The following is a 72,089-nucleotide window of genomic DNA, read 5'->3' as shown; positions in this document are numbered from 1 at the left end:
TTGACTAACATTCTCCTAAGGGCCCCTTCACACGGCGTAAGCGCACCGTTCATTTAGACACGTATACACCTGTCCGAGCGCGGCGCTTCAAAATAGAGCCCATTGATTTCAATGGGAAGCGCGCATATATCAGCATATACGCGCGCTTCCCATTGAAATGGGGTCTGTTTTGAAGCACCGCGCTCAGACAGGTGTATATGTGTCTAAATGAGCGGTGCGCTTACGCCGTGTGAAGGCGCCCTAACTCTTTCTGGCAGGGAATGGGAAAAATAGCAATTCCACCATTGTCACTTTACGCTATAAAATTTGCACCTTTCACCATGCAGCTTATATAACCTGAAAAATCTTTTTCTCTGTGTCGACACGATTGCATAAATACAATTTTTTTTTGAATAATACAAGTCTACCATTTGGGGGTTTTTTTTGCCATCACTACTTACCAAGAACCAGATCTATGTGGGTGCGTTTTATCTGTGGAAAGACGTGACATTTTAATTGATACCTTTTTGGGAAACATCTTTTTATCACTTTTTAAAAGATTTTTTTCAGTGGACGATAGACAAAAATGGCAATTAATTTTTTATTATTATTAATATCATGTGGAGAAAATAACATTACAGTTAGGGATGCAGCAATGTCCATTATGTTTTCATTGTTTTACTTACAAAACATGGAGGGCGGATTAGTGTTTTCTTATATTTTATTGAAAGTGTTTTTCAATAAAACTTTTTTTTATTCTTTTTTTTATAGTCCCACCTTTGGATACATAATATATAATACATTTTCCTGCAGAACAAGCAGCCTATTTAGACCATGTCTCTAGCATGTATTAAAGGTATTTCTGGGGGCCTTCATTATGTCCCCAGCTACATGTACTGACATTGTCCTCCCACAATCACATTTGCAGGGCAGCCTATGCTAATGCTTGCAGGCCTTTTGCTTTTCTTTTTTTATGTAGATTGTGAGCCCCATAGAGGGCTCACAATGTACATTTTTCCCCCCTATCAGTATGTCTTGTCAAATATGGCAGGAAATCCATGAAAACACAGATAGAACATACAAACTCCTCGGGGCAGCATGGTGGCTCAGTGGTTAGCACTGCAGCCTTGCAGCACTGGAGTCTTAGGTTCAAATCCTTCCAAGGACAACATCTGCAAGGAGTTTGTATGTTCTCCCCATGTTTCCTCCGGTTTCCTCCCACACACCAAAGACATACTGATAGGGAATGTAGATTGTGAGCCCTATATGGGACAGTGACTGTCAATGTCTGTAAAGCGCTGCAGAATATGATGGCACTATATAAGTAAGCATAATTAACTCCTTGCAGATGTTGTCCTTGGTAGGATTTGAACCCAGCACTGTAAGGTTGCAGTGCTAACCACTGAGCCACCATGTTGCCCCGCTTGCAGGCCCTTTCTCTCAGCATATTCCAAGTGAAACAAGGGGCAGAGTCCCCAAACTGTCACAGGTGTGAACAAAACCCTAGATGTTACTGTTGATTGTAGCATATAAAGGGTCTATGCTGCCGCATCAATGGCCTCTCCCCTCTCACTACCACTGATTCAGTAAAAAACCTGAACATTGGCGGGAACAAATTAGTCACAAAATGAAATAGTTCAATGTTTATGGGAATTCAATGTCTACTGTTCTGCAGTCAGGAGATGGGATAGATCCCCAGTAAACCATAAATTATTGCTTCCTACACTACTGTCTCCTGAGTCTTCCATCCTGCACTCACCATCAAGGGCACTCCATCCATTATGAGGCTCAGTGAAGCTTCTTACAGGGACATGAGCTGAAGGTACTACTACCACCATCTTCCACACTGAAGGTCCCCTCACTGCACCAGCCCTTAAGGCGTGCTGGACGATCTGCTGGAGGGTACTGTCACTGTGACTACAGCTACTACTACTGGCAACCTCCTAGTCAGTGGCGCAACTACCGCCATAGCAGCAGAGGCAGCTGCCACAGGGCCCGGGACAGCCGCTACTGCTGCTATCATTATACTTGGGGGTCTTTTCGGACCCCCGAGTATAATGATTGGCGGACCGGGAGAGGTAAGAAACATAAAAAACACCGTTACTTACCTCTCCACAATCCTCGCCAGGCCTCCTTCCTAGTTGTCTGACGTCTCTGACGTCACATGAACCCGGCCTGCGTGCCGGGTCATGTGACGTCCGACGTCATTGAAGAAGGAAGGCAGCGGAGAAGACAGCGTAGGAGCCGGGGACAGGTAAGTAACAGTAGTTTTTAATGTTTTTATTCCCTGGCTCTCCAATTATTATACTCTGGGGTCTGAAAAGACCTCAGAGTATAATAATTGTTTATGGGTGTCCATAGTGGGGCATAATACTATGTGCAGGAGCCACTATGGAGCCACTATGGGGGATAATACTGTGTGCAGGGGCCACTATGGAGGATAATACTGTGTGAAGAGGCCACTATGAGGCATAATAGAGCACGCAGGAATGCATAGGAGGGGGTCGGTCGAGGTCTTTGGCGTCGGGGGGGGGCATGTCAAAAGTTCGCCACGGGGCCACGCCATTCCTAGTTACGCCACTGCTCCTGGTCTTCCTATACTGAATTGCTGCATACACAGTATATAATGTACGGAACAATATGTGTTGTAATGATGTCCTGACCTCACAATATAATCATAATATTGAACTTCAATTCCAAGCCAATGACATCACATTGTTTGGCTATATGGCCATGCTGAAGCTGAGTGCGGCTGAGCTATCAAGCATAACCACTATATAGTGTGTGGCACTGTGCTAGGTAAGTAATAACATCCAGATATCATGTACTGATGTTGTATGCAAGCAGAGGTGGGCCTGGGAAAGAGTAAGGTTGCTTTTTGGCATCATCCAAAAAGTAGCAGCCTAATGTGTCATTGTGTGGGGGACAGTAACTGAGCAATATACTGTATGGGCGCTCTAAAGAGGGCATTATACTGTGTAAGGGCCAGTATACTGTGTAGTGACCAGTAGTGTAAAATGTAGAGAACAAGGAGCATAATCGCTGAAACCGAGCTATAGAGAAATCCAAAAATGGAGAAACACAAAAGAGGTAAAACACAGAATCATAAAACATAGAATCAGGGAGAAACACAGAAACAGAAAAACAAGCAGAGAAACTGTGAAACATAGAAATGGAGAAACACAAAAAGAGAAAAGGAGAAACAGCGAAACAAAGAAACTGAGCAACACAGAATCATGGAGAGATGCAGATACAGAGAAACATAAATGGAGATATTATATAAATGGAGAAACATAAAGAAATGGAGAAAGGGAGAAAAGGAGAACTACAGAAGCGGCAAAACACAGAAATAGGGAAACAGTCATGAAAAACAGAATTGTGGAGAAACAGAAGTACATGAAACAGAGAAACACAGAACGGGCAAAATCTAAGTCATGAAGCAGCGAATCAACAAAACAAAGAAACAGTGAATCCACAAAATCATGGAATGACAAAACACAGAATCAGAAAACACAGAAAGAAAGAAAACACAATCAGTGATTCACAAAATTGATTCTGTAAAACAGTATTGGCAAATTATGAATAAAAAATAGGTAAATCACTGAGAAACAAATAATGAAAAGCAGAATCAAAAAACATAGAGAAGGGGCCACATGGTGGCTCAGTGGTTAGCACTCCAGCCTTGCAGCGCTGGAGTCCTGGTGTTCAAATCCCGCCAAGGGCAAAAAAACCATCTGCAAGGAGTTTGTATGTTCTCCCCGTGTTTGCATGGATTTCTATCCCACATTCCAAAAAAGACATACTGATAGGGAAAAAAATGTACATTGTGATCTCTATGTGGGGCTCACAATCTACATTAAAAAACAAAACAAACAAACAGAGGAAAAACAGAGAAACAAACTGAAAAATAAAGAAATGGAGAAACAAAAACCAGATGCAGAGAAATGGTGAAACACAAACACAGAGAAAGACAGAGATCGGCTCCCGGCCTTCATAGTAACGGATTACCAGCCCCAGATCTCACACCCAGGGCTGATGATCCACCCCAAAATGGTGTTGCTGGAAAAGTGGTGCCTCAGTAAGCTTGCATCAGGGGGGTATTGCCAGGGATCAGTGTGCAGTGACAGTGCAACATTTTTGAGGACCAGAATGTAAAATAAAATAATTTCTATAGGTAACTAAGACAATTTTCCGTTTAGACTGTTTTAATAAATGTACAGTGGGAGTGAATAGATATAGTCACACAGTGTTACAGAGCTCGTGATGTCACCCACAATGACATAATGATTTACTTGTATCTATTCCGTGATATTTGACTATACAAACCAATCTGAAAATCATTCTGAAGTCGCTGCAGAATTCCATATATCCTAAAGGTGGAGCCATTCTACTTTTAATTTTTATTATTGAGGATTACGACAATTAACCTGTAACATCAATGGGATATAAGGCATGAAAAGAAAGAGAATAAAGGAAGAAACTGATAAAATCAAAGATATCAACAAAAATGTGTGAACTTTCTACAGTCTTAATTCAGATTTAGTAAAGTGAGGTGTCTTTTCTTTCTTTTGGTTTTGTCAAGACTTGAGGAGTAACTTGGACATTATGAAAAACTTAACACAGAAACAAGAATAACTTGTGAGATGGTGTCCAATGTAGAGTTATATCAAAGTACGGCTCAGTGTGCACAGTGCTCAAGCATTTTTTGATAGTATATTCTCCCATCTCAATTACTTTTAGTATAAGTCCACTAAAGGTGCAAGCTCAATAGGTCAAGTATTAAGTTAAGACATACCTCTAAGCCCAGCCAAACCTGCCCATGTCCCCTCTGACCCCAGTTTCTTTCATGCGCCCATACAGTAATAATGCCATTCTCTCAGTAAGATATAGTGATTAAGCCTCCTTAGTGCCCTCACTCAGTAAGATACCCTACACATGGTGTAATGCTCCTTTAGTGGCTTTGACATAGTATAATAGTCCAATGGTGCCCCCACACAGTATTATAGAAATAGGGATACAGCCTTGGTCCTGTATAAGTGAAGCCAGGGTCCCAACCCTCAACTTGTGTCAGATAGAGAGACTTCACAAAGAGTTGTGTTCAAAGTTCATTTTTTATTTTACGTAAAGTTGAGTAAAACGTTTTTCGGTCAAAATGACCTTCCCACACAGTATTATGCTCCCACATAGAGTAATTACACATTAGTGACCCCCACACAGTATAATGGCCCTTAGTGGCCTCCATATTGTAAAATGTCCTATTTATTCCCCCTACACAGCATAATGCACCATCAGTGTATTGTGTGCCACATTAGTGTATATTGTATACTGTTGTATAAGCAAGTAAATGGTGGGGCTACAAAGACCATGACATCCCACCAGTAGGATGCTTAGATCCCATGAGGCCATGCTAAGGCACACAATGACAAGGTCTATTCAGATGTTCATCGCTCCTGTAGACATCACTAGTGGTCTTCTACAGCTTTCTGTTGGTCCTTGTTGCAGCCATACTCCTGCTGTTACGGGATACACACAGTACAGTTGCACCATTTACTTGCCTGCACCCTTGCCCTAGGAACCATTGGCAAAGTACTCTGCTGCAGCAGCTGCTGACAGTGGGGCACCCAGTTTTCTGATGCGAGTTATAATAGAAATCTACGCTAGTTCCTAACTGATCTACAACCCCTGGAAAAAAATATGGAATCACCAGTCCCTGAGGATGTTCCTTCAGTTGTTTAATTTTGTAGAAAAAAAAGCAGATCGCAGACATGGAAAAAAAAACTAAAGGCATTTCATATGGCAACTTTCTGGCTTTAAGAAACACTAAAAGAAATCCAGAAAAATAATTGCGGTAGTCAGTAACTGTTAGATTTTTAGAACAAGCCCAGGGAAGAAAGTATGGAATCACTCAATTCTGAGAAAAAAAATATGGAATCATGAAAAACAAACAAAATAAGACTCCAACACATCACTAGTACTTTTTTGCACCACCTCTGGCTTTTATAACAGCTTGCATTCACTGAGGCATTGACTTCATGAGTGATACACAGGGCTCTTCATCAATCTGGCTCCAGCCTTCTCTCATTGCTGTTGCCAGATCAGCTTGCAGGTTGGAGCCTTGTCATGTACCATTTTCTTTAATTTCCACCACAGATTTTCAATTGGATTGAGATTCGGACTGTTTTCAGGCCATGACATTGACCTTGTGTGTCGTTCTTCAAGGAATGTTTGATTTGTTTGAATGATTGCCTTTCCTTAGCCCATTGTAACCTTGTTTTTTTTCTGTTTAGGTGTTAGTGATGGCTTTCTTTTAGCTTTTCTGTATGTAACTTCCATTTTTTGAAGAGTACTGTTTATCACTCCTGAAGTAAATGCCTCAGAGACTGCAAGCAGTCACAAAAGCCAGAGGTGGTGCAACAAAGTACTAATGATGTGTTGGAGTGTTAGAGACTGGTGATTCCATAATTTTTGCCTGGGGTGGTACATCTCCATTCTGGCGCAATGATATGCTCCTTATTTATGAAGAAGGTGCAGCCTCTTCATATATCACTCATTTCCTACACCAGTCAGAGCCTTTATTAAGGCTAGTGTAAAATGAGTCAGTGTCTCCATCGGCTATGCCGCAGACTTGCTCTCCTGGTTTCTGTCATGAGAAAGATGATTGAGAGAGTAATTGATGCCAGAGGTGGAGGACAACAAGAGCACTTTCCATTCTGGCATTTTTGGCAAAGTCCACCCCACATACTAATGTAATAACATGGTATATTCATTGTATATTTAATAGATGATTAATTATTAAATTGCTTTCTGTATTTGACATTACACGCTTTACTTTGAAACCACAGACTACATGTACCTATGTCTTACCTTCCCACAAAAGGAGGGGGTAAGACCTGGAGGACCCCTGCCTCCAATAACCACAACTTTTTTGATAATGTGGGGGTAGACCACAGTTTTATTACACTGTAATTATTTTAACAACGTCAACTGTTAACCATTCCATGCCAGCTTTGTGTAGACCAGTTCGCTCCGCTTTATTATCCGGACTGCCGAACGCTGTGAGACAGCATGCAGGTGAGGCCATCTTCTTGTCTGCCAGCATGGAAAACCGCCAGAACTGCTGTGAAATCTGCAAAAGAAAAAAACAAACAAAACAAAGGCCAGCAGAGAGCCGAAACAGTAGCTAGCCAACTTCCCATTAAAACACCTTCTGTAACCGGAGAGGGCAGGGTGGAGGGAGAACGTGTCACTCACCATGCTGGTAACGGTAGAAGGTGAGCCCACCTATGTGCCCCCTGGTTTTATTACCTTGCTTTACCTCCTCCTCAACCAACTTTATTGACCACAAACAGTGTTCCACAAATTCAAAAGATGCTGCATCTAAACTTTATGCCATGCAATCCTTGACCCTCTCTCTAACTGCTTCATGGCCAGTTCAGACTACATGTACCTAACTTTTACTTTCCCACGAAAGGAGGGGTAACACCTGGAGGGTACTTGCCTCCAATAACCACGACTTTTTGGATAATGTGGGGACAGGCCACAGCTTTATTACACTGTAATTATTTTAACAACATCAACTGTTAACCATTCCCTGCCAGCTTCATGTAGACCAGCCCGCTTCGCTTCATTACCCAGACTGCTGAAAGCTGTGAGGCAGCGTGCAGGTGAGGCCATCTTCTTGTCCACCAGCATGGAAAACCACCGAGGAGCACCCAGCATAGGCTGAACCCCATTCCAAAGTAAAGATGTCTGCGTTATCCCTTTCAAGTTCTTTGTGTCTTATGACCACACCACCAAGTGAACGAACATGCCTGGAGACCCTGACATTTAAAGCCCTCCGCGTACGCTTGAGCGCGAGAGGGACCTCTCCAATAACCACGGGGAACAATCTCTGACCAGATGAGAAGCACCCAAGTCATCGCCCCCCACATGTATTAGGATCAAAACTAGACCCCTGTGATCTCAGCTAATTAATGATGAATGGCAAAATTTGATGCCAAATCAGACCACGTACCCCGCTCCAGGAGTTAACAAATCCAGACCTATATATGATTTGTAGCAGAAAGAAAATAGAAAGAACATAAAACACAGGGAACAAAAAATTATGAATGATGAACAACACCACAATAGATTCCCTGATAATATTATAAAGTCCTAAAAGAAAGGCGTGTCCTTACCAAAGATACAAGATGAGGAGAAAAAAAAAAATGGGAAAAGTATAACCACATCAGTAATAAAACTTCCAAATATGTCAATACAAAATAGTTTTTTTAAATACAAAATACACATATAAGGACAATCAAGAAATGATATAACCATACACGGAAAAAATTCGAGTCAGCAAGAAGACCACCTGCAACCCCATTAATAATACCTCCATAGTAAATGCCAATAGTAAGGGCTAAATTCATATAGAATAAGGACAAGATCCCAAACATCATCATATGAGACCCAAGTAAACACTGTCCTGTGCAATGGTTCAGTAAGATATACCGTCTAAAAATATACCAGGTCAAGAGGAAAGTAAACACTATGCTATGCAATAGTTCAGTAAGTACGCACCCCTGCTCCCTTTCCTCCCCTGGCATTGGCCTCACTATGGGTAAGATACACTTACACTCGTGACCTGGTAAATTTTTTTAGACGGTATATCTTACTGAACTATTGCATAGCATAGTGTTTACTTTCCTCTTGACCTGGTATATTTTTAGACGGTATATCTTACTGAACCATTGCACAGGACAGTGTTTACTTGGGTCCCATATGATGTGAATTTAGCCCTTACTATGGAGGTATTATTAATGGGGTTGCAGGTGGTCTTCTTGCCAACTCAAATTTTTTCTGTGTATGGTTACATCATTCCTTGATTGTCCTTATATGTGAATTTTGTATTCAATAAAACTATTTTGTATTTTGACATAATTGGCTGCTTTATCACTGATATGGTTATGCTGAGCGTTATACTTCCCTTTCTCATGATTTGCAGCAGTCAGACTTCCACCGTCCCAAGGGCATGACTCCCGCCGCAGGCATCTACGATCCTAAAGTAATGGGAACCAAAATTCTTTGGCTCCAGATCCAACGCCACCAGGCACCTCTTAAAGATAGCAAAGAATTGGAATTTGGTGAGCGGTTTGCTCGAATGGTGTGTATCAAAAGTGGTATCCGGTAAACCGACAACTGTAATCCCTGACTAAAGCTACGGGGCAGAAGGAGTCCCCCAAGGTCCGAATGGTCATCCACATCCCCCTACCAAACATGTTCATTTTTAACCGAACGCAAATACACATCCTTTAACCCAAATCAAACATCCAAAGCAGCCAGCTCTCCACCCTTTACAGCACTCACACTGATCAGCTCCCCAGTTCATAACGCTGCAAAAAAGGCCAATGCAAAGGCTGCCCAGAACAGACAGATTTCACGCAAATCTGTGCAAACCCCTGCCAAGATGGCAATCAGCCTCACCAACAATGTCAGTGAGACGTGGTGTTTGGTGTTGCACTGTACCGACCCTTTTAGTGCTTGTAGGATGACAAACTGCTTGGTAACATCACTGATTTCCAGGAGCCTCAACATGAAGACCACCCCAGCCAGGTACTTTTCTGCCACTTTTGCCAAAGCTCCTCTTGCCTGCAAATCGACCAAGGACTGAACTGTTATATCCAGTAAGCTTGCCTCCTCCACAGATATCCTACCACCAGAGCAGGCAAGCCAGTCTGACCATGCTCTCATATGGCTCTGCCGGGTGGCCTGGGATACAGATAACCTACCAGATCCATCATGACCTCCCAACCAGGTCCCACAAGTAGTCCAGGCATCCATATCCCTCCCCATCTGAAGACAGATGAACTGAATGGGATAGGGCATCAGCCACCAAATTCTGCTTACCTGGGACATGCCGTGCCTTAAATCAAATGTTTGCAAGCAGTGCAACACTAAGTGCCAGAGTAGGGGAAACACCAGGAGAGAAGATGATTGACTATTCACTACCTGCACAACTGCCATGTTATCTGTCCAGAAGCATATGCTTTTAATCAGCGATGTCCCGACCCCACAGTTCCACTGCAATGAGGGGGGGGGGGGGGGGAAACAACTCCAATAACGCTAAATTTCTGACATACCCTGATTCCAACCAGTGCACCGTCACGAACCCTTGTACCAATGATACTCCAGGATTGCTGCAAGGCAGTCACACCCAGCAGCATTAGTAAAAACACTAGTTTAAACTAGATCTCTCCTGACTGGAACATCGACCTGCCTTTATAGGTTTGCAAGAAGATCTGCCAGACAAGAAGGTCCTCCCTGAGGCATTGGTAATATGGATAAAATGGCGCACCTTTTGTCACTAAAGACAACCAGCGTGAAAAAGTTCACCCGATAGGCAATACTTTGCAAGGATTAAAGGGATATTCTCATGTGCATAATCATATCTATATTTGTAGACAATTAAAAGTTAAACATTTTTGCAAATAATTAAAAATGCCACAAAGTTTTAAGGATTTTCTCTAACTTTTTTTAGTGGGACAGTCTGTTGTTTTGATTGGTTGCGCCCACTAATGCAGAAACTCTGTGGTCTGGGACTTCTCAGGAACCCAGCTATGATTGTCGTATTGTAGCTGTGTTATCATGCAGGGACACCACATGTATCAGAAGATATTCCAGCCCCAGTAAAGAAATCAGTGACCACAAGATGAGAAAAATCTTTAAAACTCTGCAAAATGTTTACTTATATTTGCAAAAATGTTTAACTTTTAATTATCTACAAAATTTAACACAACTATGTACATTTAAACCCTTTAAGAGCCCCAACAGAACCTGCATTTGATGCAAGGTCACCTTTTTAGCCTCAAACTGAGCCACTGTCTACCAACCACCACAACTTGGCCTCTGGAAAACAAGAAACCATACAGTTAGTCTCAGTCACGCTTCCTAGATATGACAAACGCATCATGGAGCCTTCTATTTTTATCTGCAGACAAAGACTCCCATCTTCTCCATTATACACTGAAAGGAGAGCAAAAGGTATGTACAAATGGGTGAATTAGCTGGAAGTGAGCCTGTCCAAGTGCCCCCTGGTTTTATTACCTTGCTCCACCTCAAACAACTTTATTGATCACAAACTGTGTTCAAGATTCAAAAGATACTGCATCTAAACTTTATGCCATGAAGTCCCCGGTCCGTTTACTGCTTCAGGGTCAGTACAGAAGAAAATCAATTAGATATTCATTGTACATGCTGTATTCTGATTTGCCTAAAGATAGTAAGACAATATTGCATATGATGAAGATAAAAAAAAAAAAATCATATCTCCATCAGTGTCCTGGAGCTACTGCAGTAATATACCAGGCATGTAAACAATGGCTTTAATTACTACATTTCAGCTATTATTCATGTCAGTTTGCTGCCACAAGTTATAGTAACATGTTCGGCTAAGGTATAACCAACCCAGTTCACTTTGACCCTCATTGAAGTTTCTGAAAAGTGACTAGCAGATTGGAAAGTGGTGCATTTTTTTGTGCAATCTGTCAATTTTTGGACATCTAGGTTAGGCGCCATGTTTGCTGCCTCTGTATGTAGTACACTGCCGTCTATTTGCTGTACTGTAATATACCAACACTTACAGGAGTGGAAAGGAAAAACACAAAGACAGATTATCTAAACATTTATTTAGTCTGATGTTTTTAAAATAAATCGGCCATAAGACATGTGTCCTTTGGGTAAAACACATCTTCACCAATCCTGCAAAACAAGTAATGTTAGACAACAGATTAGTCAGATTATTGGGGGGGGTTTATACTAAATTTATTTCTGTAACCACCAGGACTGTGTAAAGCACAACACCAGGTGAGCAGTATACATATATTTTCCCATAAATAGTGTATATATTCTTTATACAATCTTCACCGCTGTCACCACTTATTCATCTGAACACGGTCTCTTACCTGGTTCCCATCCAGTTTTCTTTTTCGATGGTCTTTGTGCGCAACAACCACATTACTTTTAAGATTGGGCAATCTAATGGCTGGAAACACTGGCCGACCCAAACAGTGGCCGAATCTGAAGAGAGAAAAACAGTGTCAGAGCTGAACTGAGAAGTGTATAGCGGTATAATCCATGTATACTACAGAAGTAAGGAGTGTCAGACCACACGGGCATGGCCTAGCAATGAAGATTCTCTGTGGATTTGTACCCATAATGGAGCCCAGTCCTAGAGGTTATTCCAATTTACAAGTACTGACTAATAATGCCGTCCGTCTGGGCTATACATGTCTATTCTAAGGCCTTAGTCACATGTTACTGTTCAGCATCATCTTCTGCAAACCAAGACCAGTAGTAGATCAAAAACAGGGGCAAGTCTTGCTATTCAACCTCATCTCATAGAGTAAGCCACTGAGCGTCATCCAGCACCTGTTTAACATTAAGGAACTGGTAGCAACTTCCTTCATGCAGTCAGATTCTTGGTCACCCCTAAGGGTCCAGTCACACAAAGGTAAATGGTGAGGCGTTTGGAAAAAGCCTCCACACTTCAATGGGTTCCTTTTTTTTTTTTTTTTTTTTTGCTAGCTTTTTCAGCATTGAAATGCCACACCATTGTTCCTCCATGTGAATGGACCCCAAGCCCCTTAGTGAAAGTTCACACAGGACTTTTTTGGTCTGGAACCTGAGGCGGCCGCAGGTTCTGGACAAAAAAAAAAAAAAAGCCTGACCAGCTCCCATTGATTCCAATGTGAGCCTTCTTTTTGGTCAGGATTTTGAGATGGATGCAGCCTCAAAATCCTGAGCAAAAAAACCCCATGTGCACTTACCCTTACTAAGTCAAGTGGAGACAACTTCTATTTTCTAAAAGATCAGATACTGCTCAATCTTTTTTGCAGCTGGAAGTCATAGCAGCCTGGGGATCACAGGGACTCCATTCACCAACATTAGTGAGGCACAAGGCAAGTCAGGTCACAGCTAAAGCCATTTAGTAGGCAGTTTGCAGAGTTTATATATGGAGTGCTAGTGTCGTGGTCATGCAGGATTACGGCAACTCAGCTGCCATTTTTAGTGAGCTGTAGGCACCCATCATTTTTCCCCTGAAATTGGGCAATTGGCATAAGTCTCATGGGTTTGTTTTTTTCTTTCCTCTACATAGACACTGTAGGGTCATAGGTTGGACTTTATGGACTGAGGTCTTCATCCAGTCTCATCTACTATATAACTATATGGCATTACACAGACTGAGCCATGTACAGCCAGGTCCTGTACTCTGGTGCCTTGGCTAAGGAACAGGCACCCACCAATACTGATGACCTATGCAACGAGATTTTTCAAATCCCAAGAGAAAAAAAAATAAATAAAAAATATTCCAAGACATTTAAAGGCCAAATTTTCACAGTGGCTAACAAATCAGATACCAGTATCTCACCTCCATCCCAGTTTACAGACATAGTGAAGATTTGTTGATCTCCTTGTCCTAGGTGCCCAATCACCTCACCAGACATTTCACATTTTGCATCAGGAGAGAGCTCTACAGAAGTGCACAGGGATCCTTTCAGCAGAGATCCTTGCATTGAGAGCCTAAGAACTGATCCCTGGGTATTTATCCAGATTCCAGTCATATTGCAGTGAGTCCCCTGCTGGCAAAGACAGAAAAAGCGTTAAGAAGGGAACCTGCCACAACACTTGATGTATTACCATGACCACATCCACATGACAGCCCTGCCTACAGTTACCTGGATTCAGCCACACATGGTTCCATCAACATCTACTTGATTCAATATCAGAATTTTCAACATCCATAAGTGATATTCCTTTAGTAAATGCAGAAACTTACCACATGACTGTAATAACTGGTGACCATGAGCCCAACCAGCAGCCAGCCCTGAGCACCCACCATCATTGTACATTCACTCCAAGTCACATCTAGTGTTAGGCACTGAGGAGTCTTATAGACTGGAGCCCATTGATTGATTGATTGATTGGTTTTGTCTGGAAGATCAGCTGATGCTTTGTTTAACCCTTTAATGACTGGCCTGTTTTGACCCCTAATGACAAAGTCATTTTTCAGTTGTCACAAATTTTTTTTACTTTACTGTATGGGGGCTTGTTTTTATGGGATAAGTTGTAGTGTTAAATTGCATAGTTTTGGAATACATATGTCTCATTGACTAACTTTATTAACTCTTTCTGACAGGGAATAGGAAAAATAGCAATTCCAACACTATCACTTTATGAAATAAAATGTGCACCTTTCATCGTGCAGCTTATGTAACCTGAAAAATGTATTTTGGGTTGATGATGTTAGTTTGAGTTGGGTTGACTCTACCATTTGTTTTTCCTTTGCCATCACCACTTACCAAGGACCAAGACGTGACATTTTAATTGATACCTTTTTGGGAAACACCTTTTTATCACTTTTTAGAAGATTTTTCCGTGAGCGATAGACAAAAAAAATGGTAATTATTTTTTTTATTATTAATATCATGTGGGGAAAATAACATTACAGTTAGGGATGCAGCAGTGTCCATTATGTTTAATTTTTTTTTTACTTACAAAACATTTAGGGATGGTGGATTAGTGTTTTCTTATATTTTATCGAAAGTTTTTTTTTATACTACTTTTTAGTCCCATCTTTTGATCACTTGCAGAACAAGCAGTCTATTTAGACCATGCCTCTTGCATGTATTGAAGGTATATCTGGGGGCCTTCAATATGTCTCCGGCTACCGTGTACTGACGTTGTCCTCCCACAATCGCACTTGCAGGGCAGGGGTGCCAGTGCTAATGCTTGCAGGCCTTTTCTCTCAGCATATTCCAAGCGGAATCAGGGATGGAGTCCCCAAACTGTCACCCATCACAGGTGTGAATGAAGCCTTAGATGCCACGGTTACTGTTGATCTAAAAGGTCAATGTTGCCACATAAATGGCTTCTCCCCTCTCACTACTACTATTGGCATACCTCTCAACTTTCAAAGGACAGAAAGAGGGACAAAATATGCTAATTTAGCTCCACCCATTTCTAAATTGACTCCGCCCATTCCAATTAATTTCTCTCTTTACTCCCCACACAATAATCCTAATATTATATGCCCCCACATTATAATGTTCTCCTCAAATTGACCCCACAGTATAATGTCTCATGGCTGGTGCACCCACAGTTTATTGTCACCCTCCAGCTGCTCCATAGTTTAATATTGGGTTCAAACTTCTACGCATGCGCAGTCGGCTCTGCTGTCGGCCACAAGAAAATGGCTGCTTACACCAGGCGGGCATGCGCAGTCAGCTCTGCCCGAGGCCCGATGTCAGAGCCCACTGAGCATGCGTAGAAGTTTGAACCCTGCTCCGGAAGAAGACGCACATTAGAGGCGCCCCTGTGCTGTTTGAGAGCTGGGGACCGCCCCCAGTGCTGCGAGAGAACGAAGGATTATGTAGATAATCTTGTTTCCCTTAGTCCTAACAGCGGCACAATGTGGGGGGTATTTCGTGCCCCTGTGTGCTGGTAGGACAGGCGGAGTTTTAATTAGCCATGTATTAATTTCACATGGCTCGTTCCCTTTAAGAGGGCACAGATACCTCCCCCCTGTGTGTAAATAACAAGTAATAATACATACATTTCAAATAAACAACAATAGGGGGGGAATCCTTGTGCCGCTGTTAGGACTAAGGGAAACAAGATTATCTACATAATCCTTCGTTCCCTGTCGTCCTTACCAGCGGCACAATGTGGGGAAATAGCAAGTAATCCCCATAAGGGTGGGACATTAAACACAAGCAGAATGTAATACAGTGCGCCCGAAGGCAGTAGCTTCTGAGCTATACCGATCAAGTCAGTAGTGCTTCACAAAAGTCGATTCTGAAGACCAGGATGCTGCTGCACAAATCTGATCCAAGGCAAGAGCCTTGATTTCCGCCCAAGAGGTCGACACTGCCCGTGTCGAGTGGGCCCTTAGGACAGTGGGCGGAGGTAAGTTCTGTTTCACAAACGCCAACTTGATTGCTTCCTTCACCCAGCGGGAGATGGTTGCTCTAGAAGCCTTGTGGCCTTTATGGCCACCTACATAATTTATTAATAAGTTTTCAGATCTCCTGAAAGCGCGCATGCGCTGAAGATAAATCTGCAGGTTCCGGACTAAATCCAGGGTATGCCTCCTCTCCTCCTCAGGGAAAGTGGGTACTGGAAAAAAGGTTGGCAGGCAAATGAGCTGACACACATTTGCCCTAGAAGAAACTTTAGGCCTGAATCCTGGCAGAAATCTTAACTGAACACGGTCTTCAAAGAAGGCAATGTAAGGAGCTTCCGATGAGAGTGCTTGAAGCTCCCCTACTCTTTTTGCCGAGGTGACAGTGAGGAGAAAAGATACCTTATAGGTCAGCCACTTTAGATCCACCTCCTCCAGGGGTTCGAATGGAGCAACACAAAGTGCCTTTAGGACCATGTTGAGGTCCCATTGGTGGACAGGAGCAGACACTGCTGGTCTCAGCCTAGTTGCCCCTTTGATAAAGGTGCTCACTAAAGGATCTTGAGACAACCGCCTCCCCAGATAGGTGGACAGAGCGGCCACATGTACCTTCAGGGTAGAAGCTGCAAGCCCTCTGTCTAGGCCGTCCTGAAGGAAATCCAGGATCGCCCTCACAGGGGGATCGGAGGAGTCCACTTCGTGATCCGTGCACCAGGCCTGGAAAATATTACCGACCCTAAGGTAATTCTTATTGGTAGAGTTGGCCCTGGTGCTGGCTAAAGTCCTTAGGACGCCTTCAGACAGTCCTCTATTCCTTAATAGGGACTGGTCAACCTCCAGGCTGTCAGATTGAATCTCCTCAGATCGTGGTGTCTCAGCTCTCCTTGTGTCACCAGATCTGGGAGGGGGGAAGCCTCCAATACCTGCCTTGACTCATCCACATGAGCTGGGCAAACCAAGTCCTTTTTGGCCAGAACGGGAATATGGCAATTCCCGAGACTTGGTCCTGTCTGATTTTCATCAATACCTTGGGTATGATGGAAACTGGAGGGAAAATGTATATCAGCCTGAACCTCCATGGGATGGACAGGGCATCCACTGCCAAGGCATTGTCCTCCTGGTACAGAGAACAGAAGGTTTCCACCTTGGCGTTGAGTCGGGTTGCCATGAGGTCGACGTCTGGAAGGCCCCATGCTTGGACAATCTGTTGGAATCTGTCTTGATTGAGAGACCATTCTCCTGATACAGGGATACCCCGACTCAACTGATCCGCTACTATGTTCAGGGATCCCTTGATGTGAACAGTGGATATGTGGGACAGATTCTTCTCTGCCCACGTGAAAATCAAGTTCGCCTCTCTCAGTAGGGCTGGAACCCTGGTGCCGCCTTGCTTGTTCAAGTATACTACCATCGTCATGTTGTCTGACCGGACCTTGACTGCCTTCCCTTTGAGAAAAGGAGCGAAGTACTTCAGCGCCAGATAGACTGCTTTTAGCTCCTTCAGGTTGGAGGTTCCTACCTTTGGATTCCTCCACAGACCCTGGACGGTCCCGCCGTCTAGGTGGGCTCCCCATCCCGTATGGGACGCATCTGTTGTCAACAGGGTCCAACGAGGTTGGACCGAGGACCTTCCGTCTTTCAGGTGTCTCCACCATCTGAGGGAAAGACGGGTACCGGGAGAAAGGCAGATCTTCCTGTGCAGTCCCTGTGGAGATCCGTTCCAGGCTCTCAACACCTCCATCTGAAGGGGACGCAAATGCCATGAAGCCCAAGGGACCGCCTTGGCTGAAGACGACATTAGGCCTAGGACCCACATGGCGGTGCGGATGGTGACCCGCCGGGTCCTGAAAAGGCCCTGCACTGAAGCTTCTATTTTCGCTCACCTTGGACGGGATAGGAAAATCTGCATGCTCTGGGAATCCAGAATAAACCCTAGGAATTTCTTCCAGGTGGATGGCACTATTTCTGACTTCTCCCAATTGATCAGCCAACCCAACTCCTGGAGGAAGGAGATGGCTATCTGGAGGTGGTGATGGAGAATTGAAGTAGACTGAGCTTTTATAAGCCAGTCATCGAGGTAGGGAACCACGAAGAGGCCTTGCAGTCTGAGGGTGGCGGTAACTGGTGCGACCATCTTGGTGAATACGTACGGGGCTGACGATATGCCGAATGGCAGAGCAGTGAACTGTAGGTGCTCTCTGTGACCAGCCATAAGAATGGCTATGCGTAGATACTTCTTGTGTGGCGGGAAGGTGGGGATATGTAAGTAGGCATCCTTCAGGTCCAGGGTGACCATGACCTCGTTGCGCAATAGAAAGTTGGTTACTGAGTTTATGGACTTCATCCTGAATGGCTTTCCCTTTATGAAAAGGTTGAGGAACCGAAGATCTATAATCATCCGCCACCCTCCTGTGGACTTTGGAACCAGGAATACGGGTGAATAAACTCCTTATCCCACTTCTGAGGGAGGGACCCTTTCCAGGTCCCCCTTTGCGAAATATTCTGCCACGGAAGCCTCCAGGCAGACCTGTTGTAGAGCTGGTAAAACCCGCGTAGTGATGAACCGGTCCACAGGAGGGTGTGAGAACTCTATTGCGTACCCCCGCTGAACGAACTGAAGGACCCATGGATCCAAAATGTGAAGATGCCACGCCACGGAAAAATTTGGAAAGGCGCCCTCCTACGGGAGAGCTGGACACAGAGAGCGAAGCCTCCTCAAAACCCCTTCTTCTTAGGGTCTTCCTTGGGGACCCCTTGCCCCGCCCCTTTGGGCGGTATCTGGAGTGTCTCTGGTTACCTTGCTGAGGCCTGTATTGGGATGTAGAGTCTCGACCCCTAGAAGGGGAAAGCCTTCTTCTTCTGGTCGCTTGTGGTAGCGACCTGCCTTTACCTTCAGCCAGCCCCTCCATCAGGTCGTCTAGCCCCTGGCCGAAAATCTTCCCTGGTTGAAAGGGGAGGGAGCATAAAGAAAATTTGGAGGTGACATCAGCCGCCAAGGATTGAGCCACAAGGGCCACCTGGCAGCGGTATTCAGAGCCATGGTCTTGGAAGCCAGTTTCACCTTCTGTCTTGCTGACTCTCTCAGGAAATCCGTAGCGAGACGGAATTCCCCCATGGACGCCAGGATGACGTCCAAATCCACCTTGAGTGGAGGACCCCAGCGATCCAGCTGGGAGGAATCAATTGGATACACTGCTTTGAAAGCCCTGGTGGTGACATAAGCTTCCTCCGGCTGCTTCCACTCTTGTTCCATTAAACTGGCCATGGAGGCGTCCACTTGAAAAACCCTCCGCTTTTCAGAGGTGGACGCAGAGGCTTCCCCCTCGCCAACCTGGTCCCACGACCAGATGGCCTTCAGCAGCTTGTTAGTCTTCTCACGATGAAAAAATGGGTCTGCTGGAACAGGAGGACTGGTCGTCCGATGATATGGAGTCATCCTCCACCTGGAGGCACTCCAGGGAGGGCAGCGAAACAGAACGCCTCTCACGCACTGTTTCTTGGTGAGCTGAGCCAGTGATGTACGGATATCCTTTAAGGAATCATCCTGCAAAAACAAGGATACTTAGAAGCCAGTGGGGACCCTACCCCTTTTAGCGGCTAACGTACTCACCATGTACTCCTTGACCTATGCTACCATATCACTGGTAACGGGTTCCTCCCACAGAGGTCCCCTGCATTGCTGGCAGCGTGACCAGTCATAGCCTAGAGGCAAAAAATGACATTCAGGATACTCCCACCATTGGGAGAATTAGCAGACGAAAAAGACCGCACCTACTATCAGGTAGTAGAACGTCACATTCAATACAAGCCAGATGTCTCCTTTTGAAGACTTCATCCGTCTCACTTGATCCCCGGGAGGGGTGGAAGACGAAGACATGACAAAAAAACTAGCTTTCAGTGATACCTAAGCATAGGATACGGAACATAAAGGAGTACATTCAAGGAACCATATAAGGAGACTCACCCAGCTTCAGTCAGACAACTTACCAAACTTCAGTCGAGTTTGCACTAGAACAAGTGTAGTTGAAGCAGTAACACGAGCCACAACACGGAACCAGCTAGTGGTTTAAACTAGCAGGCAATGAGGGAAGCAGCCATGCCCCTGTTTACAGCCCTGTATCCAGAAAGGGGCGTGGCTTAACAAAAAAATATGTGAGCTCCGTTCCTTGCCCTCCTGAGAGCACTCTCAGGCCTTATGAGTTGCTCCCTCCCTAGCCAACAGACCCTTGGCACATACCTTGCCTCTATAGCCGCACTGCATCGCTGTCTGCGTGGTCCAGGAGCGGCGGATGCCGAAACCGGAAGTGCCGGTGTCACCTCTATGAGCGCCCAGCCGGGAACCTCCTAGACAGAGAAGGTTCCACGAAAACGGAAGTTCCCCTTCCTGGAGCCGTGCGTACACGCCAGCGGTGCGCGGCTCCACAAAGCCCAAACAAGACGGGACTGACGGGGATACATGAGGCAAACATTGTGGGAGGGAGGCAGGGATATATGAAGAGATAAAGGAGCCTTTAAACTTACCCCTCTTCTCCCTGCAGGACTGACACAGAAGTCCAGCAGGCCAGAGTGCTTCACTGAAGATGATTTGAACAGGTGAGAACCTGCAACTTACAACTTCTTCCTTCTTTCTCTTTAGGAGGACACAGAGTCCTCTCCACCTGTCCGATCCTTTACACAGGACAGAAAAAAAAACACAGGGGGGAGGTATCTGTGCCCTCTTAAAGGGAACGAGCCATGTGAAATTAATACATGGCTAATTAAAACTCCGCCTGTCCTACCAGCACACAGGGGCACGAAATACCCCCCACATTGTGCCGCTGGTAAGGACGACAGGGAACTATAATTTGCAATATGTGTTGCAATGATGTCCTGACCTCACAATGTCATCATAATATTGAGCTTCACTTCCAAGCCAATGACATCAGATTGTTTGGTTATATGGCCATACTGAAGCTAAGTGGGGCTGAGCTGAGCTATCAAGCATAACCACTATATAGTGCATGGCACTGTGTTAAGTAAGTAATAACATCCAGAAATCATGTACTGATGTTGTATGTAAGCAGAGGTGGGCCTGGAAAAGAGTAAGGTTGCTTGTTGGCAACATCCAAAAAGTAGCAGCCTAATGTGTCATTGTGTGGGGGACAGTAACTGAGCAATATACTGTATGGGCGCTCTAAAGAGGGCATTATACTGTGTAAGGGCCAGTATACTGTGTAGCGACCAGTAGTGTAAAATGTAGAGAGCAAGGAGCATAATCGCTGAAACCGAGCTATAGAGAAATCCAAAAATGGAGAAACACAAAAGAGGTGAAACACAGAATCATAAAACATAGAATCAGGGAGAAACACAGAAACAGAAAAACAAGCAGAGAAACTGTGAAACATAGAAATGGAGAAACACAAAAAGAGAAAAGGAGAAACAGCGAAACAAAGAAACTGAGCAACACAGAATCATGGAGAGATGCAGATACAGAGAAACATGAATAGAGAAACACAAAAAAATGGAGAAAGGGAGAAGGGGAAAAAAGGAGAAATACAGAAATGGCAATACACAGAAATTGCGAAACAGAGTCATGAAAAACAGAATTTTGAAGAAACAGAAACACATGAAACAGAGAAACACAGAATCGGTGAAATCTAAGTCACGAAGCGGCGAATCAACAAAACAAAGAAACAGTGAATCCACACAATCATAGAATGACGAAACACAGAATCAGAAAACACAGAAAGAAAGAACACAGAATCTGTGAATCACAAAATTGGAGAAAAAATTAAAACAAATAATCAGGAATTACTGATTCTGTAAAATGGAATTGGCAAATTTCAAATAACAAATAAGTGAATCACTGAGAAATAAATCATGAAAAGCAGAATTAAAAAACACAGAGGAATAACACAGAAATGGAGAAACATAAACACAAAGACTGAAAAATAAAAAAAGGAGAAATGGTGAAACACAAACACAGAGACAGAGAAACACAGAGATTGGCTCCGGGCCTTCATAGTAATGGATACCGGCCACAGATCTCACACCCAGGGCTGATGATCCACCCCAAAAATGGTGCTGCCGAAAAAGTGGTGCCTCAGTCAGCTCTCATCAGGGGGGCATTGCCAGGGATCAGTGCAACATTTTTGAGGAGCAGAATGTAAAATAAAATAATTTCTATAGATAACTAAGACAATATTCCTTTTAGACTGTTTTAATAAATGTACAATGGGAGTGAATAGATATAGTCACACAGTGTTACAGAGCTCGTGATGTCACCTAGAATGACATAATGATTTACTTGTATCCATTCAGTGATATTGTTTCTTTTTTCTTTGACTATAACATATTACAAACCAATCTGAAAATCATTCTGAAGTCGCTGCAGAATTCCATCTATCCTAAAGGTGGAGCCATTCTACTTTTAATTTTTATTATTCAGGATTACGACAATGAACCTGAAACATAAATGGGATATAAGGCATGAAAAGAAAGAGAATAAAGGAAGAAACTGATTGATAAAATCAAAGATATCAACAATAAAGTGTGAACGTTCTACAGTCTTAATTCAGATTTATTAATGTGAGGTGTCTTTTCTTTCAGTTGGTTTTGTCAAGGCTTAGGAGGTTAACCATTGCTGCACATTTTGAAGAGGTTAGCACAGAAACAAGAACACCTAGGATGTTTAGATAGTTACAACCAGGCAACTAAAAACCATTGCTGCAGCGCCTGTGAAGATTCGTACCAGATACCTAAATATGTAGAACAATTTTCTTTGACATTACAGTAAGTGAAGAATGGAAGGATGACATGGGTGCACTTGAAGAAAGGTAATGAAGGAATGTGTTGCAAGCTCTCTCCAAACAGTAATGGCAGGGGCTTTCCCATATATTTCTTACTCACAGATTGTACAGGATGCCCACTGTTCCTATATAATATTAAGAAATTCATTGAATAAGATAAGAGATAAGATAAGATAATCCTTTAATAGTCCCACAGTGGGGAAATTTCAGCATGTTACAGCAGCATAGTAATACAGGTACAGGATAATACACAGTAATATATTACAGACGTAGGCACACATAAGCTGAGAAGAGAAGATATACTAGGAGTCCATAGCAGCAAAGTAAGAGATGAAAGAAGGAAGACTTCATGGTCATAATCATTAATTCTCTGTGCGGAGTGATCTTCGCTTGGTCTGATGTAGATTATACAGCCTGGTCGTGGTTGGAAGGAAGGACTTGCGATAGCTCCTTCTCACACTTGGGGTGAAGCAGACGGTTACTTACAGTGCTGCCAAGTCCCATCAAGGTCTCATTAATAGGGTGGGATTTGTTCTCCCGCATGGAGGTCACCACAGACAGTATCCTTCTGTCACCCACCACCTGCATTGGGTCCAGGGGGCTCCCCAGGACAGAGCTGGCCCTTCTGATCAGCCTGTCAAGTCTATTTCTGTCCCTGGTTGACATACTGCTCCCCCAGCAGGCCACACCGAAAAAGATGGCTGAATATCATGGTGGCTCTTTGGCTGGCAGTGTTGTGGCACTGAGTTTGAATTAGCAACTATATGAATTTATTAAGTTCTGCATGGGTTTCCACTTTTATGCCAGGTAGCTTACTCCTAGGTAATTTTGGTATTTAGACGATCCCCGTAATTACAGGAAAGAATGTAAGCAATGATAATCTCTGCATAATGCTTCAGAATTGTTTGGTGTTATATAAATGAATAAAATAATGTGTCGTAAATGTAAGGCAGGGCAACTTGATCTGCTACAAATAATGTGGCGGTGCCGGAAGTTGGGACTAAATTTTACGATTTATTAATTCGGTCTGCCAGGTATTACTGCACTTTAAAGGGATTCTACCATTAAAACTTTTTTTTTGTGGCTAAGATGTCGGAATAGCCTTTAGAAAGGCTATTCGTCTCTTACCTTTAGACATGGTCTCCGCCGCGCCGTTCCTCAGAAATACCGGTATGCAAATGAGTTCTCTCGCAGTGATGGGGATGAGCCCCAGTGCTCAAACAGTGATGAGGGTGTCCCCACTGCTGCCAGAGAAGTGTCTCCAAGCCCCGCCTCCTTCTTCGTCTACCGCGTCATGTTCAATGTCTTCTTCCGGCGCAGGCTCGTAACCTAGCAGAGCACAGCAGACGGCGCAGGTGCACAGGCCACGGGAAAATGGCCGCTAACAATACTGCGCAAGCATCCATTTTCCCGTGACCTGTGCGCCTGGGCAGTCTGCTCTGCTCTGAAAGAAGTTACGAGCCTGCGGCGGAAGACATTGATAAAAAATGGCGTGGGCGCAATAGCAATAGTAAAAGCAGCAAGCTATTGCGCATGCACCCGCACCATTTTTTATCAATGTCAGTTTGCTAGTTAGATGAGACCCGAGGACATCACTGGAAGAGGAGGCGAGGCTGAAGATGACGTCGGATCCTGAATCTCTTCTTCCTCCGATGTCCTCGGGTCCCGTCTTCCTCCGGCGCTCGCGAACGAACATTGATTTAAAAAAATGGCCTGGGCGCATGCGCAGTAGCATGCGGCTTCTACTACGGCTACTGCGCATGCGCCCAGGCTATTTTTTATACGATCCCGGCTCCCATTGAAATCAATGGGAGCGTATACGGCCCGCAAAATCTCACGCGGCTTATACGTGCCACATCACACGGCACTTTACTCCGTGTGAACTCACCCTTTACAGAGCACATTGCAGTGATAAACAACATACCTTTGTTCAGTGGCGTAACTAGGAATGGCGGGGCCCCGTGGCGAACTTTTGACATGGGGCCCCCCCGACACCGAAGATCTCGACCGAGTCCCTCCTACGCATTCCTGCGCGCTCTTTTATGTTCCATAGTGGCCCCTGTACACAGTATTATACCCAATAGTGGCCCCCTGCACACAGTATTATACCCAATAGTGGCCCTACAGGACTAAATACTGTCACGTCACCCGCTGACCGCTATACCAGGACAAATTGTGGATAAAAAATCTGGTCATGTGCATTACAATTTAGTAACTCCATGTGCCTCATATTAATAGCAGTTAACCCCATCATCTCCCTCACATTAACCCCTGTGTGCCTCACCATAAGGGTTACTGATATGTGAGAGACATGGAGTTAATAATAAAGTATCTTCATTACTATTACCCCCATATGTCTCACATATCAGTAACTCTTATGGTGAGGCAAACAGGGGTTAATGTCAGGGAGATGATGGGGTTAACTGCTATTAATATGAGGCACATGGAGTTACTAAAACACAAGTAATCCCCCCATATGCCTGACATTAATAAGTAACCCCAGTACGTACCTGTGTAGCTTAGTTTCATTTTCCTTCTTCCTTTCTTCCTCCAGTGCAGACGGCAGGAGCTCGGCAGGGATAAGCCCCGCCTCCTCCTCTCATTGGTGGGCAGAGGACAGCAGAGAAAGGGAGGGGGGAGAGAGGGGGAGCGTCCTGAAGCGCTGACAGGAGCCAGACCTGTAGCTCCTGTGTCTCAGCCGTTGCTGCAGCTTCGGGGCCCCCTGTTGGTGGAAAGTATTCCACCAACAGGGGGCCCCGATCATTATACTCGGGGGTCCGAAAAGACCTCCGAGAATAATGATAGTAGCGGTAGCAGCTGTCACCGGGCCCCTAATGCCCCGGGCCCTGTGGCAGCTGCTACCGCTGCTATGGTGGTAGTTACGCCACTGCCTTTGTTATGTATGAAGCAGTTCTGACTGAAAATGCCTTTATTTACAATCCTAAATACAATATACTGCTATGCAGCATAGTTTGGGTATTAAGGCTCGACAATTTTTTTTTTTCATATTTTCCATCTCTGCCTTCCAAAATTTATAACCTCTTTATTTTTGTAGGGACTGCGTGAAAAAAAAAACTACAATTCTACCATTACTTTCTTCATTTTGTTTTTACAATAGTCAGTCTGCATTAAAAATGACATGGGTACTTTGGCGTGTCATTCCAGTTACAGCGATCACATATTTAGATTGGCTTTATTATGTTTTACTGCTTTTTACTAAATATAATGTCATTTAAAAAATAAACCTTTCGCCGGGGGTCATCGTATTCTGACCCTATAGCTTTTCTACTGATTTGTTGATGGAGCTATGTCACAGCATTTTTTTGCAGGACAAGTTGTGGTTGTTATTGATACCATTTTTGGGTATGTAAAGCTTTTTGAGCACTTTTTATTACTATTTTTGGGGAGCTAAGGTGACAGAAACACATTCATTTCTGCATTTTTTTTGCTATCGATCAAGACACCCCCGGAGCCAACAGCAAAGGGGGACATGACTTTGGGATGGGGGAACCAATAACCCCTGCAGTTTCTTCTTCGTGCAGTAGTTGTGTAGATTTATACAGACTGGGTCAGCTTTAAGAATATATCGGTGTACATCCAACTTTAGGAGTATATATCTGTGTATATTCTGCTTTAGGAGTATATATCTGTGTATATTCAGCTTTAGGAGTATATATCTGTGTATATTCTGCTTTAGGCGTGTATATCTGTGTATATTCAGCTTTAGGAGTATATATCTGTGTATATTCTGCTTTAGGAGTATATATCTGTGTATATTCTGCATTCCCGATCTGTGCCCCCGGTAAAGAGCTATCGGTCCCGGTACCGTATCACTTTACAGTCAGTAGGGCGTTCCTGACAGTCAGTCAGGTACATCCTTCTCCACAGCAGCGCCTATCACGCTGTACAGTGTGAATGGGGAGGAATATGTATGGCCCCCTGGTGTGGAGGGGTGACCATCGGAGGTATGGCCCCCTGGTATGGAGGGGTGACCATCGGAGGTATGGCCCCCTGGTGTGGAGGGGTGACCATCGGAGGTATGGCCCCCTGGTGTGGAGGGGTGACCATCGGAGGTATGGCCCCCTGGTGTGGAGGGGGAACCATCGGAGGTATGGCCCCTGGTGTGGACGGGTAACCATTGGTTACGGCAAACTAATTAAATTTAAGAAGACCCCGTTAGGGTAAGTCCCTAGGGTCATGGCTGTCATTTTTCACATGTCTGTGCACTAAATTGAGCCCTCCGAGCTGGGGCTGATTGTGGCTGGAGGGAGAGAAAAAAAATTTATTTTAAAAAAAAAAGCATGTTTTTATAAAAATCTAATAGCTTCAAGGACCCTTTCTGATGATTTGTACTTTTCTTAGTGAAGATATATGACTGCTTATATTGACCAACTCCTGTTTCTATTCATGTTGCTGACAGTGTGATACGGCCATAGCTGCAGTACAGTGTCTATCGCAGCCAGCTAGTGAATGGAGCCCAGCACTGCTTACCATGATAACCCCATGCTCTGTGTGCAGGACTTATATAGGCCTATGCCCCCCCTTCCTTGCAGAACGGGCAGCATCAGGATGGTGCTGGTTCATGTCCAGCAAAGACGAGAATTTCAGCTTCTACTTTCAGTCTTGGTGCCCTTGGGCCAGTGCATGCGGCTAAGGGTAAAGGTCATCAAGTGCTCTGAAAATGGTTGAGAGATGACATTACAGGGTCTCTCACTGACTTCAGAGACTATTGTATCTCAAGTGGATCATGGGCTTCTTCTCATCATGCTAAGCATCATTTAACCCCTTAGCGACCGCTGACGTACTATTACGTCATGGGCGCAAGGTAGTTCGGATCGGAACCGGGTGTTAGCTCTTACAGTCAGCTAACACCCGGTTCCACATACCTCCGGTCGGAGCTAAGCTCCCCGGAGCTTTTAACCCTCATGTTTGACCACCGCAAACAAAGGGTTCCGCAATCTTCTTTACCCCCCAGCACCCCCCACAGCGAGATCGGGGGTGTTGGTATGTCTACTATGTAGCCTGGGGTCTGGCCAGTTACCCCAGGCTACCCGGAGCCCCCACGTTACCTGGTGATCCTGCCAGGACCTTTTGACGTCAGGCTGTGCGTCTGCACAGCCTGACATCCTGCAATGAAATGTGAGACACATGCATGCTGTGTCTCACATTGCGTAATACTATCAGCAAAGTATTGCTGATAGAAGTGTCCCACAGGGACACATGAAAAAGTGAAAAAAAAGTGAAATTTTTTTTTTAAGTATTTGAAAAAAAATTAATAAAGTTATAAAGCCACCAAAAATTCCCTTTTTTCTATAGAAAATTAATTATATAAAAAAAACCTAAAAATTATTAAAAGTAATACATATTTGGTATCGTTGCGTCCGTAACAATCTGTACAACAAAACTGAAATAATATTTAATCTACACGGTGAACGGCGGAAAGAAAAACAAACGGAAAAAACCCGCCGAAAGTAATGATTTTTCGCCAGCTCACCTTACAAAATATGCTATAAAAGTGATCAAAAGGTCATATGCCCCCCACAACAGTACCAATAAAAAGCGCAGGTTGTCCCGCAAAAAATAAGCCCTAAACCAACACTGCCAACCAAAAAATATAAATGCTACGTCTCTCAGAAGATGGCGATGCAAAACTCACTGAATCATTGTCCCCATATGTGTTTTTGTTCTGCAGAATTAGTATCACATAAAAAATAATATAAATGAGATATCGTCGTAACCGTACCGACCCGCAGAATAAAGGCCACATGATACTTATACTGTACGCTGCATGGTGAAAAATTTGAAAGGTAAAATGCAATGCAAGAATATATATATATATTTTTTTTTTAAATCCAGCAAGAAAGAGGTAATAACATGTATTCAATAAGTTGTTGGCACTCAAAAATGGTGTCATTGCAAAATACATCACATCCCGCAAACAACAAGCCCTTATATGGCCACGTCACCAGGAAAATAAAGAAAATAATAGCATCTAGCAATGTGAAGACAAAATCCCGCAAAATCGCCAGATCATTAGAACATAACTGGGTGTGGCAGGAAGGGAATATATAAGCTGTGTGAGCGGATATCAGGAGACACCCCAGATTTACAGCTTATTAGTAAAAAGACACCGGAAGTGACCCCTAAAGTGACCCCCAGAGTGACTCCCCCAATCATAGGAGCTCCTGGGACATAGTAGGGAATTTGGTGTCTACAATGTCCTCCGCACAGCTTACATATTCCCTCTTCGCCATCCGCTGTGCAGTCACGTCTGGGATAGTAATACTCACTACACCCCCTGATAAATTCTTTGAGGGGTGCAGTTTTCAAAATGAGATTACTCCTTTGCGGAATCCACTTTTCTGATACCTTACAGGCTCTACAAACATGACATGGCGTCCAGATACCAAACATCTGACTCTGTACTCCAAAAACCGCATTGTGCTCCTTCCCTTCTGAGCCCTGTTGTGTTCCCAAGAAGCAGTTTACACCCACATATAAAATATTTTCCCCCCTGGGATCGCCCACTTAATAGTTTTAGGAGTGCAGGTCTCTGACAACACAAAGTGGGTGCAACATATTAGGCACCAAAATGGCATATTTCTTTCAAAATTTCAATTTTATTTTTGTAGATTAATTTTTGGGAAGCATTTTTAGTCTCAAAATGATAATACCCCTTCATTCATTCCTTGATGGGTGTAGTTTCTACAATGGGGTCACTTTTGAGGGGTTTCCATTGTATTGATACTTTAGGGGACATTGGACCTGAAAACTTTACCAGCCCGCCAAAACCCAAATAGTGCTCTTTCCATTCTGAGCCCCACCATGTACCCATACAGCAAATTATGACCACATATGGGGTATTGCCGTGTCCAGGAGAAATTGTGTAACAAACTGTGGCTTGTCTTTAATTCTTTAACTACTTGCAAAAATTAAAAATATGGTGCTAAATGGACGATTTATTGGAAAAAAAGTAATTTCTCATTTTCACATCTCAACAGTAAAAAAATCTGTGAAACACCTGTAGGGTCCAAGTGCTCATTATACCCCTTGAATATTTCCTTGAGGGGTCTAGTTTCCAAAATGAGGTCATTTTTTTTTTTTTTTTTTTTGGGGGGGGGGGGTTTCTACTGTTCTGGCACTTCAGGGGCTCTCCAAATGCAACATGGTGCTTGAAACAGATTTCAACTAAATTTGCCCTCCAAAATCCCAATAGCGCTCCTTCCGCTCTGGACCTTACAGTGTGCGCATACATCACTTTACATCCATATATGGGGCATTTCTGTAGTTGGGACAAAATGCTTGACAATTTGTGGGGTGCATTTTCTCTTTTAACCCTTTGTGGAAATGCAAAATTTGAGGTTAAAGCAACATTTTATAGCAAAAAATGTCACTTTTCCTTTTTTTGGGCCAATTCTGTTACACTCCTGTAGGGTCAAAGGGCTCACTATACCCCCTTGGTAAATTCCTTGAGGGGTCTAGTTTCCAAAATGGGGTGACATTTTGGGGGTTTCCACTGTTTTTGCACCTTGGGGGCTCTGCAAATGCGACATGGTGCCTGCAAACTATTTTAGCAAAATCTGGCCTACAAAATCCAATTAGCTCTCCATCCGCTCTGAGAGAGACCGTGTGCCCTTACATTAAGGTACCAGCACATATGGGGTATTGTCGTGTTCGGGAGAAATTGTGCAACAAAATGTTGTGCAGTTTCTCCTTTAACCCTTAGTAAATGTGTAAATACTAGGGCTAAATGAATATATTAGTGACAGAAAATGAAAAATGTAAATTTGACCTCCATTTTGTTTTAATTGCTGCGAAATGCTGAAAGGGTTAAGAAACGTTCTAACTGCTGTTTTGGATTCTTTCAGGAGTGCAGGGCTATGGACAGTACTGTCAGGAGGGCCGTTCCTCACAGTCCAGCTAGACTGTCAGGAACGTACTTCTGATGGTGGACAGGGATCAGTGCTGAAAGTAATGGCACCGATATCTCCAGCTCAGGGGGCACTTAACGGGAAAGCCGACAGTGCGCTTAATTCAGTGCACTGTCAGCTTTCTAGCGGTTTATAAAGCTGCATCTGCCTGAGGACATGAAGGGTCTTCTTTAAAGACTCTCCTGATGAGGTGACTGAATTTTTTTAAAGGGATTGTCCACCCAAAAATTGACAACCCTTTTAAAGTTTAAATAAGCTGGGGGTATTGAAACAAATAAAAAAATGTATACCTCCCATGGCTTCCAGCTCATCTCCTTCCGCAGTGTCTACAGGCATTGTGCTGAAGTCTCTGATAGGCCTCAGCGGTCACACTCTGGAGAAAGGGGTATTTTGGACTGAAAGTTTCCAGAATCTGCCTTTCAAAGGATACAATGTGAAAGAAAAAGACCACGCCCAATGGGCCATTATGGCATTACTGCAGTTGCCTCCTTTCTTAGGGAGCCTTCACACGGAGTTTACGCTCCGCTCATTCTGAACGTAAACTCGTTCAGAGTGAGCGGCGTAAAAAACAGATCCCATTGACTTGGGTGCTGGCATACGCGCGCTACCCATTGAAATCAATGGGAAGCTTTTTTACCTATTGCTTTCAATGTGATACACGCGTATCACATTGAACGCAATAGGTAAAAAAGCCACTACAGAACTTGTGATATTAATTGATTCCACCTGGAAAAACCTATTGAAGTCAATGGGAGATGGAAATAACGTGACACAGTTTTATGGCACGGTTTTTTACGCAGTTTATGCAAAAACCGCATCAAAAACTGCTAGCATTTTCTTTAAAGAGAAGTTTCCAGGTCCATACACTGTGCTGGATCAAAAAAAACAGCAATAAAAAAAGTCAAAAAAGTGACAAAAAACACGTCATGTAAAAAAAATGCGTCAAAAAAAGTTTTAATTCCTGAAGCAGATTTTGTATATAGATCTATATACAAAAATGCATTGCATATAATAAAAAACACAGTAAGGGACTCTGCATTTACCATAGCAGACTAGCTGGGTTGGTCAGGCCTCAGCTTTGACATTACTTATTGCGCCCCTTGAGGATCCGGTCGCTGTCAGCAGATGCTATGCATACCATGATGAACACCAGGATCTTTGAAAGTGGTATCGCAACTTTCTTAGTAAAATGGCAAATTCTCATATCATGAGGGGCGTCTGCAGACAATCTGAATTCTGCAATGATATGCGATCCTCTGCACCCAGAAATGACTGTTTACACAGGTTCATTAGGGCTTTTTGCCAGCATGATACTTGGATGGATCTAAGCGTAAACCTTCACACAGGAAACACTAAGCCCAGACGCGACTGCATAGTGTAGGCTTCCTGAAAAAACTTGTGCAACCTGCTCCTGGATACACAGGGATATGCAGAGGTTTAGCTGGAGTTTCTACAAACAGGAGAGTTTCTGGTTCCTGAACCAGAAATGAAAAAGTGACAAAAACAGAGAATAGCTTTCCACATTTATTATAGATGTCAGTTTCTGGCACACAGACATCCCAAGACTTTGCCACAATTACCAAGGAAACTGCAAGTCTAAATAATTGTGGTACATATGGAGTCAGTGGGGTTTAGATTAAGACTGGTGTAAAAAATGCCTATATTTTTTTTGGTCTTTGAGAAGGTTTTGGATTGTACTTCAAAGATTTCTAAGGCTAGGTGTTGCAGTCTCCCTGCAGATTCCGACTAAAGTTAGCAGACTGAAAAGTCCTGCATAGAGGGGTCCTTAAGTAACAATTTTTTTAAGCAGATGGCTCTCTGTCTTTTGGGTCCCCATGCAGACCCATATAATGGAGAGGTGAACGTGACTGCGAATCTAGCGTAACGGGTAAAACACGGTCTGATAGTTTAGAGCAGCGGTTCTCAACCTGTGGGTCGCGACTCTGGCGGGGGTTGAACGACCAAAACACAGGGGTCGCCTGAAGCATACCTCCCAGCCATCCCGGTCGGTGGGAGGTATGTCCCGGTTTCAACTGATCGGCGCCTGGAGGACGCCGATGAGTTGAACACTCAAGCGATTAAAGCAGGAGCTGTCACAGCCAGCTCCTGCTTTAATGCTGCGCTGCGACTTCTGCATGTGTAGCCGCGATGTGATGACGTCACATCGCGCCTACAACTATATGAGTAAGCGAGACTGCGTAGAGAGCGGCGGGGGAACATTGAAAGGTGAGCATAAGTGTTTTTTTTTTTTTTTTTTAAACATTAAGGTGGAACATAATGAAGGGGCAGATGAAGGGGGGAGGAATGGCATGACACTGGGGACAGAGATGGAGGGACATGAAGCTCTGGGCAGATGAAGGGAGGGACATGAAGCTCTGGGCAGAGATGGGGGAACATGAAACTGGGGAACAGATGGGGACATGAAACTGGGGGAAGAGATGGGGGACATGAAACTGTGGGCAGATGAAGGGGGGTATGGCATGACACTGGGGGCAGAGATGGGGGGACATGAAACTGGGGGCAGATGAAGGGGTTACATGAAACGGGGAGAGATGGCAAGTGGACATATAATGTATGGGTGACTGTAGGAGGATTATACTGTGTGGGAGAACATGAAAAATGAATGAGAATGGGCGGAGTCAACATACAAGTGGGAGGAGCTAAATTTGCCGAAGCGCGCTGCGCGCACTGCATATTTTGTCCCTCTTTCTAGTTTTCAAAAGTTGGGAGGTATGCCTAAAGCTATCAGAAAATATATATTTCTGATGGCTTTAGCCACTCAGAAGCCGCGCTACTGTCTGCAGCAACGCTATTCAGCTGGAACGCACGCCGTTATGGATGCGTGTTCCAAACTGAATGGGGTCACTGCAACATGAGGAACTGTATTGCGGGGTCACGGCATTAGAAAGGTTGAGAACCACTGGTTTAGAGGGTATCGTTTGTAATTGGTTCATAAATAGGTTTGAGGATCTTATCCAGAAATCTGTGGTCCATGATTCATGCTCTGGATGTCTCCCAGTTGGTGTACCCAAAGTTTTTTATTTTACTTATTTATGTTATAGAAGATGGGATCTATAGCACTGTCCAAGGAAGATGTTGGACGCACTGATCGGGCAACCATATGACATCTGGGTACTGATCTGTGTGCACCATATGTATTAGTAAAATAAAACTGGAAGAGTCACTTGTAGAGAAGGATCTGGGTGTACTTGTAGATCAGAGATAGCTGCCTCTACTCCTAACCCCATGGCGGCCAAGCACAACATTTAATAGCCCTTTATTATATAAAAACTGATTAACTTGCTTGGAACATCAAATAGGTTTTTTCTAGCGGAGTGCTTCTACGAAACAAGAGGAAATTATTATCTTTTCCAAAGTCCACACTGGAGGCATGACCATAATCTTCTGTAGATATGTTGTTTGCAATGCAGTCTCTTTCATTTTTATTTGCAAACTATATCAACATAGATTAACATGGAAATAATCATTTGTATTGGCATAGACATATCTGGTGACAGGCTAAATGGTGACTGAAGTATAGGGGACCTATTATATTTCGCTGATTATATATATATGTTTTATTTTTTTTCCTTCTCATCATAAACCAATCAAGCCATTGGAATCCTATAAGGAATTCTCATTGTAGTATCAATATTATCTTTGGCAGTTCTGAGAACTAGTTGCAAACGCTATATAATAAAACAATAGCAGGGTTAGGTTTTTACGAATTGTGCTGTCTACTTTGAACAACGCGTTTTGTTATCAGGGTCCCTATAAAATAACCTCAGAATGTTCCTCTGCGTGAGCTGCATTTGCAGATGAACCCGGCAGCAAGTGTCACGTTTTCTGGCACCAAGCGCTACATTTCCCTATAGCAGGAACCATGTTTTCAGATCCTGTTGCCTTAGGCAGTTTTAGTGATTACACCCCCCTATTGGTTATTCAGGTTAAACCTGCCCATACGCTTTAGTTAGCTGTTAGCCAAAGTCTAATATTCCACCAGAGGCATTGCATATGGAGCTTTTCCTAGTGTAGACTGCGAACAGGTAAGTGAACAGACCCTTAAAGAGGACCTTTCATCAGATTGGGCACAGGCAGTTCTATATACTGCTGGAAAGACAACAGTGCGCTGAATTCAGCGCACTATCGGCATTCCCGATCTGTGCCCCGGTTAAAGCGCTATCGGTCCCGGTACCGTAGCTCTTTACAGTCAGAAGGGCGTTCCTGACAGTCAGTCAGGTACGTCCTTCTTCAAAGCAGCGCCTATTACGCTGTACAGTGTGAGCGGGGAGGAACGCCCCCTCCCTCTGCTCACAGTGCTCGTCCATAGACGAGTATTATCAGGAGGGGAGGGGGCGTTCCTCCCCGCTCACACTGTACAGCGCGATAGGCGCTGCTTTGAAGAAGGACGTACCTGACTGACTGTCAGGAACGCCCTTTTGACTGTAAAGAGCTACGGTACCAGGACCGATAGCGCTTTACCTGGGGCACAGATCGGGAAAGCCGACAATGCGCTGAATTCAGCGCTCTGTCGGCTTTCCAGCAGTATATAGAGCTGTCTGTGCCACAAACCATGAAAGGTCCTCTTTAAAGACCTTTCACCACCTCCACTAACTCCAATTCACTGCATCCTTGGATAAGCATTGCCTCCATGATTCTGGCACAGTCGGAAATGATAAATAACATGAACCATATTGAAACCAATGGCCTGTCTGTTTAATGTATGGACTCGCCAAGTAAATCAGATAAAGAGACACATTTCTTGCAGATGTCCTGATCATGACCTTTGGGTAAAAGTTAAATGCTTGCTCTTAACACAGAATTCCCTAACACAGCATATGAAATGGTTTTTCTAAATCAGACACCCATTTTAGGTTAAGTCTAGGACCTTTCCATCATTCATGTCACATTTGGTGAAATTCCAAGCAGCAATTCTTGTTAAATGTTAACTGATGTTGCATAAATATCAAAATCCATCCAAAGAATACACTGTTGCAGCCCAGACAAATCAATAAATGTCAGTCTGTTCTTCTTCCTCTAAATACAAACCTGATAGCAAAGTCCGATCACTATATTCAAAAGTCTACTTATATAATCTCAATTCATTGCAGCATTTCTGTACCACACCTTCACCCCCAGCTCCATCACTTGCTTATCAGCCCTATGCAGACTTAGATGTTTTTGGATGTTAGTTGATCTCCTCCTATGTTTCTTGGCATCTCATTGCATTACCTTATGTCACAGATGACTCCTCCCAAATGCTAGATCCCAGGGCTGATATTTACCTCTGCACTTTGTTCTGGTTAACTAAACAGGGCATGTTTATTTGAGTGACGCGACTACATGAATGGGTAAAGTTACAAGAAAATAATTGCAGACTCAAGAGCACGTGGAGTCAGAAGAGAATGAAGAACAACCCAAAAGGAAGCAGTCATTGGGATCTTACACCAACTGTACCATAGAGTGGATACTGAAACTCAACACATCTCCACAAATTTACCACTAAACCCAATTACAATGGGATTGAATCTAAACCTGAACACCTTGAGTCACCAGCTAGAAGAGAAGACACCTGTAACACCATTGAGAAACCAAGATGACTGGAAAAAAGGTGGACGGCTCCTCTCCGGTCTTGTGGGCTCCAATGTCTTACTCTTCAGTAGTGCTTTGGCAACTTGTGTGTTCACTGAATCTTCTGAAATCTATGAGTTTGACTTTCTCATCTTCCTGTCCATTGTAATGGTAATCTGCATTGCCTGGATGATTTATCAAATGTACTTTACATGGAAGTACAAAGATGCTATTCTCTATAAAGACTGTGAAGCTGGACCAATATGGATGAGAGGTCAGTGACTTGATGCAATCATTTACATGTTATTGTATGTTAATATTTAGCTTGGTTACATTGTTGCATTCTGTAAGAATGTTCTGCCCCAAATATGTTTGGGGGAGATATTGTCTTTCCTTAAGGAGACCGGTCGGTATAGTGATTTATTGGCAATGGTTTATGGGAAAACTTGTAATGGTTATATTGTTATGGTTACATGACAGGATCCAAAATGGTGGATCTGGTATCACGTAACAGGTGATCCTCCTATACAGTGGTTAGTATCTACCAAAGTGCCTCCTTGAGATCCAGGGAAGGATGTGGACCATCAACAGGTTAGCAGGTGCCCAAGATTCACTGATACACGTCTGTTCTGATCCCATACAATAGCTATTGTAGAACAAGCTGTTATTGGTGTTATTGGGTCAGAGCTGTATTGACAGTACCCATAATGTTAGGCAAGTGGTTTAAATGTTATGACTGATCATTGTTTATAGAAATGAATGGGGTAACACGGTGGCTCAGTAGTTAGCACTGCAGCCTTGCAGCTCTGGAGCCCTGGGTTCAAATCCTGCGAAGGACAATCTGTCAGGAGTTTGTATGTTCTCCCTGTGTTTGTGTGGATTTCCTTCCACACTCCAAAGACATGCTGATAGGGAAAAAGTGTACATTGTGATCCCTGTATGGGGCTCGCAATCTACACTAGAAAGAAATGAATGTCCAACCCCTTATATACTATATAATTGTAGAGTCACAAACTGTGGCAGGTATTATAGCTCATACATGTGAAACAGCCCATGGGCAGAACTAGTGCTGTTTCTCAACCCTGTTTCTATACAACCGTATCATATATACAGAGCACAGTAGTATCATAGTGAAGACATCAGCGCTAAGCTACAGGGCATGGTTACATAAGAACATGATTTATAATGTTTGCAGACAAGATGAAGGTTTAGACTTGTAATATTTTAATTGTAGCCTTTGCTAAAATGGTTGTAGTATCTGGAAATAAATAGAAATGTACGAGTTCTTGTTCACAGCCAAGAGTCTTATTTCTAAAATGTCAGCATGTAAGCGCAGATACTTTCCATAGTGCCATTAGATGCAATAGAAAAATCTTTACACAAATTGCTCAGACTAGTATGAGTTAACAAATTTATCCGTCAATCTGATTTATTGACTTCATGTATCTAAAGTAATAAAAGGAAGCAACTGTGTATAAAGTATTGCTTTACACTGTCCCACTGTTTTGGGTATACAGCTCCTATGAAGATCTTTCTGTCTCCATAGACATACACTACAAACAACACTACCTGGTTCACATCATTTTTGGCATGAACAACTGGAAAATTCCCCACTGTTTGCATCACACATATCCATAGATTTCAGGGGATCAACAAAAACAGTTACCTGCTGACATATATCTGGCCATTATACGCAAGAATAGCTTTTTTTGCAACTATATTGGAGGGCATACAATTTTTAATTTTTAATACTAATGCCCAGAAGTATATATAATTCTATAATTTTACAATGGGAATGACTGGCAGATGTAATACTATGTAGCATGCAGTTGCATGCATCTAAGTATAACAGGAGATTTCCTAGTGCATATCCTAGGATTAAAACACCAAATATGTTGCTGCCTCTTTTTGCAGACAGGGGCAGAGAGAATAGAATAAAGCTGGCCATACGCATTAGATTGACATTAGCCAAATGTGCAGGGGCAAGGAGTTATGAGATTGTGGTTTAGAAACATAGTTGCATAGCACCACTTTTCTCTCTGCATGATTTGTGTGGAGACTGCATGGAAAACACACAGACCCCATTATAGTCTATGGAGTCCATGTGCTTTCTTAGCTATCCGCTCTTTAATGCATTCGGTATTCCGTTGGGGGGGTTCCCCAAGCAGACTCCCGAATGGAATACCAAATGCAGATGCTAACCTATTGCTATTTCTGAGCTTGTCAGGGCATGTACCAAGTTATATCCAGCTGAGAGATGCAGTGGTATGTATACACAGTCTATTGCCTTGCCTCTCCCATGCATGAGCCCTTACAGAGGTAGATGATAGATATACAAGGAATGCAATGCTTCAGTAGTTACATTCACTCTTTATCCCATTGCAATACACCCAAACCTAAACTGTATCAACGTTATACAACGTTATACATTATACACGTTATACATTATACGTTATACATTCTGATATAACACCACATGCTAATAAATGTATTGGCAAAATACATACTGTGCACAGTAATATATGCCATTTTTGAAGGTAACCAGTGGGGCAAGTAGCTCCTATATATTATGTAAAAGGCACATGTAATATGCATAGTATGCACTGTATAATATAAGCAGTGGCGTAACTACCGCCGTAGCAGCAGAGGCAGCTGCCACAGGGCCCGGGACATTAAGGGCCCGGCGACAGCCGCCACCGCTGCGTTTTTTTTTGTTTTTTTTTTAATAGGCCATTACCGGACCCTATTTACTTACTGATTCTGGCAGGGCCAGGATCGGTAAGTGACGTCACCGGCCCCACAAGCACTATCATTATACTCGGGGGTCTTTTCAGACCCCCGAGTATAATGATCGGAGGCCAGGGATAGGTAAGAAACATAAAAAACACCGTTACTTACCTCTCCATGATCCGGGCAGGCTTCAGGCCTAGTCATCTGACGTCTCTGACATCACATGACCCTGGCCTGCGTCCTGGGTCATGTGACGTCTGACGTCATAGAAGATGGACTACAGTGGAGGACTGCAGCGGAGCCAGGAGATAGGTGAGTAACAGTGTTTTTTTTTAATTTTTTATCCCCCTGGGTTTCCGATTATTATTATCATAGATTGTAAGCCCTCGCGGGCAGGGTTCTCTACCCCACTGTGCCAGTCGGTCATTGTTAGTATTATATCTACCTGTATATTCTGTGTACTGTATGTAACCCCAAATGTAAAGCACCATGGAATTAATGGTGCTATATAAATAAACAATAATAATATTATACTCAGAGGTCTGAAAAGACCCCAGAGTATAATAATTTTTTATGGGTGTCCACAGTGGGGCATAATACTGTGTGCAGGGGCCACTGAGGGACATATCACTGTATGCAGGGGCCACTAAGGGACATAATACTGTGTGCAGGGGCCACTAAGGGACATAATATTGTGTGCAGGGACCACTAAGGGACATAATACTGTGTGCAGGGGCCACTATGGGGTATAATAGAGCTCACAGGAATGCGGAGGAGGGGGCTGTCGAGGTCTTCGGTGTCGGGGGGGGGGGGGCATGTCAAAAGTTCGCCATGGGGCCCCGCCTTTCCTAGTTACGCCACTGCCTATAAGGGTGCTAACTGCAGGGATAGACTTGCTGGAATATGTGGTATGTGTACTAACATGGTTGTGCTCATCATACTGACATGGATATGTGCGCCATATTGCAGTAGATAGCACTGTGGAGACTGATGCTTGTGTGCTCAGATGCACGCAGCTACTCACCATCACAGGGATGGTGGTAATATGGCGGCTCCATTGTGGCCTGCATGTCTCTGCAGTCAATATACCTGTTTCCTACAGAGCTGCTGCTCTTTCATCACCATTGCAAGTCACATCATGAGGATACTGACACTTCATCTCTCACTGAAGTCATCTTAAAACCGGGTCTCACATGGCCTATAGGTAAAATGGAAACCGCAAGTCCGCAGGGGAAACCACTGCTGACTTTCTGTGAAAAGCGGGGCGGGAAAAACAGTGATGCATTGTTTTTCACGTAGCGCTTTTTTGCTGCAATGTGCTACATGGGGCCTTAGCCTTGGTCATTTTTTCACAGTTGAGTGTACACTTGAGGGTAATCAGTTTTCATGGATCCTACATAGACAAGAGTCTATTGAGGGATCCGTGAACAATCACTAACATGGATGGGTAGAAGTTATCAGATAATTTAAAAAAAAATTCCAGCTCCAAGTGAATATCCATAAAAAGCACTGTCGGCTTTCCCAATGTGTGCCGCCGGTGAAGAGCTTACGGTCCGGTACCGTAGCTCTTCTATGGTCAGAAGGGCGTTTCTGACAGTTAGCCAGAGACGTCCTTCTTCACAGCACAGCCAATCGCGCTGTGCTGTGAGAGCCAAGAGGAACTCCCCCCTCCCTCCCTGATAATGCTCGTCTATGGACGAGCAGTGTGAGCAGAGGGAGGGGGCGTTCCTCCCCGCTCCACAGCACAGCGCGATTGGCGCCGCGAGGCAGAAGGACGTCTCTGGCTAACAGTCAGAAACGCCCTTCTGACCATAGAAGAGCTACGGTACCGGACCGTAAGCTCTTTACGGGGGGCACACATTGGGAAAGCCGACAGTGCGCTGAACTCAGCGCACTGTCAGCTTTCCGGCAGTATATAGAACTGCCTGTGTGAAAAATGGTGAAAGGTCCTCTTTAACTGAAAATGTCTACAGGGGCGTTTCTCCTGCTGGGGCTTCACTCTCCACCCAGCTCTACTCACCATTGCCTGAGCAACATTTTCCACTTACTTTGCAGTTAGGATCAGTTATTGAAGAGTAAAGTCCCAGGAAAAGAAAAAGCCGGAGAAAGAAAGAAAAAAAAGTCATTTTCAGCTAATTTGTAAAGTAGTAAAATGCTTATTTTCATGAAAATGGAACTGCAATGCTTTATAAAAACAAAAGACATCTTTGGAGAGTATAGAAGCCGCTCTACAAGGTACTGTCATAATTTTGATACTGATTTTCCTGCTGACTGACTCCCTGAAAAGTGATACGACAATTCAACATAGTCCGAGCACCCCACAGCACATAATATAACAAATAAGCAATGCTATAAGGTGTGTTGCACTAACTCTCCTATCACTGCCTTCCCATCACAGATATAGGAGCAGTCAAGGCAGGGGTTTAACTTTTCCCATGTGACAAACCAAACAGAGGCGTAACTAAAGTCTTGTGGATCCCTGCAGCGAATTCTTGATAGGGATGGTTACAGGTGCAAAGGACAGGAGCGTAACTACCATAGAGACACCCCATTAGGGGGCCCGGTGACAGCCGCTACCGCTGCGTTTTTTTGTTTTTTTTAAATTGGCCATTACGGGCCCTATTTCCTTGCTGATCCTGGACATAATACTGTGTGCAGGGGCCACTATGGGGAATAACACTGTGTGCAGGGGCCACTATGGGGGATAATATTGTGTGCAGGGTCCACTATGGGGTATAATACTGTGTGCAGGGGCCACTATGGGGGATAATACTGTGTGCAGGGGCCACTATGGGACATAATACTGTGTGCAGGGGCCACTATGAGGAATAACACTGTGTGCAGGGGCCACTATGGGGGATAATATTGTGTGCAGGGTCCACTATGGGGTATAATACTGTGTGCAGGGGCCACTATGGGGGATAATACTGTGTGCAGGGGCCACTATGGGACATAATACTGTGTGCAGGGGCCACTATGGGACATAATACTGTGTGCAGGGGCCACTAAGGGACATTATACTGTGTGCAGGGGACAGTAAGGGACATAGTAGTGTGTGTAGGGGCCACTATGGGGAATAATACTGTGTGCAGGGGCCACTATGGGGTATAATACTGTGTGCAGGGGCCATTAATGGACATAATACTGTGTGCAAGGGCCACTAAGGGACATAATAGAGTGCGGAGGAGAGGGTCGGTCAAGGTCTTCGGCGTCAGTGTTGGTTGGGGGGGGGGCATGTCAAAAGATCGCCACGGGGCCCCGCCATTCCTAGTTACGCCACTGACAAAGGAGTTTGATCAACTTTACTGTGGTGAGGGGAATCTGTGAGTCTCCTTGTCTTATGGACAAGTTGGAATCTGCAATCTCAATACTGATGCCAGTGCTTATGGGCCCCCTAAGGTTCCTGGGCCCCGATGCTACTGCACCCTCTGCACCCCCTCAAGTTACACCACTGAAGGCAATATGTTTAAAGTGTGTCTCTGCACCAGTTTATCCTTTCATACTTGGAACACTTTCTTAGGGACAATATCCTTAAATGGGGCCCTAGAAATACCACTAGGGCCAAATATACCCAAAAAGTCGGACCTTCTCATTGGCAGTGCCTGGCTTATGTGTAATCCCTTGCACTTGCATTTATAGGAATGGATCATTACTCACCTAATCCACATTAAAGATTCCACCCAACGTATTCCTGATTTGCTACACTTGAACAGTTTCCAGTTTATCTTTCATCTCTGGTGATGTGTCTGTGTTGTACACAAATATTCCACATTAGAAAGGAATTGAGGTCACCTAATCTTTCATCCACTTGCCTCTTGAGAAGCGGGTCTTTTAGTACAATGCATACATTATATTCTTGATCACATCTGTAGCAGGCCACTGTGGAAGCCACATGTGTTGGGACATTTCTAGAGCAGAAAGTTCTCAGTGAGAACAAATATATGAAACTTTGTTTTGTTTTATTTGTTGACATAATAAGTATTTCATAGGGGAAAAAATTGTCTTTTTCCTCCCTTTTTCAAAGTTTTTTTAATTCTTATTTTAGTTTCACTTTTTTATATTTGTAATATTATGAACATGATGGAAAATATAATACAGTGCATTATGCCTGTTAACTGATAGGCATCCTATTAAGCCCTGCCTGTGAGGAATCTCAGTACTGCTCACTGCTGTAGCCATACTGACATATGAAGCTATCTGCAGCTATCAGAGCTCTGAGATGCTGTACCAATCAGCAGCTGAGGAGGGCTATTTAAATTGTTTTCTCAACTCCCCATGTCCCTGCTATTAGTTACTTGTTACTAGTTAGTCTCCAGAACTCTGTTCATACCTGTTTGTTTGCTGTACAACTGATTTTGGCTTTGACTGAGAAACTCAGATTAACCTTGGCTTTGACATGTTTATTAATTTGCTTCTTCTCTCTTGCCTTGTGAGTTTTTCCTGTGGGACCTGCTTGCGCATCTATTTCTTACACTATGTTTCTTGTGTGATAACCTGGATCCAAATTCAGTTCAAACCAACTGACTTTATGGTGGTGACGTTTGGGCTGCTCTAGATATCTTGGTCCACTACTCTCTGTTACCTGCTAGTTCCTAGATTTTTTAGATTTCCTAACATTGCCTTTATCAGTACTAAGATGGCAGTGTCGGGGGATAATCGTACACATTAGGGAGAGTGTGTGCCTACATAGGCAGTACAGAGACATACAAGTCATTCCTGCTCCGCTAGGGATTCTGGGTAAAAAAATATGCAAATCTATTCTCCAGGATGTAATTAGGAGAACAGTGCACTCTGTACGCCGCCCTCTAGAGGGCAGCATCCTTAACATCATGCATGACTCAGTTAAAAAGTCTAATTAATCATGATGCGTCGTACAGAGCGCACTGTTCTCCTTATTACATCCTGGAGAATAGATTTGCATATTTTTTTTACTAAGATGGCAGTGGTGAGAGAGGGTTAGTGGGGTGACAGAGAAAGCCTCCTTATCTACTGCAGTTAGTTTAGATTTAGTTTCTTCTCTAAAATATTCTTTTTATATGTGTTATATATCATTTAAGGCATCATTTGTACAGGCTAATGAACAGGTCAATGATCAGGAATGGAATTTCCTAGAAACGTTCATTCCCAATCATTGCCCTCTTATTGGTTGTATTTGCATGCAGCAGTCATTATTGCTGTATTGGGACGAACAGATCATTCATCCCCATACAGCTTACAGTTGTCAGAGTCACGTTGCCCTATTTACACAGGGCGATGTGCCGCTGACAATGATTTTAGGTGCCACACCTTTGCATAGGCCAATTACCAAGAATAATATTTCTTAGGAACTTTTCTTAGCTTTTACTCATGTGTATTCAAGCTCTGTGCCCAAGTGACAACCTCCTCTGTCATCACGGCTGCCATCATATAGTTATCTAGTATAGCTCCATGGCATCCTTCCTTCCAACTTTTTGGGGGTTTATTTTTACCCTAAATCTATGTTGTTGGGGTTTTTTTTTTGTTTTTTTTACCTCTGTCATTAAATGCCAGTATTGTTATATCCCATGAATATACTTACTGTACATATATTTAATTCATTGTCATTCTGCTACTTTGTCTTACTTTTGTATGTTTTATTATGTATATATTAGCTTTGTATTACTTTGATGCACCTTTTTCAATACATTGACACATTTTATTTTTGGAACTGCCACCTCCAGCCTACAATTAATATAGAAATGATTGTTAATGAATATGTTTATCTGTAGCAATTACTTCTTTATTTGTATGGCCCAAGGAAGATACCAATCCATTAATTAAATGCGTAGTCATGTATGTGTTCTATTAATAAAGTTCAACCGTTCAATCTTGGAAGTCTGATGTCATCAGTACTCCATCCATACATCTAGGTCTGTGCCTACTGCATATGTGAACCAGCTATAAACTTATATTTTAGGTTACAGATTTGTTATATCTTTTCAGGTGGAATCATGCTGTTTGGAATTGGCACACTGGTTATGGCATCTGTTAAAATTGTATACGCAGCTCAGCAGGTCGACTGCGTAACATCTATGAAAATTATCCAGCCTATCATTCAGGCCATCTTTGTCATTGTACAGGTAAGATCAAATAGATCTGCTCTCCTAGACCTCATTGGATCTGCTCATGGATCCCCCCTATTATGTCATAACCTGGGATCACCAAGAATCTTGTTTCTACATTAAAGCTTTTGTTGAATTTAAAAAGTTTTAATTTAGGATATGTAGTAAGCCTACAATGTATCCATTACACACCCATTGAAGTATAGTAGGCCAATGCACACTCCACCCTCATGAAAAAAATGCTTAAAGGGGTATTCCCATGAACAGAAACATATCTATATTTGTAGATAATTAAAATTTCAACATTTTTGCAAATATAAGTAGTTACAAATTCTGCAGAGTTTTAAAGATTTTCTCTAAATTTCTTAATGGTGACAGTCTGTTCTCTTGATCAGTTACCAATGGATATGACCACAAATTCAGAAACTTTCTATGGACTAGGACTTTCCAGGATCCCAGCTCTGATTTTCTTACTGTACCTGGGTTATCAGGCAGGGACACTACATGTATCAGAAGATATCCCGGCCACAATATGGAAATCATGGCCGATTTTCTAACCTTAGAAAGTTCCTGCATTTATGGTTGTATCCACTGGCAACCGATCAAGGCAACAGACTGTCACCACAGGATATGTAGAGAAAATCTTTAAACCCTGCAAAATGTTTAATTACTTACATTTGCAAAAATGTTTAACTTTTAATTATCTACAAATTTGAAATTAGTTATGTTCATGGGAATACCCCTTTAAGGCTAAAGCCCCATATTGTGGGAACGCAGTGTTTTACATTACCATTAAAGTGAATGAGGTTCTGCCTAAGGGGGCATTCACATGGAATAACGCGGTGCTGATTCTGCCACGATAACTCGCGACAGAATCAGCTCTGATAAAAAGACTCCCATTGACTTCAATGGGTTCCATTTAACGCGCGAAACACATTGAAATCAATGGGAGGCAGTGAAGCAGAAAGTCCGCAGAGGAAACCTCAGTGAACTTTCTGTGAAAAGTGCTGTGGGAAAAACTGTGATGTGTTGCCACCGATACATGGGGCCTTAACCTGAAAAAAAAAACATGATGCATTTCCACAGCGTTTTTTCTACAGTGTTTTTTTAGCTGTGTTCTGTGACATGGGGTCTTAGCTTCGAGCATGTCCTATCCTGCTATTATTTCATTGTGCAGTTCGATCTCATATCAATGACCTAACATAAGAATTGGTAGTATATATGTAGTCTTGGACAACTCCTTTAAAGGTCCTTTCATATAGAAAGATTCTCTGGCCATAATGAGCACAGATCAATGATATGCAATTGGTGCTTGCTATTAGCTGTATAGGCCATATATTAAAAGCCTTGCCACCCCTTTTAACACGTAAACAACATATTCCAGACCATTATTTTAATATAACAGCCTAAAGTTTCACTCTATCATTGATGGTTCAATGTCTACATAGAACATTGCAGTCTTTGTATGTGATTTGCATGCTGGGATAGATAGATAGATAGATAGATAGATAGATAGATAGATAGATAGATAGATAGATAGATAGGTACCTGTAAAGTAAACCGCTTTAAAAGAGCCTAGCTAACCTGTTAGGAATGGGCCTAGCAATAATCCTGTCAGCTTTAATTAGCATCTTGCAGAATAATGAATGCAGCTCTGGGCTATAATAGATTCTGCATCTTGGATTTAAAGGGAGTCTACCACCAGATCTGCCTACATATAGCTATTAGCAATGGGCATGTGTGGTGGTGAACTCCCTTTAATGCAAAGTAAATAGCATGTTGGAGACAATAAGTACATTAGAAAAATAGTGATTCTGCAGAACTGACTGACTGCAAAATAAATGACTCAATCTTCCTTTGTAAAATATGACATAGTGGAAAGGTTCCAAAAGCAAATGGCTTCAAGAGAACAAAAGGGAAGGGAGTAAGAACTGGCTGCTATCTAGGTGTAGTATTTAGAAACAATGGAATCAATAAGGTGAACTCATTGGTGCATGCTCTCACCTTAGTATATTGTGCAAGGCAGGGCACAACACCTTGAAGCATTTTATGACTCAATGCAAGCAGCCCAAGATCTGCAAGTCAGTCATGTGAGTAGCAAAGTATCCTTACCTTTGGTAGACTTTTGCAAGAACTACAGACATAGGGGAATGATGAAGTCTGCATTGCAGAGCAGAAGTGAAGAATTTTTAAAAAATATATTACAGGTTGTTTTGGTCTTTTGTCCAAAAGGAAGGGGGCCCATTGAGCCGGCAGAGTGAATGCTATAATAAGTATGTCTCAGATTTATTGTATCTGGAAGGGAAACTTCCAAAGTGATGCAGCTTCCTGCTGGTATGAGCAGGGGAACACTTAGGGTATGTTCACATGGAGGAAAAGGTCGCCTTGTGAACATTCCGCACGGCTAGCCACGACGGGATACAGATGCAGCATCCGTCATCGAATCCCGCTCCTGTTTAAGCCTGAATGAATGGGCCTAAACAGGAGCGTGTCTCGAGCCGCGAACTACTAGCCGAGAACTACTAGCGGGAAAAAAAGCAAGCGGCTCCCATTGAAATCAATGGGAGCCATTTTTGAAGGCAGATTTTGAGGCGGAATCTGAGTTAAAATCCACCTGCAAAAAACTCTGTGTGAACATACCCTAACAGGATGCTCAACTGAAAGAGCAGGAGAAAAAGTGTTTGGCATTTCCTATTTCTCCCAACAATCATGAGCAACTATTGGTATAAGCAGCAATTTCTAGACTTGCGCAGGACTGTGTGTGAAGGAAAGAGCTGACATAAGATATGTATCCTGTATAGGGGTCGGGTGTAGATAAATGGGGCACAGGGGCTGTGTACTTTAGTCCACTATGTTAATTCTGTTGACATGTAAAATAAAAAAGAAATCTGGCTGCAGAATGTGTTAAAAATAATAGGCACAACTTACTTGTTAAACCCCCTACCATATGGCTGAAGTTTCCCTAGACCCCCACTAGTCTATTTTTTAACTTTTTATTGATGACTATAGCATGTTAGCCAAAGTCAATAAGAGATTCATGTGTTTTATGTGTGTAGAGTTTGTGCAGAATTTCTATAAACTGCCTTATACATAAGTAATTTTAATGTGTGTATGGAGCATATGTGAGTGGTAAGCAGGGCCGGCTCCAGGTTTTTATGGGCCCTTGGGCAACAGAGCCTCAGTGGGCCCCCTTGTGGAGCAAATCATATGGCAACAGTAAAACAGCAGGTACCACAGAGACCCAAATATTTTATTTAGAAAAAAAATATGTAAACTTAGAAAAACACTAGTGCAAAATAGAGAAAGTGCAAGATATCAGGGAAACTTTAAAAAAAATTTCTTCTCTGTAAGTTTTAAACTTCTAAACAATTTTAAACATTTTATGCTAAGTTTTGCTAGATCTTTAACAGTAGTTACTTTTCTTAGGCACAGTCTCTGCTGAGACACTACTAAAGGTTCTCAGCAGAGGCTCTTGCTCTACCCAGCCTGTACTGAGACCCCCTAATAAAAACAGCTAAAAATTCCATTCTTCCCCCCTGCCTCTCTCCCCCTCTCCCCCCCCCTCTCCCCCCTCCCTCTCCCCCTGAAGAATACTCACCAGCGGGGAGCCCGGTCCTCTCCTTCTTGCTTGTAGGAGGCGGGAGTCGGGACACTGAGCGCCACTGCGGCCGGACGAAGCAAGTGACGTCACGCAGGAGTGCGGCGTCACCTACGCAGCTGGCTGGCGAAGACGCTCCGAAGCGATGAGTGATTCTGCGGGGAGGGGGGGGGGGGGTGCTCACAGCAGCCAGGCTTCAGCATACCTCCCAACTTTTGAAGAACCGAAGGACGCAGATCTGAGTTGAAATCGGGACATACCTCCCGCTGACCTGCGTTCTGTGCTGGGGCAGCCCAAGTATGCCATGTGCTGACGCCGGCCCTGGTGGTAAGGGTATACCATGTATACTATGTGTAAGTGCTCTGTGCATTGTCATACCCTCCATCTGTCTTAGATTCAGTGGGACAGTCCCGGATTACAGGTCCCGTCCCATGATCCCGGTCAGTATGACTCAGATTCAACCCATCTGCGGACACAGATGAGTTGAATACAGTGGTGAAGAAGGATCGGACAGCTCCTGCCTCACCTCTGTGCCTCTGCTTGCTCCAGGAGCAGTAGGCGCAATGTGGAGACAATTGGAGGAGGAGGACATTAAACTGGGGGCAACTAGAGGAGGGCGTTAAACTGAGAGCAACTAGAGGTGAAAATTAAAGTGAGGACAACAAGAGGGAGGACATTAAACCAGACATTATTTCTCCAGTTACCCCAGTTGACTATTAGTATGACACACCACTTGTTGTATTGTTGTAGATAGGAGATGCATTGTTAGCCTCTATTCCAGCAATGCAATAGCTAAAATTGCAGAGGTTCTGGGCATATTAGCTCTGACGGGCTGGCGGATGGAGCTTGCCAGACCACACATCTAACACTCCCAAAGCCAAGGAATCGCCAACTATTGGATCCACACCTCCATTTGTGCGGCTTGTGCTTAACATGTACTGTATGTATATTGATTTGTGTCATAAATGTATATCACCCTATAACTTCTACTATTTCTCTTTTAGACATGTTTTCTTTGGATATCCTGCAAACATTGTGTCCAGATATATGTAAATGTTACTAGGTAAGTTGCTAAACTAATAACTATATATTATATATATTATAAAACTGCAAAAGCACATATAATTTCAGTGTGCTTCTCCCAATTGGCTCCTCCCTGTTGGCTTGGCTAGATGGACATGTCTCTTACTTCATGCAAATAGAGAAAATCCTTTTAATCATGCAAGCTGGGCTTGTAGAAGACTATGGCACGTTGCCCAGAAAACATTCCACAAAGGCAATGATCTTACTGATTTCGGGTCAGGAAGTAATATAATCCACATTAGGCTGGGGACTCACATGGCGTAAACGGAAACTCGCTGGAAAATAAACGCAGTGTTTCACAGTCACAGCAAAGTCTAGTGAATCCCATCCCCACTTTGCGAAAAATCTGCAAAGAGCAGCATGTCAATTATAGCTAAAGAAACGCCGGTGGTTATCCTATAGGTAAAATAGAAACAGAAAGTCTGCAGAGGAAACCTCTGCAGATTGTCTATGGAAAGCACTGGAGAAAAAAAATGCAATTTGCACCGCAGTTGTTTCCCGCAGTGCTTTTTTGCTGCAACCCGCTACATGGTTTCTTTGCCTTAAAGAGGATGTCCTGTAACCCCTTGAATTATATATAATATTACACTGCCACCACTACGCTGAATCCCCCAGGGTTTTTTTTATCCTTTGGCTAGCACCACCTACAGTATATGGGGCAGTGATTGACAATATCTATAAAGTGCTGTGGAATAAGTTGGTGCTATAGCAGTAAGCAAAATAAAGGAATAAACATAGTTAATAACACAAGTCCATCAAATGCAACATATTATCCTACTGTGTTGATGCTTCATAAATTGCAGTCCTTGTATACAGCACAAACACACAGTCACAAAAAATATGGTTGTTTGTGGCCATACTTTAATCTGCAATTGTGGATCAAATGTACAGTCATATGAAGGAGGCCTTACTCAGTTTTTTAGTCATTAATGTAATAGCTGCAAAACCTGTTTTCTGGGTCCAGGTGCATAACTTCCCATGTATCCACTAGAAAATGAATTTGCCATTTGTATGAAGATCCCCAGGACCCTATGTAATTTTACACTATCCTTCTCCTTTGACTACTTTACACAGCTTAGAGCTAGGGTTGAGCCCATCTTGACTTTTCAGGATCGATTTTGAAATCTGATTTGCGATCATTTTTCATACGAACCCGATCTCGATCCCAATTCCGATCCCAATGCAAGTCAATGGAATTTTTTTACTCGGATCGGATTTTAAAAACAATCCTATTGAATCCTATTGAACGCTTTAATTGTTAGAATCCACGCTGTGTAGTGATTTTTTTTAATCACTAAGTAGCCAGATGATTTTTTTTTTTTTTTTTTTTTTATAATCCTCTGGCTACTTAGTCCCCCCTGGTGTCCACTTACCTGCAGAGATGGCTGGTCCGGTGCCCAGTGTTCTCGTTCTTCTTCGCCTCGCTGCCCCCTGCCTCCCAGGTTAGGAGAGTGTGGGTGGGTACTGGGAGGGAAGACGTCACGTCTCCCCGAGTGTGGGCGGGTACAGGGAGGGGAGACGTCACGTCTCCCCGCCCTGTACCCGCCCACACTCTCCTAAGTCACAAGCCCCGCCTTCTTCCTAGATCTTTAACACTAACCTGGGAGGTGGGGACAGCGAGGCGAAGAAGAACGAGAACTCCGGTCACTGGACCAGCCATCTCTACAGGTAAGTAGCTACTAGAGATGTTAGCTAGTCTCCCATTAGAATGAATGGACGCAGCCGGCGTGCAGGGGGTTAAGGCTGTGTGCCGGCTGCTTCCATTAATTCCTATGGAACCGCAGCGTATACTCAGTGCGAAGGCTAACATTGGCCAGTAGCAAAGCATTGTGGGAAATAATCACCAATCTCGATCCCACCTAAAAAGATCGTGTTCGGAATTCCGATCACGATCATGAAATTTTCTCGATCGCCGATCAGAATCCGATCTTTTCCGAACACGATCGCTCAACAATACTTAGAACCTACCGCAAATATTTAACTTGTAATTTGTAATCCATCAACGAAGGATATGGGTCCAGTGCTGACTCCTGTCTAAGCATGTACCTTTAGCCATCCTTTATTTTCTATCCGTAAATCAGATGGTAATCCGTTTACATATATTTCCCTTAATCCCAGTACTCTCATTTTATGTACAAAGCTTTTATCTGGTACAGTATAAGACACCTTTGACAAGTTCAGATATACTGAGGATCTCAGTGGTGGAATAAATGTTTAATTTCATACGACTGTGCTTTGCCAGACTCACAACCCCTTTCAGGTCAACAAGGTCTGTCTGTGTGACATACAACCGAATATAATACTTAAATAGTAAAACACTTTAATAGTCTGCAACGCTGAGAAGCCCTGAACCTATCTTAATGCCGGATTTAACCATGACATCACTCATAGACTTGGAATTTACTAACGTCATTTACATGTATTATAAGGCTTATAAGGTCAGTGAATGTCATTTTAGTCATTTGCAAGGCATAATATGGACATATATGACACATGATATAATGTATATGCCACTTACAGATTATATCATATAATCTGCTTGCCACAATCATTACTCACCAAATGGCTTTTGAATTAATTATGTATGAAAACCCAAAAGGGACTTTTAGGTAAAGGAGATCCCAGTTTCCTTTTACTTTAGAAAATACATGTCCACACATTACTTTACCTAGCTCTGTTCGTTGTACTATTAGATTGTCCTAATAGGACAATCACAGGTTCCTATGGAGCCCACTATAGGGTTTTTGTAAGATTCTGGACTAAGTAAATAGAAAAAGAATTGTTATATTAAAGAGGTCCTCTGCTGTCAAAAGACCTTATCTGAAGCTAAGCAACACATTAGATTAATATCAAGCAGAGGATACAAGTCTAGGGTCATTACCAAACCGGAGAGGGAGGTTAGGGTGGTAGACAGTGACGAGAGAGGAGATATAGGGAGGTGCAGTGCTATGGATGGATTTGTGGGTTAGAGTGATAACTTTATATTGTATTCTGTGATGGATGGGCAACCAATAAATTGACTGACACCACGGTTAGGTCGGTTAGTAGATGGAGAGAACACAAGAAGTTCAGTTTTTGAAAGATTCCATTTCAGATAAAGAGAAGACCTGATGTTAGAGACAGCAGAGACGTTCAGTGGTGTTCTGTAATAGAGCAGGAGTTTTGTAAGGGCTAGTTCACGCGGGGCAAGGAGGCGGATTTTGACAGCGGATTTCTCCTCAAAATCCGCCTCCATACAATGGTGGTCTATGGAGTCCACTAGTGTTCCTTTTTCTGCTATCAGCAACATGCCGATAGCGGAAAAAAGAAGCGAGCTGCCCTTTCTTCAGGCGGATTCCGCGGCTTTCGCCTAGTGGCAGCAACCTCTGGTGTCGGCTCATTCATTTGAGCCGACTCTGGAGAGGAAAACCGCGACGGTCATGGCAGGCGGGTTTTGACGCGAGAGTGACGCGGCTACCTGCATCACTCTCGGTGCCAAAATCCGCCCCCGTGTGAACGAGCTCTAATGGTCTATGCCCATTGTTGTGCTCTCTTTCCTAATAATTACCAGCTTGCCTTCGCTTCACACCATGTGGTTCTAACACCCCCCTGCTCCTGTATATTCCATTCTGTGTACCACCTGGTCCAGCCATGTAGGCCTAACAAACTCGCCTGTGAGCGTACCTCAGCCAATCCGCTGACTGCTTCTGCCTATATTAGTCTGCTCAGCCCTCTGAACCCTGTCCAAGCAACATTGAATCTGTGGTTTCTAATTCTGGGAGGGTTCCATACTACACTGCAAGTGGATTATCGTTCACTGACCCCTGCTTGTTTATTAACCAAGCTTCTGATCCTGATTTTTTTCTGCTGCCTACTTGTTTATTACCTCATCCTGTCCTGGACTACTGAACCTGAGCTGCCCCCCTGACCCATTGGCTTGTCTAGGATTTTGTTTGTCTGTCACCTGCCATTGAACTTAGGTCTGTTCTCTGCTATCCCTCTGTCTGTAACGTCTGGTGAGTCGTACCAGAATCTATCTGGTCTCTGGTCAGCAGCCAGCTATCCCAGTAGCCCTCCGGTAGGGAGCGCAGTGGGTCCACACATCTGCTCATTGTTACAAGGACAAATAGCCTTCAACTGCAGAAAACGCACAATTTAAACATTTTGGCCTTGCTGTCTGGGGATGTTAAATCCCTGTCCTGGCTGTATCTCAGGCTTTAGTGAGAGCACAGACTTAGAAGAGTTACTATGCCACAAATTGGTGTCGCATGAACTACTGTTATATCATGTGTTGTGATGTACTTACATTATGTTGTGTTGGGGATTACAAGGGACCTTGATATATGTTGTCGAGTTTCTAATCAGGTAATCAATATGAGCTCGGAGAAGATACATGCACACGTGTTGTGCGTACAATGAATTCTGTTTATTGAGGAGTGTCAGTGTATCTGTGGAAGAAAATAATGGCTTTATGCCAGCTTACACATCACAAATTACATCATATCAAGCATGCCATACAAATGGTTAAAAAATGAATGGGCCTTCTGCATGACTAGCACATGCACATCACATGCGTTTCCGGTATCCGTCATCTTAGCATCTGATGATATTAGCTCAGATGGCCTTGGACATCTCATAAAACATTTTTAATGAGATCTAACTCTTATTGCCAAACTTCGGCCTTCATGTTAACAAGCAGTATCAAAGGACACTGTGGCCACACACCCCGAAACATGGCTAAGGGCCCAGAAAATACTATCTTAAACCGTGAAGATTGTCTCAAGGCTGCCCATTCAGCAAAAGTCTTTTAGTGAGTTCAAACACAGCTGTTTAAGACAGAATTGATGGAGAGGAGACAAAATGGAGTCAATTGATACAAGATGGCGTCTTAACTCTAACAATTGCACAATTGTATCACTTAAATTGAATGTTCTCGTACCGTGTTAGCCAGTGGGTAGGAAATATAAAGAAAACAAAAAACTTGATAGTCTTCAGTATTTGATACCTTTTTAATGACTAACTAATAATGATGACAGATTACGTTTCGGAAGTCTAGGCTCCTTTCTCAAGTAAATTTAAAAACCATTTCTGAAGGATGCATATTTATGTACAAAAGGACACATAGGGATAGAATTCTAGGAGGAAGGGGGGTAGAGGGTTATTAGTAATTGGTAGAAACAATGTAAACAATTCCAGGTTCTTATAAGTTCTCAGGGTCTCAGGTCAGTGATTTCTGTAAGATGCCATAAACCCATGTGAAAGATTTAACCCCTTCTCCAGTGTTTGAAGCAGGGTCATAAGTTTATACTCATAAATCCGTCGCTCTTTCCTTGATTTAAAATTTCCTCTTAAAACCAAAATTTTCATGTGATCGGTGATATTATGATCCTCATTGAAGAAATGTTTTGGTACGGGAAGGTCCAGTGTTAGGGAACCCTGGAACGGGGACACAAGAGACAGTGAGCCCTAAGCTTATGCCCCCCGCTCTCCCTTCCTATTGCCAGGCCCTAACCTATGTAATAGGCGTTAACCACAAAGACGTTCCCTCCCTGAGTATGTGACACACAAAACGCAGACAAGACGAACAACAACAATGGGAAGTCAACTTAGCCAAGGGTCAGTAACAGTCGGGCAATGCAGTACCAAATTGGAGTCCAAAAAGAGAAGTCAGTGAGGAAAGCCAAAGGTCAAGTATAATAGAGTAATCAGAACAGAGACAGTAAAGAGCAAGTATACGCACGGCAATAACAAGCACTGGTGTGGCTGGGAGCCAAGGCTATATAGGGAGGAAGAACCTGCCCAAGGAGTTGACAGGAAGGCAGGCCGTCAATCACAGGGCAAGGTCAGATTAACCATTAGAGGATCAGAACCAACTGAAGGTGAAGGAGATGGGTGTGGTGGGAAATCAATTACCAAAGAAAAGGCATAGGGCAGTGTTCAGACAGTGCAAAGAGAAACCAACAGAATAAATTACAACCGAACACATCTCCTGCGCCGCAGCGTGCGGCCGGATGATGACGCCAACGCCCGGATGGGCAAAGATGTTACATCCAGTCTTCGTTCTCTAATTGTATGGCGATGTGAATTCATATGCATTCTAAGCTGCTGTCCGGTCTCTCCAACATACAGCTTTTCAGTGGAACATTTGGAGCACATTATTAAATACAATACATTAGGTGTGTTACAGGTGAACGTACCTTGGATTTGATCAAATCAACTATACTGGATACAAACAAAAGACTGCCATCTAACATCAGTGCCCAGGAAAGAAGGGCCATACAATCCCTGAGAAATAACAAAGACATCATCATTAAACCAGTGGACAAAGGTGACCCTTGGGATCACCTGCAATAGACAGCAGGTCAGATGGAAACAGGTCAGGCACAACAGCATCTTAGTCATAGGAGAGTGCAGTGCCAGCTATATGATAGAGCAGCTATACAGCCACTGCCCAGGCGGTGGTAAGTAGTCACCAAGGTCTGATCACACAAGTGCTCAGTTGACAACTATGTAATGAGTAAGCTCAACATAATTGTAACTCCGACACATGGTGCAGCACAGAGTACCATACAGTGGGACATAACGTATATGAAGCCCAGTACCACTGTACAACCTCCTGCAGTTGGTCCTGGATGAGGCCTTACAGTCTAAGGATATGAAGAATTACAATATACAAGGCTACATTTAGATGTGGAGCGATACATGCAGATATCCTTGCCGATATTCCCCTTTGCATTATACACAGTAAAGTCCGCAGCACATTTTCCCATATATTCTGTGCCAAACAAGACGCACAGTAAATTCTAATTTCCGTAGCATGGGCAATAGTCACTTAGGTTTTATAAAATCATTCTGTAGTTTCCCCATATCACCTTATTCAGACTGTAAGCTAAAAGCAAAAAAAAGGTAAAAAAGTACAATAGGCACAAATCACATCTACAATAAAACCATAACACAGGGATTAAAACTGATTCATTTGTTGCATCACATTTGTAATCCCTTTTGATCTTTGGTCAACAAAGAAAGTTCTGCCAAAAAACCCTAATCCAACATGTGACAGGAGACTTAAAGGATTTAGGTATGAAACATCATTGATACCAGTGGTTACTATTTTATAGTTGCTAGGTGCATCCATAATACCATGCCGTGCACCTTCCATGTGCCTCCCATATAAGCCGTAGCATCAGCTGAATGCAATTTAGAAAGCATCCCAAAATGTATACCATGACTAACACTATCGGTAAGGACAATTATATGATAAAGATCCTGGGTGACAATGGATCTAGATAAGAGTGACTTGTTCGGTGACAAAAGCAAGCAAAATAACTAAATAACAATCATAGTTGTACATTCACCGATGTTACATTTGTATATCTAATATCTAACAATGACATGTCCTAACATATAGGGTGTAGCTATATGAGCTCCCGCTGTGGTTAGATGTCTGAACCTGACACTGTAATAGTAAAATAATCCACTATTTACTTTCTGGGTGGCACGTACTCATATGAAGAGAGGGGTTCCCATCAGTGTATTTTGCATTTATCAAACAAGTTACTGTTGCCGCTGTGTCTGTCTGGCAACAATATCACTTTGTAAATTGGCTGACGTCCTGGAAGGATTACCGACTGCGTTACAAGTGACAGTGTGTACCGGTTTTGCGATTCTTTTTGGCATCTGGATACATGTTTGTTATAATGAATGTTACCAGTGATATTTGCAGCTACAGAGATGAATTAACTGAAACTCAGTTTGGTACGTGTCCACCTTTACACTGATAGTATGTCTATGATAAAACCCCTAAGATAGGGGCTTAACTAGCAAAGGCTGGGATCCACAGAAAACGTATGATTTGGGGCCCTGCCACACCATAGCACCCCTTTTCTTGGGGCCCACACAGGATGATGCCCCATTTACTGACACTATAATGTCTCATAGCGGCCCCTCCACATAGTATAATAGCCCCTCCATATAATATTATGTTTATAGCGGCCTCTACACAAAGTATTATGTCCCACATTAGACCCTTTACACAGTATTATGTACAATAGCAGCCCCTACACACAATATTATGTCCCATAATGGTCCTTCCACATAATGGATCACATAGCGGACCACCCACAAACTACTATTATACTCTAGAGTCTTTTCAGACCCCAAAGTATAATGATTGGATACCTTGGGGAGGTGAGAAAACATAAAAACCAGTGTTACTCATCTTTCCTGGGCTCCGGCACTCTCCCTGCTGCTTTAGGCCTTCTTCAATCTCAGCATAGATGTCAATATGTATCGCGACGCTGGTCAGGCCCATGTGATGCCTGTGACATCACTAAAACAGCCTGAAGATTGAAGAGAGTCACACTGGAGTGTAGGAGAGGTAAGTAACAGTGGTTCCCCAAATAAATACTCTTGGTGCAGGCCCACGACCTCACTCACTGATCAAGAATCCTGCTCACAGCTGCATCCGATTCCCCTTCTGCACTTCAGGCGGTTACAGCGAAATGATATGGGACTTAGCAGAAGAAGCGGAGGCAGCTCTGAGCAGGAGTGGAGATAAGTAAGTAAATAGGGCCTGTTACCTGCTGCGGTCACTCCTGCAGGTAAAGACCTGGTAAAAAAAAAAAGGTATCATAGGCCAGCAAGACTTCCTAAGGTCCCAGGACCTGTGGCAGCCGCTGTGGCTGCTACCCCATTACTCATACCATAGCCCTATGATATCTACATCACTTAGTGATAACATTAGCACCACCTTCCTAATAAAGCCTAGTTAGTTCCCGTTGTGCTATTAAAACAGCTCTGACTTGTCTTTGGCACTAGCTGATCTGTGAATGATTCCTGTGGTGTCTGCACCAAGACATTAGCAGCAGATCCTTTAAGTCTATAAGTTATGAGGTGCGGCCTCCATGAATCAAACTTGTTTTTCCAGCACATCCCTTGATGGATTTGAGATCTGGAGGCCAAATTATTATGTTCAATTGTTTATCATTTTCCTAAAACCATTCCTAAGCAATAGTTTTAGTGGTGAAAGGTGCATTATCCTGCTGAAAGAGGGCACTGCCTTTAGGGAATACCATTGGGGGGCTACTTGGACTGTGCAATGTTTAGGTGGTACATAGGAAAAAGTTTCCTGTATTAGCATGTCATCAGTGCTGTCTGTGTAATGCTAGATTAGACACTAGTGTTCAGGTTTTTGTTCTTCGGGTCTGCTTGGGGACCTAAAAAACAGAAACCCTAATTGTTTAAAAAGCGGTTGCCCCGAGAAACAAGTGGACCCCATAGACTAATGAGGTCCACCAATTACTTTCTGTTTCCTTAGAACTTGTAACTTTATTGATAATCCTTGATTGTAAGTGATTGAAATAGCCATTTTCTTTACTTAGGGTCCAGTGGGCAGTGTTGGGGACATTAAAGTGTCCTCATAAGAGTATGTTGCAGAGTTCCAAATTAGATAATTAATTAACAGGCCTAGATGGACTGCAGCCATCTCTCTTTTAAGCCTGGAGAACTGATTAAAGACACAAGATGGTAGTGTATCAATAGAGTTCTGATTTTATTATAAGAAAAAGGTAGTTTAAATACATTACAGACAAAGAGCTGGCTTGGCTATTCTAATTAGTATATAACATGATTGGTCATAGAGATATAAGACAAACCTGGCACATGACTATTGGCTGAGGCCTGATATAATCTGCATCTCATTATAATTTTCAGAACTGGGATGGACTTTCCCATGAAACAAAGAAGGATTCAAAAATACTTATGTGTGAGCTAACATCCCAGACTATGTCTATATGTATATATCATGGAAAAAGAGATAAGATGACATGTTGCAACTTAATTAACAATTAGCTACATAGATTCTGTCTATACAAACTCTAAGTGACCTTCATAAACCATAAAATATGACAAAGTGCCCAGATACCATAAGATTAATACTTTTGTTGGTTATGTGTCCATACATCATGTAAAGGAGGTAAGAGATATACAAAGTCAGCTGCATCTTCTCAAAATGAGGCCTTTGAGAGATAATGATTAGCAACCTCTGCATTAACGTTCATTATCACATTCCTTAAAGTCTAACAAAGGGCCTCCTTGACTTAAGCAGAAAAATCAGTTTATATGTGAAAGAGCACAAGATGGCTGCCAAAATACAAAGATGGAGGACTTAACTCTAACAGCAGTGCATACAGTGATAGCTGTCAATCACTGTGTAGGAACGCCCACTGGACTTTTGAGTATATTAAAAGCAGGGCTATCAATCAAGTTATACTGTACACTTTTCCACAAATTTACATATCAATCTATTCAATTTCTGCTGCAGAAAGGAATGATTGCATTGTCAACATGACAGGTTTCCTTCATCATATACAGTATGTATAAGTCATGTTACATGACTGGAATTCCTCTTGCCTAAGTAAGCTATGGAAATGGGAACCTAGGACTAGTGATTATGCACATGCAATAGCAAAATGAGTCATTACTTATAATGCAGGGGTGGACATACAGTACTGCTTGCTTTACCAATTGTGTTAAGCAGGCCTGGGGAAGGGGGGCCCACAGGCCAGCAGTGTGAAAATGATAATGACTACATAGTGGCCAACAGCGCCAAATCTGCCATGATTGTCCTGAAATATTAGTCACAATCCATACAATTTTGGATCATGGTCCAAAAAGGGTTTGGGGATTGTGGACACCAAACTTATAAATGGGCATTCCCAGCAGCAGGACTCACATACCTCAATTCCTACTAACAAAAAATTGGTATCTATTATTTCTTCTCTGAGGAAACACTGTGAGGGTGCATTCACACTGAGTATACACTGACTGATTCTGAACGTTAAAACACGTAGGGAATCAGCGCGTACAAAGCAGATCCCATTCATTTCAATGGGAGCCGACATATGTGCACTCCCCATTGAAATGAATGGGCTGCTTTTTTCCTTATTATGCATGTATCACATTGAAACCAATAGGGAAAAAAGCAGCCCATTCATTTCAATGGGGAGCGCACGTATGCCGGCTCCCATTGAAATGAATGGGATCTGCTTTGTACGCGCTCATTCTGAACATGTTTTAACGTTCAGAATCAGTCAGCGTATACTCAGTGTAAATGCACCCTGATTGTGTCCAGTCACATAGTAATGCTGCCTCCTGCTGGTATCAAACCCTGGGAGCTGTGGCCTGACAACATGAGACATCTCATCTGCTTGAGCAAAGAAGGAGAAAGACAGAGCAGAAATAACAGCATCGCTTCTGCCGCTGCTGGCTTCAAGCAGAGCAGAAGCATAGCGATGTTGCTGGCTTCACCTGTGCCGGTGTCTAACACTCCCCGGCATCCACTGTAATAGAGAGGTGGATGCTGGGGACGGTTAGACGCCGACACAGGTGAAGCCAGCAACATCGCTATGCTTCTGCCCTTCATGAAGCCAGCAGCGGCAGAAGCGATGCTGTTATTCCGCTCCGGGGTCACATATGCAAAGCCAAGCGGCGAGAAGCCGCCGGCCCTGCGTGCACGCTCATAGACCAGTCTAGCCTTCACAATGCGAATACAGACCCGGAACCTTGTCGGGTCTGTATTCGCATTGTGAAGCCTAGACTGGTCTATGAGCGCGCACGCAGGGCCGGCGGCATCTCTCCGATTGGCTTTGCATATGTGACCCCACCCACCAATGACGCAACAAAGCCGGAAAACAGAAGATTTCACAGAAATGAAGACGGGTGAGTATGCAACGTGGGAATACCCCTTTAAGGCTGGTGTACCATACACCAGTTTTAATAAATGTTCCAACTGGTGCAGGGACTGAGAAATGTATGAAGAGGCTCTGGACTAAGTCCCTGCACCAGAATGGAAGTATATGCCAAAAAAAGCGGCGTGAGTTTTAATAAATCTGACAGACTGAGTCACAAATGCCGATCCCTGCCTTGCACTTTCCACATTCGCAAAATATGGTGAGCAAGCGAGCCTCACTTTCTAAGAAACGAATGCTCCTTTGAGCTATGTTATGGGAAACCTGCCACCAAATTATTGCTGCCTATTTCAAGGTAGAGTAGTGACAGAGACTGTGATTTCAGTGCTGGGTGACTTGCTGTTTGTCTTGCTGTACTTTTCAAAAAATCACTGTTGTCAGCTTTAGCTGAGGCTGGAGTCACCGCAATGTTATGTGCTATGCGCTTTCTCCACCCACTGCTGCTGATTGACTGCTTTCTCTCCATACTAGTACAGGAAGAAAGATGTCAATCAGCAGCAGGAAAGTGGGGAGAGCAGCTGCTTCATGAAAATGAGTCAAAAGCATTCAGCTCCTGCAACAAGAAAATAGAAAGTTTATACAGCTGCTAGATAACAAAGCATAAGGCCTTGTTCACATTGGCAGTGGTATTCTGTCAGGGGGAGTTCGCATGACGAATCCCCTGAACGGAATACCGAATGCAACTGCAACTGGTGTGCCAGCTAAAGCACAAGATCTCCACAGGGAACATGCAGACAGGAAGTAGTTTGCAATCCACTTTCCTGTCTGTATGATTTATGTGGGCAGCGCGCGGCAAGCACATGAACCCCATTATAGTCTATGGGCTCCGTGTGCTTTCACTGCACACCACTTGCAAATGCGTTGGGTATTCCTTCTGGAGGGGGTCCTCATGCGGACTCCCCCGTACAGAATACCAACACAGATGTGAACGAAGGATGAAACTGGAGACAGAAGGTTCTCCTCACCCATCATCATAAATTTATTAAAGGTCACTAAAAACTGTCACTAGAATTGTCACAAAAAATTGTTCAAACCAAGTTAATATGAAAAAACATTTTTTAACCCCTTTCCTCCGAGGGCATTTTGTGATTTTCGAGCGATCACCATGTTTACTCACCCGACATCCACCGTAATAGTACGGTGGATGTCGGGAAAGGGTTAAAGAATTTTTGATTATTTTATTTTTAATTTTCAATGTCACTAACTTTTTTTTTTTTTTTTAAGTACAATATCCTGCTATTTCCTCTGTCCACCAAAGCCTGAGAGCAGCCTTACGGTGTATAAAAACACCCCCCCAAAAGGCCAAAAAAAAAATGCCATTGCCATGCTCACATTACAGGTTCTATTCTCCATCCCCAAAATGTGTCATCTTTGTAACATTTCCGTAAGGGAGAGGAAAATTTATTTTAAAAATGTTTTTAGCAGCACTTTGTTCTATTAAAAACATATCAAAAATGGGAAAAACTGATTCTTTTTACTTCCTTTTTTGTTTCCATTCTCCTGGATAATAAAGTATAAACATGCAAAAACAACCAGAAAAAAATAACCAGATAACCAAATTCCAAAAAGAACAGAGAGGATAAAGTTACATGAGAACTCTACAAGAAGTACACATATTGTGACAAAGCAGTCTGCATATATTGGCAATTAGTTACTAGCAAAAGCTATATTGGATATATTCATTATAATCAATTATATATTATATTAGGTATTCTAATAATGATCTTTGTCTAGCTCTGCAGCCATTGAAGGCTCGGAGACCACACACACTTTTTGCACAGGGGCTCATTGCTGTGAGTATCCTGTTATATTGTGCTTTTTGGAAGAGTATGACATCATAAAGCTCTACCTGCACAGGTGAACATTTCTACCTCCTCAGGAGAGCTGGAATGATGCCACCTTGCAGTAATGGTGCAACTTTCTGATACGCAATGTCCACACTAGATCAATACAGCCTAAAGCACATTTATTCACCTTGCAACCTTTCCTTGTAATGACGAAATAACCTTTGTTCTAAATTCAACCTCTGCTGAGGAATCTCACCACTTATGACATCTCTTATTAGAATCAGGGCTCGTTGTGAGGAGTATAAAATATAATAGAGCTGCACCCAGCATTCATTCCAAGCCTACGCAGGACTTTCTTAGGATTACGGTAAGTATTAATATAAACATGAATCATCCAGCTTTATCATGCAAAGTCGACACAAACACAATCGTATGTCAAGATAACTGTGTCACTTCTGGAAATGCAACAACCTGTGGAATCGATTGTTACATTGGGAGACAAGGGTGGCATAAGTGTCAATATGAAGAGTGACTTCTACTGTGCACAGGTTGAAGAGAAGCCTGAGAAGCCCGACTGGAAATGTTTCTCACACTTTTCTGTTTCAATAGTTTCTTTATTTTGTTCAGGAAAGAAAAAGAACTGATGCTAGGCTCACGTCTGTGTTGGGGTTTCCGTTATTTGGTTCCGCTTGGGGACCCAAAAAACGCAAACCCAATCCACTGTAATGGATCTACTGGGTTTCCGCCCGCTTTCCAACCAAAAATGTGGAGAGAAAAGTCCTTCTCTCAATGCATAGAGAGGATATACATTGTGTCATGAAATACTTGATATACTATATACATCAAGTTGGTTCAGTCCACAGTCGTGCTGTTTACAAAAGTTCAATAGTGTACAAGTGTTTGACACAGCAGTACATCCATTAAAAACTTTATATAAATAATACTTAAAGAACTGGGGGGAATCATCTGAATTACTTATATGTAAGAGACTGACAGTGTCTCGAAATATTCTAAAATGGGAGAGGATGCAAACTTGGATGATTTTGAGCAAAAAGATAAGATAAGGTATTCCCATGTCCCTTGCTCACCAGTCTTCACTGCTGTAAAGACTTCTTTCTTCCTGGTTTTCGGCATCAATTGGTGGGAGAGGTTTTATATACAAAGCCAGCGGCGAGATTACGTCGCTTCAATGCCACTGGACTTGTCTGCACGCTCCCGATGCAGCTAGGCACGGGACATACAGTTCTTTAATAAGATGGTGAGACAAGTCTCCCAGCCTTCATATATCTCCCAAGTATATATTTCAGCTCCGCTTTTTTACCTATTGCTTTCAATGTGATACGCACGTATTACATTGAAAGCAATAGGTAAAAAGCCTCCCATTCATTGCAATGGGTAGCGCATGAATGCCGGCACCCATAGAAATGAATGGGAGCTGCTTTTTATGCGCTCATTCTGAACGAGTTTGCTGTATGAGCCCCACAAATGGCCACTTACACCAGCTTACAATCTATGAGGTAGCAGGGGAGGTATCAGAGGTAGCGTTTCTTATACAATGGTCAGACAATCTTGTAAAAGAGGTTTCTGTCATTGCACAAACATAAAATTGTATGAACTGTCAACAGTCGTGTCCTTTAATGTACATGTGGTACTTCGATATATGAAGTTAGTCTGAAACGGCATCATATTCTCTGGGGTAATGTGGGAGTGTGAACAGAGGAGAGTTTGTTTTAGGGATTCTATCTAAGGAAGGGTTTATATTAGTAATTGTGATAAGCATTGTAAGATGTATCTTTAGTCAGTGCTTGAAGCTGTAGAAATTGGGAGTTAATCTGATTGTCCGGGGTAGAGCATTCCAGAGAAGTGGTGCAACTCGGGAGAAGTCTTGTATACGAGCGTGTTAGCGATGTAAGTGTTAGGTCATTGAGTGAGCGGAGAACACGGGTTTGGTGTTAGAGATGAGGGAGGAAATGTAGGGAGGTGCGGCATTATGGAGAGCCTTGTGGATGAGGGTGATAAGTTTATATTGAATTCTATAATGAATAGGCACATTTCAATACTGGTGCATGGCAGTCTCCCTGAATTATTAAGTGGCCAGACTGCAGTATGGGATTGGATTAAGATTGGTGTACAGAATGCCAGTCTATAAATTCCCTGTGTTTGTTAATAAGCTCTTACAAACCATTGAAAACATGAAAAGAATTGTCTTGGGAGCTGGAAAAGGCAACCACCTTATTCTCAGTTTTACTCAGACAGTACGGCTAAGGCCCCATGTAGCGGGCCGCAACAAAAAAAGAGCTGCAAGAACACCACCATGGCAACACATCGCGTTTTTTCCTGCAGCACTTTTCACACGAACTAAGGGAAATCTCTGTAGACTTTCTGCTTCCATTATTCCAATAGTGAAACTCCTGGCGTTTCTATAGGAAGAATTGACATTCTGCAATTTCCCAAAACCGCAACGGAAACAGAAGGAAACACATTTCTCTCGAATAAAATACATTACCAAGTTTCTTCAAATAATTATTATTAGAGGTATGCTTTAATCAAATTAGAGCTAAGTTAAAGGTGGGTACACGTGTACTCTCATGAGACTATTCCACATGACCCTACTAAGAATGTAAATATTCTGTATATTTTGTAACCTATGTATCTATAGTAGTTAATATTGGTGGACGTCTCACATTTTCCTCACTTCAGGTGTTTTCTGATGGTCTTGTTGTGTCTTAATCTGCTCATATGGATTGTTGCTGTTGCTGAAGAGTCCAGACATCACACTGATGAACTACAGAGAGATCTACAGAAAAATCGTTCTGAACATACTAATAGCACCGATAGTGAACATGAAGGTACACACAGCTTTCGGCTATGTTCACATGTGGTAGTGTGACTATTGATTTTCACTGCAGATTTACACAGTTTATATGGTAAATTCCAGGACAATGTATGTGAATGAGTGAAAACCAGAGTATGTGGCATATATTCAGATCCACACAGTGCTCATTCTGTTGCATATTTTGACCTTGGATTTTGTTCTTTGAAATGTGTGCATCAAAATTACCAGTCCAATCCTGTAGTGATCGGCACAGAGGCAGCCACATTGTTCTATAAATCCTAGCCCTATACCTATGTTATATAGATGATAATACGATAAAGGAGTATATTTGATATAGGAGTATATTTGCTTAGCTATATTCAGAATTCCCACAGAAGTGATAGAAGAGCACCACACATATATGGACACTTCAATTAAAGGGGTATTCCCACGTCACATACTCACCAGTCTTCACTGCTGTAAAATCTTCTTTCTTCCTGGTTTCTTGTATCATTTGGTGGGCGGTATTTCACATGTAACCTGCCGTTTAGCTCCGCCCCAAATTAGTGTGTAGCTCCGCCCACCCATATTGGACTATGAAGTACAGGCAGGAGCAACTCCATTCTGTGTTACATACAGAGACTGCCTGTCTCTGCCATAATGAACACAATTGAATTAGCTAGCCTAATAACTGGGAGAACAGAAGAAATGAAAGCAGCTCCTCTCCCCTATCTGATAACAGGAAGCTAGGTCACATGGTGTAGACACAGGAATAGCTAGATACACAGGCTCGCTCCCTGCACTTAGCCCCTCCTCCCTCCCGGCTGAGAGCAGCAGATACATCACTTGACTTTTGAGCAGATAAGTCAAGGGCTGTGTCAACAATGAATTGAATAAAGTAAGATAGTGGACAAATAAAGCAGTTTTGCTGAAGCAGTGTATTTAGGAAAAGTCTTACATCCACATTAACAAGCAGTATAGATAGGATCCTTGTGATGGGACAACCCCTCTAACTCACCTACAGATGTCTCCACCCGTAGCTTATATTGAATTATATTGAATAACTCCGATTTCTCATAAATTCAATTCAGTGCTATACAGTGACATGCTAACAAACCCTCGAAAGATTGCAATTCACGACATGACCATTAGGTAGCCAGACACATATACAGTACAGTACAGTAAACACATATAGGATATCACTTTGTGAAACAATGATGTGGAAAAATATTGTCTCAAAACACTGGCCACATCTGTATTGTAATGAGCTGGAACAGCACCCAAAAGCTCAGAAATGGTGATACAGCTTCACATGTTTCCTTGTCAGACATCGCAAAGCTTTTCCTGAATTTAGTTTGTTCTTTCACTGGGTTTATATTGAAAATAGCAAATTTCCCAAATAATTGCAAGTGGACAAAGAAGCTTTCTCAGCACCAATGTAAACAGCAAAAATACAGATTTATTGCTAAGGCTACATCCACATTTGCAATAGAGTCTCTGGTGGAAACACTGTCACAATGTCTCCCTGAAGTCAGCAGAAGTACACCAAATTCAGTCAGTCAGGCTAGGTATGAAAGCTATTTTAGTGGTCCACCTAACTTGTTCAGGTCCTCTGACGGACCAGAACATCAGAGAGCCGATGCTAATGTTAACTTATCATAACTGGGTTATAAAAATGTCAATATTTCTTTCATTTCTTTCTATACATCTCTAACAGATAATACAAGTAAACAGATGTATTTGCTTTTACAGGTGAGTCATGTGGATGCAAGTCGCGGTGCATGAATGATTCCACAGTGTTTGCCTACTTGTACCCCTTCAACATTGAGTATAACCTGTTTGCTGCCGCTATGATATACATCATGTGGAAGAATGTAGGACGTCAGATTGATGAAAATGCTTCCCACTACCATGGAATAGGACCTGGAGTCCGTCAACATATACCTCTCCTGGGACTTATGGCTGGCCTGATCATTTTGATAGTTGGTCTAGTGATGTTTATCATGTATGAAATGGGTAGGAGTAACCATCTTAAGCACTGGCTGTCACTGAAAACCTTCTACATTTTTCATGTAGTCAGTCTCATTCTTATGTGCTTAGCCAATGTAATAGGAATTATTATCTTCAGATTAGATAAGAGAGGCATGTCCAATGAGAAGAACCCGAGTCGTACTCTGGACATGGCTCTACTACTTTTAGCAACCTTAGGCCAATATGCCATCTCTTATTACTCTATTATAGCCATGGTGTCTACAAAACCCTTCAGTAGTTTGTGTGGATTAACCCTTAGTTATTCAATCTTGATGATTGTTCAGCACAGTATACAGAATGCTTTCATCATCGAGGGGTTGCACCGTCTTCCACCCAATGTATTATTTAGACCTCTTAGTTCACACGTCCCTAGCTCTACAGGACAACATGATACCATGAAACAGGCTCCTGAACCAGATGCAGAACAAGATATGGAAAGAAGACAATCTCTTACAGGTGCCCCAAAGAATTCAAACAGGAGAATGACAAGACGAGAAACCTTGACTGCTCACATCAAAAGTCACCTCAAGAAGAGAAAGACCATGAAAGATGTGTACTTGTTTCTTTTCCTCAGTAACATAATAGTAAGTTACAATGTATTTCTACAGTGATTTTGTCTATCTCTTATATGATTTATCTAGTTATGAAATCGTGTTTAGAGTTTCCTTTACACATATAAATTATCAATAACATATGGCAGTCCCCTTGTTTAAAGGAACTGCAGCCACTTCATTGATTACCATTGTCCATCTTCCTCACTGCCGTCTACATAGTAGCAGCAATGCACTTTTGTCTCAGTTACTTGAATTCAGGGTTAAGGGGATATCGTCACTCCTTAGGGAGAGACCACCAGGTTAGTCTTCTTTACACCGGGCTGACGAGATGCAATAACATCGAAACGGCCGTCCTCGGTTGAGAGACTATACCTGGTAATAATCCCAGCATCATTGCAAAACAAAGGCCTCTTGGAAGGTCGAGCATGATGGGGAGCAGCCTTTATTGGGCCATATCACTGAGATTCTGTCTTCCTAATTACATCAGGGAAGACAAGCTTGCACATTCCAGTGCGCGCCCTCTATTGGTTTGCAACACTGAGGAACCTGACTTCCTAATTACATCATGGAAGACAGATTTGCATATTCTTCCCATGGTTACTTGAATTCACTAAACTTTTTGTGTGCATGTAGATGGACTGTAAATGAAGATGAAATCACTAATTTTTCTATGTAGCGCTCACATGATTGTTGTGGCCCTTCAAACAGCTGATCCCAAGAGATCAAATAAAACATTTTTTAGTTGGTTATGCGTTTTAGTTTAATGTCGGTGAACCAATTTTGGTAACTGGAAGTAATATGTGTGGAGGTCTCCTGATGCTCCCCCAACCTACAATGTATTTGCATTTGATAGTTTGCTGGCCTTATCGTATTTCTCTACTAAGTAATGTTTCTTCCGTCTTCCACAGTTCTGGATTATGCCTGCCTTTGGAGCCCGGATACGATTTGACAATGACTTAGAAGTAAATTTTTATGGTTTCACATTATGGGCCATCATTACCAACATTTGTCTTCCTTTTGGGATCTTCTACCGTATGCACGCAGCGGCTACCTTGTTGGAGCTTTACAGCATGTCATAAGGGACCATATAATCTCCTCTCCATATAATTGATCCCTCTGTGGTGACATCATCATTGGTGGACGTTTGAAGCACTATGGAGCTATAAAACGAAAGACTACAATGTTCACAGATACATGAATATACTGGGATTTTGGTAAACTTCAGATATAGATAATATTTTATGCTTAATAAAGGAAAATTGCATCTTTTCTATGGTTTGGAGAACCTGAAGACTGGAGATTCAAAAAGGAACATTGACAAATAAAAGTGTTTTATAATGACTTTAGTAGCAGATGTCAGCCAAATTAGATGTAAAGAAGACAGAAAAAATGCATGACAAAGAGTAAAGAGACACTAAGAAGGGCTCCATATAGATTTGGAAAATAGGAAAATTAGTACCGTATATACTCGAGTATAAGCCGAATTTTTCAGCCCAGTTTTTATGCTGAAAAAGCCCCCATCGGCTTATACTCAAGTCAGCAAAAAGAGAATTTTTTTTTTTTTTTTTTTTTTAGGAGGGGGGTCTATGACCAGCCGTAATATCAATGTATAGAATCTCCCATAAAATAGTGCAAAAAAAAAAAAAAAAGATTTAAATAAATAAAAAAATAAAAGTTCTAAATCCCTCCTTTCCCTAGAATACATATAAAAGTAGAAAATGACTGTGACACACATACACATTAGGTATCCCAGTGTCTGACAGTGCCCGGTCTACTGAATATAGGGGATCTGCAGTGCTCCTGTTCTGTCGGGAAGGGGTTAATAGGAGCACTGCAGATCCCCTATATTCAGCCAGGCTGAATTCCACGTGGGGGAAGAAAAAACCTCAGTCCTCAAGCTTAGGGAAGGGGCAGACAGACAACCAAAACACCCCCTCCCCTTCCTCAGCAACTACTGCACCCAAAAACAACGACCATTTTCATTTTTGAAATTTTCCAGTAGCTGATGCATTTCCCCCCCTCGGCTTATACTGGAGTCAATAAGTTTTCCCAGTTTTTTGTGGTAAAATTAGGGGCCTCGGTTTATATTCGGGTCGGTTTATACTCGAGTATATATGGTAAATAGTTTTGTGGTTAACTCTGGTTTCAACTTTACATTGTTCACTGTGCGCTTTGTGTGACATGTTACCTTTATTTTGTTAGTCGTTACAATTACAACTATTCCCAGATTATTTAGTTTTTTTATGTTTAACTACTTTTGCACAATAAAACCACTTTATTAAAATAAATAATTAGTTTTAGAATCACGATTTTCTGAAAACCATTTATTTTTACTTTTAACATAATAAATCTATGTCTTGGGGAAATTGAGTTTATTTTTGTGAATAATAAAAAAATAATAATTTTGTAGCTTTTAACATGTTGAACTTTTTTATTTTTTTTACTAGTCCTACTAGGGGACTTGAATTTACGATCACTTGTATAATACTTTGCAATACTTCTGCTAAGCCTCTTTGGCTTCTGAACATGACAGAGCTCAAGGCCATGGGAAGGCTGACATATTACATATACACACATTGACTGTGGGATGCAATCTCTGAGTCTTTGTGTATTCTGGTGCGCACACACCTACAATATTTATGTGGACATATAAGTCTATTAAATCTATTGGAATATAATTATACTTTCACTATACTTTTATGTCTATATAACAGAACTTGCCTGAATCTGCTGTAAGTGCTATTCATCCAGGAGTGGCAGAACAGAGATGAATGTACCCCCAGGACAAGGTCCTTTTATCCTAAACCTAATTTTCCCATTCCGTGCATTCCTCTCTAAAACCATGCCTTTGGATTACTTAAGGTCTCCGACACAATGCCCTAAGGGGACATACATTCTCTCATTGTTACACCATAACAAGATGAGAAATATGTATTGTGTTTTCATGTATAAAGAAACCTGCATCTCAATGCATATAATAAAGAGGCACAAGTGTTTGCTTAATTGTCACAGCCCTTTCAAGAAATTGAGTATCATGGGTGCTGAGATCTGAACCCCACCGATCTAACGCTGATGGTATATTCTAAGGCCTTGTATACACATAATACATATTTCAAGTTCATTCATTTTCCATCTTTTGACAAGTCTTTTGATTAATCTTGTTGGACATTGATGGTTCTGGTTGGAGTGAACAGAACCCTTATCCCTTACATTTTAATTGTCTAATTCAGTTTTTGCAGGTGTTAAGAGTCTCAGTGTCTGTGTTTATCCAGCTAAGGGTAAGTTCAGACGGAGTTTTTTGGTCCGGAACCATGAGGTGGAGGCCACCTCAGGTTCTGGACCAAAAGCCGGGTAGCTGTGACTGAAACCCGCACACTCCGCTCCGGATTTGGTCCAATGGTTGGGCCTAGTTGGGAGGAGGGTGTGTCTTCAGGCCGAATCGCGAGGTGAAAAGGCCTGAAGAATGAGCATCATGT

At 42.8% G+C, this 72,089-nt stretch overlaps 2 protein-coding genes across 2 annotated transcripts; one reads left to right on the top strand and one right to left on the bottom strand.

Annotated features, from left to right (window-relative positions):
- Positions 1–11,660: 11,660 nt before the first annotated feature.
- On the bottom strand, positions 11,661–20,225 carry LOC142210057 (avidin-related protein 4/5-like). The gene is made up of 4 exons (XM_075279088.1): positions 20,157–20,225; positions 13,388–13,595; positions 11,922–12,036; positions 11,661–11,718 (listed from the first exon to the last, which is right to left on the bottom strand). Exons 1-4 carry the CDS (start codon positions 20,178–20,180, stop codon positions 11,661–11,663), a joined length of 405 nt encoding a protein of 134 aa, XP_075135189.1. The 5' UTR covers positions 20,181–20,225.
- Positions 20,226–35,841: 15,616 nt separating this feature from the next.
- On the top strand, positions 35,842–70,227 carry LOC142208634 (proton channel OTOP2-like). Its single transcript, XM_075277263.1, has 6 exons — positions 35,842–36,483; positions 44,901–45,037; positions 49,622–49,680; positions 65,914–66,062; positions 67,781–68,643; positions 69,522–70,227. Exons 1-6 carry the CDS (start codon positions 36,156–36,158, stop codon positions 69,690–69,692), a joined length of 1,707 nt encoding a protein of 568 aa, XP_075133364.1. The 5' UTR covers positions 35,842–36,155; the 3' UTR covers positions 69,693–70,227.
- The last annotated feature ends 1,862 nt before the right edge of the window (positions 70,228–72,089 follow it).

The sequence above is a fragment of the Leptodactylus fuscus genome, chromosome 6, assembly GCF_031893055.1.
Source record: "Leptodactylus fuscus isolate aLepFus1 chromosome 6, aLepFus1.hap2, whole genome shotgun sequence".
NCBI lineage: Eukaryota > Metazoa > Chordata > Amphibia > Anura > Leptodactylidae > Leptodactylus > Leptodactylus fuscus.
This window is presented reverse-complemented; position numbering and strand designations above follow the sequence as displayed.

What these genes read in the sequence shown, in the direction of transcription:
- LOC142210057 (XM_075279088.1), bottom strand. Translation starts at nt 20,180, where the DNA reads ATGCAGTGCGGCTATAGAGGCAAG. An exon ending in GTCTGTAAACTGGGATGGAG is followed by an intron (nt 12,037 to 13,387) that starts GTGAGATACTGG and finishes TTCTCTCTTCAG; the next exon opens with ATTCGGCCACTGTTTGGGTC. An exon ending in GAAAACTGGATGGGAACCAG is followed by an intron (nt 11,719 to 11,921) that starts GTAAGAGACCGT and finishes CTTGTTTTGCAG; the next exon opens with GATTGGTGAAGATGTGTTTT.
- LOC142208634 (XM_075277263.1), top strand. Translation starts at nt 36,156, where the DNA reads ATGGGATTGAATCTAAACCTGAACACCTTGAGTCACCAGCTAGAAGAG. An exon ending in TGGACCAATATGGATGAGAG is followed by an intron (nt 36,484 to 44,900) that starts GTCAGTGACTTG and finishes ATATCTTTTCAG; the next exon opens with GTGGAATCATGCTGTTTGGA. An exon ending in TTTTCCTCAGTAACATAATA is followed by an intron (nt 68,644 to 69,521) that starts GTAAGTTACAAT and finishes CGTCTTCCACAG; the next exon opens with TTCTGGATTATGCCTGCCTT.